Source organism: Cajanus cajan, chromosome 7, assembly GCF_000230855.2.
Source record: "Cajanus cajan strain Asha chromosome 7, NIPB_CcT2T_4, whole genome shotgun sequence".
NCBI lineage: Eukaryota > Viridiplantae > Streptophyta > Magnoliopsida > Fabales > Fabaceae > Cajanus > Cajanus cajan.
Window position 1 is genome coordinate 17,709,041 of NC_138523.1, and position 72,089 is coordinate 17,781,129.

General features: G+C 31.3%; 3 protein-coding genes across 10 annotated transcripts; 1 reads left to right on the forward strand and 2 right to left on the reverse strand.

Moving 5' to 3' along the window:
- The first annotated feature begins 26,705 nt into the window (after nucleotides 1-26,705).
- Nucleotides 26,706-31,126, forward strand: LOC109813354 (uncharacterized). Of its 7 annotated transcripts, none has more exons than XM_020377521.3 (10): nucleotides 26,707-27,514; nucleotides 27,633-27,713; nucleotides 28,087-28,282; nucleotides 28,402-28,749; nucleotides 29,025-29,083; nucleotides 29,284-29,361; nucleotides 29,576-29,654; nucleotides 29,736-29,807; nucleotides 29,930-30,037; nucleotides 30,490-31,126. In XM_020377521.3, the coding sequence occupies exons 3-10, from the start codon at nucleotides 28,091-28,093 to the stop codon at nucleotides 30,919-30,921; spliced, it is 1,368 nt and encodes a 455-aa protein (XP_020233110.1). In that variant the 5' UTR covers nucleotides 26,707-27,514; nucleotides 27,633-27,713; nucleotides 28,087-28,090; the 3' UTR covers nucleotides 30,922-31,126. The 7 variants fall into 7 exon arrangements, with proteins under 7 accessions (XP_082915511.1, XP_020233114.1, XP_020233110.1 ...); XM_020377522.3 differs by having other exon boundaries at nucleotides 26,707-27,413; XM_020377523.3 differs by having other exon boundaries at nucleotides 26,707-27,337.
- Nucleotides 31,127-33,534: 2,408 nt separating this feature from the next.
- On the reverse strand, nucleotides 33,535-39,111 carry LOC109813364 (RNA polymerase II subunit B1 CTD phosphatase RPAP2-like protein). The gene is made up of 7 exons (XM_020377541.3): nucleotides 38,893-39,111; nucleotides 37,671-38,291; nucleotides 36,626-37,432; nucleotides 36,346-36,539; nucleotides 35,975-36,238; nucleotides 34,741-34,899; nucleotides 33,535-33,926 (listed from the first exon to the last, which is right to left on the reverse strand). The coding sequence occupies exons 2-7, from the start codon at nucleotides 38,257-38,259 to the stop codon at nucleotides 33,822-33,824; spliced, it is 2,118 nt and encodes a 705-aa protein (XP_020233130.1). The 5' UTR covers nucleotides 38,260-38,291; nucleotides 38,893-39,111; the 3' UTR covers nucleotides 33,535-33,821.
- A 9,800-nt stretch (nucleotides 39,112-48,911) lies between these two features.
- On the reverse strand, nucleotides 48,912-53,520 carry LOC109813370 (E3 ubiquitin-protein ligase RHF2A). 2 transcript variants are annotated; one of them, XM_020377546.3, is made up of 10 exons: nucleotides 53,399-53,520; nucleotides 53,205-53,287; nucleotides 52,157-52,291; nucleotides 51,997-52,043; nucleotides 51,023-51,085; nucleotides 50,823-50,931; nucleotides 50,360-50,727; nucleotides 50,160-50,264; nucleotides 49,710-50,074; nucleotides 48,912-49,233 (listed from the first exon to the last, which is right to left on the reverse strand). In XM_020377546.3, the coding sequence occupies exons 2-9, from the start codon at nucleotides 53,208-53,210 to the stop codon at nucleotides 49,762-49,764; spliced, it is 1,146 nt and encodes a 381-aa protein (XP_020233135.1). In that variant the 5' UTR covers nucleotides 53,211-53,287; nucleotides 53,399-53,520; the 3' UTR covers nucleotides 48,912-49,233; nucleotides 49,710-49,761. The 2 variants fall into 2 exon arrangements, with proteins under 2 accessions (XP_020233135.1, XP_082915513.1); XM_083059387.1 differs by lacking the exon at nucleotides 53,399-53,520 and having other exon boundaries at nucleotides 53,205-53,388.
- Nucleotides 53,521-72,089: the final 18,569 nt, after the last annotated feature.

The window sequence follows — 72,089 nt, forward strand, 5'->3', positions numbered from 1 at the left end:
TATCCAAATGTGTTGTGTTGTCGGTTTGGTAGGACCTAGCCACTTAGACTACTTACCATGTTGTAGGAGATCTCCGAGTTGAAATGTGTGACGACGCATAAGTTGTTGATGAGTTGATTTGTTGTTGTGTTGTTAAGCTGTGATTGTGTGGTATGTTGACCTTGTTGAGGATGACGATAGTGTTGTTATGTTGTAAGTTGAATTGAATGTTAAGATGTATAGTATATATATATATATATATATATATATATATATATATATGTTGTTTGTCTCAAGTGTCGAATGCGAAGATGATTATATAGTATATATGTTACATATTAAATTATTATGAGTTGTTTATTGTCTATAGCTTACCCTTGCATGTCTCCATGTGGTTCGGACTGCGATGATCATACATGGTATGGGAGCAAGGCAGGGATAGGTTGGAAGGTAGCTGCTAAAGGCCACAGGAGGTGCCCGAAGATGAATATTTTTTTGTAGGCTACCTTATAGTAGCAGATTTTCTTGTATATAACTAGTTGTTTGTTGCTTGATTAGAAACTTGTATTGTAACTATTTATTATACTATTTTAGTATATTTTCGAGCAGTATGTAGTATTGCTCCGTAATGTGACAGCCACAGCGGGTCGTTACACTTTTATGGTATCAGAGCAGTTCGAGTCTAGTGGACACTCTGTGAGGGTTGTTCCTTTAGACTTTTGTTGTGTTGAACTCTGTGTTGTGTTGGATGTTGTGCTGATTTGTGTTGAGTAGTTGAGATGTAGTGTGTTGAATGAGTTGTTCATTTTATAGAAGATGCTTAGAACATGAGTAGATAGCCTATGCCATGGAGATGATGGCTATGGCTATGCAATAGCAGAATGCCTACTTTGCAAGGATGGATGTTGAGAGAGCTGCGACTAGTGCAGCAAGGCCAGTTGAGTCATAGGAGAGTCACGTTTTGGCTGAGTTCAGGAAGTGTAGTCCTCCTCAGTTCAGAGGTGATGCAGATCTGGAGGTGGTTGACCACTGGATTTGCGAGTTGGAAAAGATATTCTCAGTTCTAGGTTGTTTAGAGGAGCGAAAGCTCACCTATTGCAGTGTATATGTTGACTGGGGAGGCAGAGTATTGTTGGAGAGGTACTAGTCAGATGCTGATTGACCGTGGAATGCTTGTAGATTGGGTGTGCTTCAAGAGGGCCTTCCTCGAGAAGTACTTCTCAGTGAGTGTCAGGCATGCTCGGAGGCAGAGTTTATGAGATTACAGTAAGGGGGAATGTTGGTGACCGAGTATGCCGTGAGATTCGAGCACTTGGCACCCTTCTACACCCAAGCCACCTCTGAGGCTTGGAAGTGTAGGAAGTTTGTTGAAGGCTTGAAGTATGATTTGAGGAGAGTGGTGGTGCCTATGACCATCATGGAGTTTTCAGCCTTGGTAGAGAAGGCGAAGGTTATAAAGCGGCTAGAGAGCGTCAGAAAGCCGACAAAGATTGTTGGTGGACCAGTTGGGTCCAAGAGTGGTGATGGTCTTTAGAGGAAGTCTTATGATAAGCCCTAATCACAACAAGGGGGGTTCTATCACAAGGAAACTTATTGAAACAACTAGGAGTGGAGGTTAGAGTAGAGTTGCTACTCTTAGATGTTACAGATGTGGTGGACCTCACTTCATTCGTGATTGCCCTCGTAACGAGAGCAAGTGTTTTAGGTGTGGCCAAATGGGTCACATGTCGACTAGTTGTCCTGTAGGTGCTAGACAGACCAGGAGTGCCCCAAGGGGTGATAGATCTTCTATAGCTAGAAGGGTATTTGCCTTAACCGGAGTCGAAGTTTCCACTTCATTTGATCTAATGAAGGGGAAGGGTAAAACTTCTGGTAAGGTTGTGATGATGTTATTTGACTCAGGGCCTCTCATTCATTTACTTATATACATGTGTTGAAAAGTTGGGTTTGCTTGTATGTAATTTGGGGTTGAGATTGCTTGTGTCTGCGCACGCTTCTATTTCTATTGTTGTCTCTAAGATGTGTTGGTTGTCCCTTGGAGATGTGTGATAGGAAGTATAAGATGAACTTGATCTGTTTGTCTTTAGTGGATATTGACATAATCTTAGGGATGAATTGGTTATCTTCCAATCACATTCTTATAGATTGTGCCAATATAGAGTTAGTTTTTCCCTTAGGGGATGATGAATTGTTGATTTCAGCCAGCCAAGCTGAAGTGATGTTGAGAGATGGAGCAGAGTGTTGTATTCTATTTGCAGTGGTGAGTGTGGAAACTCAGAAGGTGATCAATAGGTAGGAGTTGTGAGGGAATTTTTGAAGGTGTTTTTGGATGAGGTGTCTGGGTTACCTCCTATTAGGGAGATTGAGTTTAGCATTGATCTGGTCCTTGGTGTAGGGCTAGTGTTGGTTGCTCCCTATAGGATAGCCCCAACAGAGTTGGTTAAATTGAAGTGTCAGGTGGAAGAGTTGAAGAGAAAGATTGACTACTTCTCCTATGTTGGTGTTGCCTGATCTTAGTGAACCATTTGAGGTGTGTTGTGTTGTTTCTCACCAAGGGTTGGGGTGTGTTGATGTAGAATAGGAGAGTAGTTGCATATGCTTTAAGGTAATTGAAGAATCATGATAGGAATTAACCTACTCATGACTTAGAGTTGGCAACAGTTGTTTTGCCTTAAAGGTATGGATGCACTATTTTATAGTGCAGGGTTCAACGTCTTTGGTGATTGCAAGAGTTTGAAGTACTTGCTTGATCAGAAGGAGTTGAACACGAGACATAGACGGTGGATGGAATATTTTAAAAGACTATGAATTTCAGTTGATGTATTATCTTAGGAAAGCCAATGTAGTGGCAGACGCTTTGAGTAGGAAGTCCATCCATATGTCTAGTCTTATGGTAAAGGAGTTGGAGTTGGTTGAGAAATTCAGAGATTTGAATCTGTATGTGGAGTTGGCTCAAGACCACATTAGTTGTGGCATGATTGCCATTGCTAGTGAGTTCTTGCATCCAGTTGGTATGAAGTAGTTGTAAGATTCGAAAGTTGTGCAGGTTCTTAATTTTTTGGATACAAAGGAAGCAATTGGCTTTGAGATGGGTGAAGGTGGGATTTGAGGTTTAAGGGCAGAATTTGCCTACCTCAAGATTCTAAGTATAGAGAGATATTGTTGAATATATGGCGGCCTGTCTAACCTGTTAGAAGGCTAAGGTTGGGCACCAGAAGTATGGTGGTTTAATTGTAGATGATGGAGATTCTGTAGTTGAAGTTGGATAGTATCACTATGGATTTCATTGATGGACTGCCTAAGTCGACTACAAATAGTGATGCTATTTGAGTTGTGGTTGACAGATTGACCAAGTGTGCACATTTCTTGCCTGTCAATATCAAGTGATCCTTGGAGAAGTTGACACAGTTGTATGTGAAGGAAATAGTATAGTTGCACGGGATACCTTCTTGTATTATTTCAGATAGGGATCCAAGGTCCACTTCTAGATTTTTGGCAGAGTCTACACCAAGTCTTAGGTACGAGGTTGAGATTGGGTTCTGTTTATCATCCAGCTCGAATGGTCAGTCAGAGAGGACGATTTGGTCCTTGGAAGATTTGTTGAGGGCTTGTGTGTTAGACCACTTGGGGAGTTGGGAGGAAGTCCTACTACTGGTGGAGTTCATGTACAATAATAGCTTTCATGCTAGTATTGGGATTTGAAGCATTGCATGGTAAGGAAGTGTAGGACTCCTCTGTGTTGGTATCAAAGATGGTGAGTCGGTAATCCCAAGGCTAGAGTTAGTTTATAAACTATTGAGGAGGTGAAGTTGATACAAGAAAGGATGAGGTTTGCCTAGAGTAGGCAGAAATCATAAGTTGATAGAAGGCAAATGCTTTTGGAGTTTTCTGGGAGGGGCATGTGTTTCATGTTTCTTAGTTAAGGAAGTATGTCCATGACCCGAGTCATGTAGTTGAGACGGGTGATATTCAGGTCAAGGAGAACCTAACTTATGAGAAGAGACCGGTAATTGTGATTGATTACAAGTTGAAGGAGTTGAGTGGTAAATCCACTGGATTGGTGAAGATCTTGTGGGATGCAATTACTGGTGAGACTACTTGGGAGATTGAGTAACTGTGTAGAGAGTAGTATCCTTCTTTATTTCCAAGTAAGTCTATTTTTGGGGATGAAAATTCTTATTTATTGGGGGGTATTGTAACGTAGTAAATTTTTTTAGAAGGCTCAGTATGGGTGATTCAGTAGTCCAGAACGGGTCATTCCCAAACTGGAACGGGCCGTTCCAAACTACTAAATTGGCCTATAAAAGATAGTTGAGAACGGGTCGTTCCAAACCCCCAGAACGGGCCGTTCCGGAGGGAGTACGGGCCGTTCTGGATGGAGAACGGGCCGTTTTGGAGGAGTCCCAGAACGGGCCGTTCTGATTTCAGAACGGGCTGTTCTGCATGTAAATTTTGTACTTGTTGAAAGAGTGCAGAACGGGCCGTTCCGGATTCGGAACAGGCCGTTCTAGCCACTTCTGAATGTCTATAAATGGAGTTGAGTGGTTGAAGAGAAATGGAGGTTTTTAGAGAGAAGTTTTAGAGAGAGGAACTCTGGACTAAGAAGCTTGCCTTGGGTGGATTGAAGTTCCAGGTTGAGCTTCGGAAAGGGAATTCCGCTTCTTGGCTATTCTGAGCCAATCTTCAGGTAAGGGAAGCTAGATTGTAAAGTTGTTGGTTGTATGTGAGTTGGGAACTCTTTTGGGTACTTAGGTTGATTAGTATGAGTTGTGTTATGTGATGAAAATATTGTTGGTTGCTAATATTTGATTAAATAATTATTAATGATGTTGTTGGAAATGCATGTTGTAGTTAAGTTGTGAAGTTGTTTACAAGTTGTGTTGATTTATGATATTGTTGAAGTTGTTTAAAGTTGTTAAGTTGCACTAAGTTGATATTTTAATGACTATAGTTGTTTAATTAAGTTGTTTGCATGTTGTTAAAATTATTAAAGTTGTATAGTTGTATAATTACATAGATATGCATGTTGAGTATAGAGTTGAAAAGTTGCTATGTTGTTTAAAGTTGTTAAAACTTGAGATTGATGACTATAGTTGTCTATTGCTGTAAAGCTGTGTTGTTGAGTTGTAAGCTGATTAAGCTGTGATGATAAGTTGTTGATCACTAGGACTAGGGGAGATGTTTTCGAAGTTGCTCATCTCATTGTGTGGATTGAGATAGTTGTGGTGCTCTGAGAGTCCAATTTATTATAAAACCCTCCTTGGGAAGTTGTCCCTTGGAGCGGTCGTTGTGTTGTTCTCCTCTAGGACCTAGTTGATCTCGTGTGTGGGCAAGGTCGAGGCACACGTGTACAAAGCGACCACGGTATAGGGGCAAGGTCGAGCTATACCGATTATAAAGCGACCACGGTATAGGGGCAAGGTCGAGCTATACCGATTATAAAGCGACCACGGTATAGGGACAAGGTCGAGCTATACCGATTATAAAGCGACCACGGTATAGGGGCAAGGTCGAGCTATACCGGTTATAAAGCGACCACGGTATAGGGGCAAGGTCGAGCTATACCGATTACAAAGCGACCACAGTATAGGGGTCAGGTCGACCTATATCGATTACAAGTGGCCAATTTGAGTAAAGTACGAAGTCAGGAACTTTGTTCCTAATCGAGTACTATACTTCCTTGTTTAAGTAGCAAAGTCTGAGAAACCATTATCGTGTTGTGGATTGATATCCAAATGTGTTGTGTTGTCGGTTTGGTAGGACCTAGCCACTTAGACTACTTACCATGTTGTAGGAGATCTCCGAGTTGAAATGTGTGACGACGCATAAGTTGTTGATGAGTTGATTTGTTGTTGTGTTGTTAAGCTGTGATTGTGTGGTATGTTGACCTTGTTGAGGATGACGATAGTGTTGTTATGTTGTAAGTTGAAATGAATGTTAAGATGTATAGTATATATATATATATATATATATATATATATATATATATATATATATGTTGTTTGTCTCAAGTGTCGAATGCGAAGGTGATTATATAGTATAGATGTTGCATATTAAATTATTATGAGTTGTTTATTGTCTCTAGCTTACCCTTGCATGTCTTCATGTGGTTTGGACTGCGATGATCATATGTGATGTGGGAGCAGGGCAGGGATAGGTTGGGAGGTAGCTGCTAGAGGCCACAGGAGGTGCCCGAAGATGAATATTTTTTTGTAGGCTACCTTATAGTAGCAGATTTTCTTGTATATAACTAGTTGTTTGTTGCTTGATGAGCAACTTGTATTGTAACTATTTATTATACTATTTTAGTATATTTTCGAGCAGTATGTAGTGTTGTTCCGTAATGTGACGACCACGGCAGGTCGTTACACAATCAAGGGTTTTTTGGCCTTTTTAATAACTTGGAACGGCCCGTTCCAGTTTAGGAACGACCCGTTCTAGTTAAGGCTTTAACCCTTTTTTAGGAGCTTGGAACGGCCCGTTCCAAACTAGGGTTTTAGGCCCTTTTAGGAACTTGGAATGGCCCATTCCAAATTGCGAACGGCCCATTCTGATTTGGCAATAGCCCGTTCCAGGCTACTAAAACTAGCTTGTTTGGGCTTTTAGGCCTTCTGATGTCATGTCCTGTTATTTTCATGGTTAGGAGCTCCATTTCTTTGATGATAGACATCCATTTCATTGCTTTTGTTGGTCCGGACGAAATTGGGTGTCTACACCCATATGACATCACTTTTCATATATTTTTACCTAGGAATATAATTTTTATATACAGGAAAATGTTCAAGTTGTTAAACCAATTGGGACCCTCTACTTCACTTACTTTTTCACCACCAACAACTTTACCTCTCGCTCCACTCATTACTGAAAAGGACCACAATAAAGTGATCATTGGCCTCTACTGAGCTCTTCCTTACGCTCTAAGGAGGCAAGGACGCACTAAATGAAAATTCAACAAGCTACTATCTTGCCTCATTATCGATCTAAGCTCTAACGAGAAGGATACCTTGGACTAGCTTTTGTTGGTGTCAAAAGGGGGAGAGTGATAAAGTTTTGATTATTTTGTGAGGTCTTGATTATTTTCCTCTGATTAAATTCTTCAATTTTTTTAATAAAATGCTTTGATTAGTATATATTATGTTTGCTCTAATTTATGCAAGCTATATTCGTCAGATCATGCATGTTTTCAAAGGGAGTCCCCTATGCATGTGTGTGTGTGTATATATATATATATATATATATATATATATATATATATATATACATACATATACATATACACACACACTCTAATTATATATGCTATGATATCCAAGGTAGAAAAATATACTCATATATGCTCTGATATGCATGATAAGAAGAGTTAAAATTGAACATCATTCTAGTTGTACTATTATGATCACTTAGTTTGTCTCAAAAACTACATCAAATAATGATAGAATTAAGTAAAAGCAAGAAAATACATGTCTTTAAAGAGTGTACTCATAAAAATCAATTCTTTGAATGATCTTACAGTGTTTTACATGTGTGCTTTACATCACTCTGATAAAAGCACTTCCAAATCGCTTATGCGCTTTTAAGAAAAATGTCAAGCAAAATTGAAAAGGTTTTTCAAGTTTGAAAGGTCAAAACACTTTTTAAGAAAAATACCTTTTGAAAGATGAAAGTATTCCATAAAGACAAAATTCTTTTCGTTTTACCAAAGCTGATGGAAATGTTAGGAGCAACTGGATTGATATGGCTTCTCCTTCAAGTTCCTCCCTAGTTCTTTTGCTTCTTGACACTCCTCAAGCTTCTTCAAGGTCTGGTTCCACCTTAGAAGGTGACGAACTCTCTTCAAGTAATGTCACTTCAAGGTAGAAGATAAACCACTCCAAATCTCACCACACTCTTATGAAAGGGATAAAAGAATTGGAAGCAAGTCAAAGAAATAATTTAGACTTTTGAGAGAGAGAATTTAGAGAGAAATTCTCAGGCAAAATTTGGAATATACATCAAAAGTTCTAAAAAAAAGTGGGGTGAAAAACTACAATATGTAGAGTTTAGTTGGCTTATGGTGCAAGCTAGACTAACTATGATTAAATATAACCATGGTTAGCTATCTTGTACTTAAGCTAACTAACTCTAGTTAAATGTCTACAAGTCTAGTTAGTTGTCTAGAAGCTTATGGAGCAAGCTAAGCAAATCCTAATTTAAGAATAACCTAGGTTAGCTTTAGTTAACTCCAACTACCTAACTTAATCATTATAACTATTAGACTAATGATTACTTTTAACAAGTTTGTTGAGATGTCACTATCAAAGCCATGTGACTTAATTTGTAGCTTGGATGACAAACTTGGTATGGTTTGAACGTCCAAACCACATGCATAAGTAAGTGGACATCCAAACCTATGGGCCATAAAAAGGTTTGGGTCATCCAAGTCCAAATAAGTCTAACAAGACTTTATTAGTTACACTTCCCCTAATTTACTAATTATACCCTCAAGTAATACAAAGACAAAATTACCTACACTACTTGACCCAAAATACAAGGCCAAAAATATCCTAATACATTCTTTACTAAAATAAATTACAAGTAAGAAAAATTTATAATAACAATAGGAGTCCTTTAAGGTAGGATAGACCTCCTAAAAGGTTGGATATCCTACAAAATAAGGGTAAGTGCCCTACAATTCTTCAAACCAACTTTATCATCCTTCACCCTTCTTGGTCTTATCTTTTCCAAAAGAATCCTTTGGAAGTAGGTTTCCATCAAAAGCAAAAAATATTTTCTAAGACAGAAATTGATGGAAGAGCATGGGCTAAAGGCCCAACCACTAGAGCAATGGCCAAGAGGTTACTTGAAGATTTGACTACTTCAGAGCTTAGTGGGCCCAATGGGCTTGGTGGGCCTAGGGTGCTTCTCACTTGGGCTTTGATTGATTGAACACCATGTTTAATTGTATTTTCTTAGTATAGGAATTTACTTTGTTGTTGGTCTTGTATTTTGACCATAGATTAGGGTTTAGGTGTCTTGGGCTTAATTTTGGGCTTCTTGAGCTTTGGGCTTTTGATACCCAATATTGGGCTCATTCTTCTTCTTATATTTTTTCCTATTCATTGTATTCATTAGACCAATGTATTTCGGTCATTAGATTAGGGTTATATGAAGAATACATTAATAGGAAAATTAGGCTTCATTTATGCATCATTTAGAAGTAATTTGAGTTGAATTTGAGTCACATGGATGGCATGGAGTGGTTCCGGCCATGTGAGCTTCAAATGCAACCCAAATCACTTCTAAATGACTCCTAAATGAGGGTAGCATCTGAATTAGTCACGTTGGAAGCCAAAGTTTGAATTTCAAATTCAAATTTGAAATTCAAACTAGGCGCCAATTTGGTTGGTTTAAAATTGCCGCCCAAAGTTAACCTAGTTTCTTCCTATAAGTGTATCTTTTCCCACCTATTGTAAACACTTTTGATTATATGAGATTTCTGAATACATTTCAGCCATCTTTCAAGAGTCACCGAATTCCAAGAGAAAACCCTAGAGAGTGCCTTCAAAAATCCTTTAGGAAAACCTAGTTTCCTTATCTTTGAAGTGAGCAATCCCTTGAGTTTTGAGCTTGGATACTTCCCTCTAAGGCTTTGGCCTTCCATCCGAGAGTTCTCTTTCTCCTAAGGTGTTGATACAATTGGTTTATCTCCATTGAAGTTGATCCGAGCTTAGGAGGAGCTTTGGAGGAGTTACAATTTTCACTTCTCCTACTCTTTCCATCAGAAATTTGCAAGAGACACACCTACTTATAGAGGGTTTTCCATAAGTGATCTACCTAAGCATCACTATGAAATTTCCTATGAGGGATCTTCAATTTTAAAAAACATGATCTCTCCTCAAGTCCTAAGTTAGCCAACATGCCTTAATGCCCAAAGCATTCTCAACATCCACACCTCAACATTCATCATCTATATACATTATCCTAAGTTAATACACATAGAGATCAAATCACACTAATCAGATATAACATACCAATGTTTAACACCTTAACCAAGAATAACATACCAATGCTTAACAACTTATTTAATGATAGCATATCAATGCCTATTCAACACTTCAATGATGCAATTTATAGGATATATCAATCATACATAGCATATCATTGTTCCTCACTATTTCAACTACATAAGTATAGCATGCTAATGCTTATCAGCATCATTATACATATAACATGTAATAGATTAAACAATACTATTCATGTCACCAAATTCACTCTTCATACAACATGTATCAACATACAGCTAATCAAAATCAACTATCATACAATGATAATTTTTACATAAAATATCACACCAAGAGTTATACTACCGGTATCAGGTTCATCCTTATCTCATATGAAAGACAAAAGATTAAATACAACTATTATGAAGACCTCAAGTTCTAATTTCATCATTTACTACACTAATAATTATAAAAACCATAATAGTTTTTACTAATGTTGATAGTTTGACCTTTGCTCACTAAAAATGTCATAACTTGAGTTATATACCCCTTTTTTAAGTTATTCCGAAGCCATTGAAAAGCTAACATCTAGGACTACAACTTTTATAACAACAAAAAGGTCTAATTTGGAAATAATTGATCCCCTCAACCATTTCAAAATTTCTTAGCAAATTCCTTCCAAAGACACCCTTGATTCTCATCTCTAATTTCGTTCAATCATTTCAAAATTGCTCAGCAGATTCCTTTTAGTGACACTCCTAATTCTCAACTCCAATTATGCTCAATTGTTTCAAAATTGTGTAGTAGATTTGAGATAGAAACAATCTTTGTTTCTCGCAATTTGAGATTTTTAAGCCTCTTTGACTCATCCTAAGCTCACCTATAAGCTATAAACTTAAATTTAAACCAACAACATTCATCTGGACATCATCAATCCTTCATTTCCAATAACAAAACAACTTACATCTAGGATGTGGGTACAAAATCAACAAATTCAAGATTTTTCCCCAAAAATCTCCAAGAAACTAAGAACACCAAGTCTTTCCTTACAAACTAGTTTAGCATTTGAACAATTATACATCAAATAAGCATTCATACCACACATGCAACATGAAAATCCACACAATCATCTACCAGGATCAAGTCCTAACTCCCCTTACCTTGATTTCAAGCAACCAAAATTAAAGAAGGGGAAGAAGAAAATGAGGAAGAATGTCTGAGCTCCAAACCTCCCAAGCTCCGCACCAACCCAAAGTTTCCGAATTCCAAGGAGAAGAAATAGAATCTAGCCCTTAAGCACCCAAAACTAAGACCCTTTCAAAACTAAGAGAAAAAGAAGTAAAGGTTTCAGTCACTAAGATTCTTAACTCAACCAAAAAGAAAACATACACACATACCACTCAACTAAAAAAAACAAACTCCTAGCACAATGTTACAGAGAATGCCTTAATCATCATTACCAAGATGAATAACACTTTAACTATGCACAAATAGTAAATTTTTATCTTGAACAAAACTAAGCTCATGCAAGAATTTTCACCAAATCACAAATCCTCTTGCGAATTTAATCAAATAACCTGAGCTAAACTTCCTGAAATTAATGTCTCGAGTCATAGCAGAGTCTAAGTATCCTATCAAAACAAAATCTCGGATCAACAGACATTGTGTGCGCTTATAAACTCATGTTAATCTTCTTTTAACAATGTGATACTTTGCTTGTATTTCAACAATACACTTAAATCTTAATAATTTTATATAAATCATGATTAATTATTGTTGATACAACTATTAAATTACAATAATCATATATTATCTTAGTTATTTGTATCAAATCTTATAAAATTAGAAAAACAATAAGAAAATAATTAATTTATTCCATTTTAATATATATGTGTTTGTGTGTATGAGGAGGGATCCATTTACTCTAGGAGTAAATTTATCTAGACTTACTTCATTCAATAACTCATGTTCTATATCAAATCTCAACGATCCAATCGTTGAATTTAAAGTTTTTAATGCATAGATTAAATCTGTAAATTTTTTATAAAAAAATTAAAAATCGTTTAATATTTCGTTTCATTAATTCAAATTGACAGATAACATATTTTTATGATTATCCGTCAATTTGAATTATTGAAACGAAGTAGCAAACGATTTTCAAATTTTAAATTTTTAAAAACTTTAAATTCAACAATTAAATCATTGAGATTTGATATAGAATATAAGTTATTGAACGGAATAAATGGATCTCTCCTTTCTATATATATATATGAGGAGAGATTCATTTACTCTTAAAATAAATGAAATAAAAACCTAAAATATGAAATTAAATATAACTTCTTTTTAGTAGCCAGTCTCAACGTCACTTCCCAATCCAAATTTCCTTTCTCATATCTAAGAAAGGCTAAACGTTAAAGGTCCACAAAAAGTAACATAAATGAACAAATTGATTTTGCATTCGTGCTTTTAAGGGCCGAAACTAGTGGCACATCACTTCATTGTTCTATAAGGTGTTGGACTAATTAAGTCCTTACTCAGATAGGATGGTAAAGAGGGACACAGTTATATAATATAATATATATATATATATATATATATATATATATATATATATATATATATTCAAATAATGAAATAATTAATATAATTATTCTTGCGTGACAGCAAGTTACAACTCTTGTCTAAAGAAATATGGGTAGGGGTTTAGATTCAAATTCAATAATTCCCCAAAGCCTAATTCTGTATATGATGAGGACCATGGAACTAACATTGAACTGTGGTCAATTTCATTCATTTTTAGGAGCTGAGCTAAACTAGTAGGTTCTATATAGCTATATGTTGCCATCCAAATTATCATTGTCTTTTCTCTGGATTTGCTTCATGTCATTTTCTATAACCACATGACACTATTGTATTCAGAAATAGAGGGGACATAATTTACTATTGCTCAATATTAACCAGATGCTTCCTAGATAGGCAATGTCAGCTACAAAACAAATAAACAAATAAATAACCTTCATTCGCCATATATTTTTTATATTGTTAAAATAAATTTTTTAGTTTATATAATTTTACTTATTTTATCTTTTAGTTTTTATATTTTAAAACAGATCTTTTAAGTCTTTTAAATTTATCCTTTTCAATCATTTTTAATTCATAGATTTTTTTAGTTTCTGTAATTATAATTTTTTTAATTTATTTAACTTTTGTTATTAATTTTTTGCAATGTTATTTTTTTATTGACATAATAAAGATATTAATTCAACTTTATGTGTATGATATAAAAAAAAGAGAAATTTTCTATTTTAAAAAAGGGATATTGTAATTTTTTTATATGCATGAAACTTTCTTCTTAACTTTAAAAAGTTGGATTGTCAACTCTTATGAGATTGTTTTTTGTAGAAAAGTGGAATAAAAATAGTTTCCAGAAAAATATATTCTTAAAAATCTCTTTAAAAAAAACTATTAAACATGAGAAATCAATATTTTTGATTTAAGATTCTCAAATAAATAAAAGTATTTTGTGTACTAAACACCCCTTTAAATGCATTTTTGGTCTTTTAAAAAATTGTACAATTTTAGTCTTTCAAATTTTAATTGAAAATTTTTGGTACCACAAATATCTTGATTGTACAATTTTAATTAATCTTTCATTTTTTAATTGAGTAATTAGTTGCTCAAGTATTACAATTGTGCAATTTTAATCTTTTTTATTGATATTTATTTTTTGTTAATGTTACATTAATAAGTGACATCATGTATCTAATCTAATTAACTTTCTTTAATATATTTATTTTATCTAATTAATATATATATATATATTGAAAGTATATTAATATATATTAAAATATATTTATAAAATTATTAATTTATCTATAGATATATTGATAATATTATTGATATTAATTTTTCAATAATATTATAATACTAATCATATATATTATAATACGAATAATATATATATATATATAATTTAGTAATAATAAATATAAATAATTTGATATATGAATGAAAATTATAACATATGTAATATACAAAAATTTTAAAATTGTGTAATTTTAATTTTATATATTATAATTTTAAATTATTAATTTTTTAATGAGAGTAATTAAAATTTTAAAAAAATTTAATTGAAAATTGAAAATCAAAATAGTACAACTGCAATATTTAAGCAACTAAAATTATTCATTAAAATATTGAAGACAAAAATTACACAATTATAATATTTGAGAAATCAAAATCATAATTTAATTTCTTTTATAAGCATATTATTAATATGAAATATTTTAAATCTATTTATGATTAATTTATATTAAAAAATATAATTAATTACCTTCAATAAAAATAAAAAAATCGCAAAATTTTATTTTTTTGTTTTTGTCAACATGACCCTAACATAAAACCTTCCTTAAGAAAAGTGCTTCAACACTATTCAAATATCAATAACTTGGTGATAGAATCCAAGAGTATACTTGTATATAAAATCACAATATATATAAAAATTGAAGGAGTCATAAGTATTATTATTCACTTAGTGGTTAGTCAAAATTTAATAATGTTTAATTTAATTTAAAACTTTACTTGTCAAATAAAGGATCAACAAAGGTCCATTAAAGAAATTTCACATTTAAGTCAATGGATCTCCTTAAATATGTATGTCTATCGAAGTAAGATTTTATAAATTCAAGGGGTGTTAGAACTTGTATTATGAGGAACATAAGCTCAGACTAGGTCTTGTAACATTTGTGTCAACTCAATATGATACAAAATAAGTGTTTTTTTTTTTAAGATAGGAAAGATTACAAAGATGGTTGTAATGAGGATTGAACCTAGGTCTTCATAGGTCTAACTATCACAATCTCTCCCCATACAACCACTAGGCTAACCCTAGTGGTCCACACAAAATAAGTGTTTAAATATACTTTTAAGATAAGTTATTATTTAATATAAAATATCGATGGCACTCTCTAATACTCCTACTCTAACACTCTTTATTATTAGTTGAAATATTTATTGAAAATCATAAATTTCATAGGTATCATGTTTCTTTTCACAAGCATCTTTCCTTTTTTTTATTGATAAACTTACAAAAATTTATGATTTTCAATCAATAATAAGTAGAATATTAATAAAAAAAATTGGAGAAAATGTTGTTAGTATTTCTTATTTAAAAGTAAAAAAAGTTAAACAACAAATTAAAGGGTCAAAAAATTGTCAGACTTGGAAAACAATTCTAGGTTATCTTAATTCCGCCATTTCCACGACTACCTAAACATGGAGCATTCCAATTGCCAAGAAGTAAGAACCAAGAAGATCGTATGTGTATATCTATCTTTTTTCTTTAAAATAAGATTGCAATTCTCTTTAAATAAGAAAAGTAGAGAGTCCCCTTCTTTAACCTTTCCTTTTAACCTATATTTTGTGATTTTTGAAAAATATAGGCATTTGGGAAGACATCAAATTAACCACTAATTATTTGCTATTGTTATAGAAATGATAAAGATAAGCTTAGTATTTTGATCTGTTATTCTTTCCACCATTACTTTTTAGAGATCATTATGTATAGTTGATCACGAAAGCTAGTGCATAACACCCTTATAAAAAAAAATTATATGAATTTTATTCTTTTTTTTTTTGTTCTATCAATTAGGTATTAATATTTGAGGTATTGTTGAAAATTAAATCTATACATGGAGATTCAAAATTTGATTCACTGTATTTTTAAGAACTAACTCCTACTATAGACTCAACATTAATCGGTATAATATTCTTTTCTATTTCTAAAACGAACCAAACAATATAAATTTGAGCTTACATTTTGGGTTCCCTTTCATTTGAAAACATTCATTAAACACTAGTTATTTGTCAATAAGGTCCCCAGTGCACACAAACAAGTTGGATTGGTTGGCCAATTGATTATGTTTTAATTAAGTGGGGTATCTAATCAACTAATTATAAGTGTTGATGCCTCAATTTTGTCTTAAAAGTTTTAATTGATGGGTGAGTGTCATCCATCACTTAGTCAAGCTCCAACTTCATTATGCAATCACAATTATGAGAATGCTATCTAATCTACCCTTGTATTGAGACCTATCAAGGTAAATTGTTCACCTAATTAATCGAAATTATCTCTTACTTTTTCTTGTAAACAAATTAAAATACTTATAACATACATTTAAATGTTTTAATATTTTATAAATTTATACATTAAAATTAATATTTGATAAAAATGTATATTGACCTTATTAATAAAGAGTGGATGCAAATTATACAGTAATGGTGGTGGGATCAGTAGATATAAACTTTTAATCTTAATAAACTTAATCTATTAAGAGTGCAAAAGAAAATGTATTATTATTAATTATATAACAGTTGTCCTCCTTGTAATGTCATGTTTATTTCATTTTCTGTCTTTATATAATTAGTGGTGTGTTTTTTCCAATAATTTCAACGTCCTATAATAAGATTACGTGTCTTGTAAATTAAATTTATTTAGGAGGTATGTAATTTGCATGATGATCAGAAATTTCAAAAGGCAAAAATTGAAAGGGTTATTCTAACCTTTGAAGAAAGCATGGATTTACCTATGAAAAGCACTACGAAGCCCTAGTTTGAGCTTTCGACTATACATTATAGGCTAAATATATTTTTTTTCATTTTTATGACAGCTAACTTTAAGAAAATAAAAATAAAAAAAATTAATAAAGTATCTATATCGTAATATATTAATTATGATAATCTCTAACTTCCATTCATATATAAATTGTTTTAATTTGAGCTAATATTTTCTGAATATTTTCCTTTTAAAAATAAAAGTTAAACCAAACATAATTTCATGACCGACCTAATACATTGTTAGACAAAAAGATAAATCTTAAAATGAGATTTTTTAAATATGATAATAATATTTTAAAAAAAATAAAAATATTTCAGAGATAAACCTTGAAGAAAATAATTGTATTTGTATATTTTTTAGAGATATTTTTAAAGTGAATTTTTAATAATAAAAAAAATAATATTTAAATTATATATCTTGAAAAAATATATAATAATAATAATAATATTTTTTGAAATGAGTTCAAAAGCTAAAGGCTTATGTTACAGAAACTCTAAAAGTAAACTTTTTAAAAGAAGGGGAAATTTTTTTTACAAAAGCTATAAATAAAAGAATATTTATACTAAAAAGAAAGATAGTAAAACATATAGTCACACCTTACCTTGTTCTTAAATTTCATTTTTTGTAATTAAGATATGATTAAATTGTAGTTTTGTTACTCGTATTTTCGTTAATTTATAATTTTTATCTTTATATTTTAAAATAAAGATACTTAGTCTTTTATTTTTAAAAATATTAAATCTTAGTTTTATTATTAATTTTATATATATTTGTTAATCATTAAATCTTAACATTATACATAACATGTTATTAAGTAACGTGATATTTAATAATGTGATATTTAAAGATAAAAAATAAAAAATAATATATAAAAGGATCTTTATTTTTATTTATTTTAATGAATAATTCATATTTATTTTATTAATAAATTATTTAAATATATCATTAAATAACACATTACTATGAGAAGATGTTAAAATGTAATAATTAAATCATGTTAATTTCATGTACTCATATATATATATATATATATATATATATATATATATATATATATTAAAAAATTGAAGATTAAATATTTTATTTTAAAATAAAAAAATTAAAATCGATGAAAAAGAAAGGCTAAAATTGTCATTTAGGCTTACAATATTTTTTTTAAGATATCTTCCGAAATCTAAAGGTGTTATATATACAAGAAATTTATAAGATATAAGTTAATATTCTACACTCAAAGTATCATTAATTATCCTATATAAATAATACAAAACCATACGCACGACACCATGACATTCAATATTTATAGCATACTTAAATAACCAAAAAAAGAGAATTGAATCCACGTCTTAAAATGATTCGACCCCAAACAATAATTATATATACGTCATGAAAAAATCTCATCGTCAACCATGAAGTGGGTTAAACTGCATTGTTGTTATTATTATTTAGTTATAAAAAACTACAATATTATTGTTTTATCATATATCTATATTATTATTATCCTAAAGATATTTAAAGAATATTTCCAACAGAGATTTAAAATAAATTTAGATTATTTTGAAATGATAATATATATATATATATATATATATATATATATATATATATATATATATATATATGTGTGTGTGGACTGATCTATGAAAGATGAAAACTTTTACTATTTTAAAAATAATATATATATATATATAATTATAAATTATTCTTATTGCTTCAAAAAAAAAAATTATTCTTATAAATTGAAATAAATATAGTAGAAAAATTAAAATATAACATTATTCCCACTAATTTATTTTATTATTTAGGTTATTTTCATTCGCTCAATTAAATATTTTTAATATTATTTTTCTTCTTTTCTATGAATATAAATTTTATACATTATTTTTTGTTATTAACTAAAATTACTCTTCTCAATTACATTAAACTATATTTCTTTGTCTCTATGTATAAATAAATTTTGTGATTAATTATGGATTATAAATTCAAATTTAGGTTTATATATTTAAATATATTTATTTATTGTGAATTTTAATTTTAATATAACTTGAATATTAATTTTTTAAGAAAATGTAATTATATAAAAATAAATCTTTATCTTGAATAATATATAACTAATATATATATATATATATATATATATATATATATATATATATATATAGGGAGTATATCAAGTGAGAGAGAATTTATTATGAGAGATTAGAGGGTTAAAATATAACTTTTAGATTAATTTTCTCTCACTTGATTAATCTAAGGGTTATATTTTAACCCTCTCATCTCTCATAATAAATTCTCTCTCACTTGATATACTACATATATATATATATATATATATATATATATAGGGGAAGCTAATATACTCCCACCTATTTTTTAGTGGGAGTATGTTAGCAACCTACACCAAAAATTTAGGACAAAAAAACCACTCATTTCTTTTGATTTGGTTAATTTGTATAAAAGATATTATAGTAATTTAATTTAATTTTAACTAAAAATAAAATATTTTTTCTCTCTTATTAATTTCATTCTTTAAGTCATTTCTCTCTTCTATTAAATTCTTTCCCCTACTCATTTATCTTTCCTATTAAATTCTTTCTCTAACTTATTTATCTCTCTCCTATTAAATTCTTTCTTTAACTCATTTATCTCTCATCTCTCATGATGTCTCCCCCCTCTCTCTCTAAATAAATAAAAATTAATTAATAGAAAAAATAAATGAATTGAAGAATGAAATTAATAAGAGAGAGAAAATATTTTATTTTTATTTAAAATTAAATTAAATTACTATAATATCCTTTGTACGAATTAACCAAATTAAAAGGAATGAGTGATTTTTTTGTCATAAAATTTTGGTGTAGGTTGCTAACATACTCCCACTAAAAAATAGGTAGGAGTATATTAACATTCCCCGTATATATATATATATATATATCTTTCACAACCTAAATTTTTTGCATCTGTCATTGTGTATGTATATTTGTCAACATATAAACTCTTTTTGTCAAGATTTGAGATCCTTTTTCTTTATAAAAATTAATAGCAAATAATTCTTTTGCTACTAGGCCTAAAACTTAAGTTTTAGTGACTTTACGATTCTTGGATCAAGCTTGCCTCAAGAAACACTTATTTTTATTATGTGATTTTGGTTTCAAAAATTTAATTTACATGTGCGATTTTAGTCATCGATCTTATGATAGAAAATATGACATTGTTAGATGACACGATAATGACAAATAATACAAATATTAATGTGTCAATGATTCAACACAATAATGTAATTACATATAAAAAAAGAGAAAAAGTTTTAAAAATATTTAAAAATGATATTTTAAAACCCTTTATATTTACCTTTAACAACAACACTTAACCACTAAATTCTATAGACATTTTTTACATGTAAGTGAAAGTTATAGCATATATAGGACCAAATCTAATTTCAAAACATGCAAAATAACACAACACAACACATATCCTTAGCAAAATCAAATTAAAGACAACAATAAGAATGATACAAATCGTAAAATTTGGTTAGCTAGATGCACATGCATGAAATAATAATTGTGTGACATTCGAATTCCATTGTGAATGAAGAGTGTGGAATGGCAATGGCATGTGTGGGTGCTGCAATGGTACAAAGAATTGAAGCAATGGTGTGGTCCACCTACGTTTGTTGAGGCATGCAAACCGTATAGGGATGTTTGCCCACGCTCTCACTTCCACACATATAAGCCAGCCTTGCTTTTCAATGCAACGTATCATCCACAAAATCCACATCAACTTTTATATATATACACATACATGGAACGTACAACAAAACAAAAAGCAACCATAATATATATAATCATAATTCTTTCGCCACAAATTAAAATATATATATATATATATGCAATGATCATAACATAACGATTGTTTCTAATGAAATCATCAGTATGCTTGTAGGAGACAATTAATATTAGATGAGTTGATATAGTGATTAGATATCCTAAGTTTATGTTATGTGTTGTGGGAATGATTAATTTATAAGAGAATTTCATGTTTAGTTATCATTGCGTGTAAAAATCTTTCAATACAGTGAAAATATTATAATATCATATATGAAATTAGTATATGATCTAATGGGAAAAAAAATCTTATTCTAATCAAATAAAATTATTATGCTAATTAAATAAAGCACTTATTCATATGTGCATATCTAGAATTCGATTTTAAAATTATCGGCTCAGTTAGAATAAGGTCAAGACCAAAAATAAAATTAGAACAAATTTGTGTCACTCGTTATGGTTCTAAAATTAAAAAAAAAAAATTATTAAAAGAGTTTTATTTTGAGATAAGTTCGGGAATGAGGTTTTGGATAAAAGAAGGCTAATTTTATTTTTTTCAAAAAATATTTTTTAAATTAAATAATATAAATTCAATATCCTAATGTTTTATTCAAATTATAAAAATTTGAAGGTTATATCTTCAAGATATTTTTCTTAAATATAAACCTACTAAACAAAATTTCTAATGTAAGCCAATGTTGAAATCTAATAATTTTCAATTTCTCAATTTTGTATTATGAAAACAAAAATAACAATAATTCATAGAGCAATCATTCACACACTACTCGACGAAAAATAAATAATAAATTGAAAAACACATTTCTCCCCTTCCTATCTTTTTCCTTTAACTTTCTTCTTGTGGTTGTGTATATAATATGGCAGCACGATCGAGCAGAAAATAGACCACTGGTGGTGCATACATTATAGCCGTTAGATATAATAGGATTCAAATGAAAGGATGTGATGCAAAGTTATATAATATTTTTTTTTTATGAAATTTGCACTCAAATCCATCCATTATTATGTATAAGTAGCAAAAATAATGAAGATAAAGCTTCAACAACTTCAAGAGAAAGTGTAGAAGCTTTTAGAACGTAGTTCATGACCACCACACTCGATTGATTTATTTGGTAGTCAAACTTTGATAAAATAGGAAAAACTTTGATAGTAAAATAAGAGTATATAAGATAATAGCTTAATAAACTTTAGTTTTGAAATAAATTTTATTTTGTCTTTTATTATATTTAATTCATAATTATGATCTTTAATTTTTTTAATTTTATAAAATTTATTGTAATTTTAATATTTTTTTAAATGTTTATCTTTCGATTATTAAAATTGTAACATTAATTATGATTTAACATTAAATAAAAGATATGATAATTAATATTTAAATTAAATTATATTTTCTATTTTTATTTTTGTCATGCTTTTATTTTATTTTATCTTTTTTTTAGAGTTATTTTATCTTTTTTAATGATATCAACTTAAATATGTGTTTAGATTCATTTTAACCCGATCAAAATCATCTTAAATTATTAGGAAACATGTTCTCGTATGTTTAAAAGTTTTCTATCACTTAAAAATTGAGGCTAACTATAGTTTATAAGCATCTTCTCTCCTTAATCTACTAATGCATTTTTTTCAATGACAAAACTGTAATAGTTTAATGAGTGTAAAAATAGATGATACTTCGAATACGATAACCCTAACGATGTCAGTGAATTTACGGTCGGAACATTATGTATCATTATGAACTGTCAAGCCCAACAAAACAACTTCACTTATAACTCTCTCATTCTAATAAAGAACTTGAAGCTCGAGGTGCTTATGTGTAGCCCAACTTGACCGGGTTAAGCTTGACCAAGTCAAACTGACTTCCTCTTATTTGTCTACACGGGCCTTTAACTCATCATCATAAAGTAAAATCCTAGACAGTTAACTCCTAACGGTTAGCAATATATCTTGATATGGACATCCTCACACAATCACCATAATATATCTTGAAAATATCATATATACAATATGTTCTACACATCATATCTCCTAGGATCGGGATCACATAATTGAGAACAATATCTTGTCTAATCAATAAGAATATCTCCTAATATCATGTAATATTATTTCTAAACCTAAAGATAAAATCATACATGTATACATGGAGCATTAGGTATCATACTTAATTTTAAATAAATATAAATATTTGTATTCTACTTATTTTTGTTTATGGACATAATTCATACAATATTCTAAAGTTAATAATCAATAACTACTTATGAAACATATCTTCCACTACTATTTTAACATAAATGAGTATCAGACTTACGAGTACAAGATTAATCTCGTATCTATAAACATGCCTTATAATTACTTAGCCAAGAGACTTAGTCAATTTAAAGTGTTTTTAATTCTACTTTATGAACTGATACCGAATTCAAAATTATATTACGATGAATTAACTAATTAGTTAATTTTTATATAAGACGAAGGACAACGCGATAAATTAACATAAATAAATAAGAGTTAATCATATATACATTGTTAATATAAATTTTTTTTTACGCTGACAATCAATCATATCTTTTAATAATGTCATGTCAATTACTTATTTAATGAAATAAAAATAAAATAAAATAATTTAAAAGATTTGATTGATTACCAGTATAAAAAAACTTTACACTGACAATGTACGGATGATTAACTACTTATCATGTAAAAACAAAAATTGGGTGGAGCAGTCTCTCTAATGGTGCAAACAGCACTGTATAACAACCCTTCACTCTTGCGAAATTGGATCAGAAGCGTTTTATATTACTTGCAAAGAAAATAAGGTGGGCCCACCAAAACGTGGAGAATGATTTGGATTTTGGACTTATATGGACGGCGCTGATTTTAGCTTCAGATCACAGCAACCGTCCGATCACAAACTTAGTGACAGCTCACACACGGTTGGCGCCAGGTGCTTCGCCTAACGTGTGATCAATCACGTTACATGGTCGTGCCACGTCACTCCAGCAAAAAAATAGCACTTTATAAATAGAGAGATTTTATTTTTTATTTTTTATTTTTTATTTTTTATATATATATTAGTATAGATATAGAAATATAGAAAAATAAGAAAATGATAAACGTAGACATTTTATTTTATTTTTATGTACATGATAAAGATGACAGAGACTTCAGACCACAGGGATTGTTTGCTGGCAATTAACTTTTTAAAAAATAAATGTAGTTTGTATCTCATGATTTTTATTCTGTGGTTCATAAACACAAATTAATTCTGTCTATTCTTTTTTTTTTTTTTTTTAATGTTAGAAACACTATTACTTTTTAAAGTAAATAAGTTCGCATTTATAATTTCATTCAAAGAACCGAATTCTACTAAAGATCCAGTTTTTGTATTTTTAAGAAAAAAAAATTGGTGTAAAAAAGGAAAATATTTTTAGTTAAAAATATATCTGTATGTAACTTTTATAATAAATATGAACTTTTAAGAACTTATGTTGCTGTTTTCAAAAGTTAAATAGAGAAATTTCAAAAAAAAAAAAACAAAACAAAACAAAAAACTTAAATAATTCGTACAATGAAAAATAGTTTTTGAAAAAAATTAAAAAATACTAACATAAAAGTCTATTGCATTATTACCTCAACACACATAATACTTTGTTACACTATCATGTTACCATTTTTGTTATATATATAATAAGTTCAATAAGCAAATATAATTTTCTCTTATTAGATGTTTCTTATAGGAATAAAGTGATACTTCCAATTATAATTTTATATTCAAATTAGAAATAGATATATACAATTAAAATAATGAAAATCAAATTTGTGAAAAAAAAAATAGTAGGAACAAATTCATCAAATGACAATAATAAAAGAAATAAACATAGTTAACTAAGAAAATACAAATAATTGTTTATTGTATAGTGAATATGGTATAGGTTGGATGGTAAGATACATATACCCATTATAATTTTTTTTGTATATAAATACTTAGGTCATTGAATATAGTTTTTTTTTTACTTCCTTCTTATGATATGCATTTTTTACAAATATTCATTAGGTAGGAATCCATCTGTGATCCTCACACCTATCTCCATTGGATTACATGAGTTATGAGAATAGACACACAACCTGGCCCCAACATTTTGTCCTTGCATTTCCATGTTCTCAAATAGTCACTTATGTTTCCTTTCATTCTTCCCACCACATTTCACTTTCTTGCCCTTCTAATGCATAGTAACATATATTTGTAAAATTGTAACCAATTCTCAATTATTGGGTTGTAATTTTTGTCTTTCTTTAAAATTAACGGTGCAACTTGTTCCACACACTTAAAAGTTCATTTTACTTTTGAAATAAGCAATGTTTTTTTTTTTTAATTGTTTGTGTGCACTTAACCTTTTGGACACTCTCAAAACTAAACCTCCACACAATAAATACCAAAATGTGTCTATAAATCGACCTTAAATTTAATATGAAAAATGTTGTATCTTGCTTTTTCTTGAATGGAATTGCGTATGGAAAAGTGTTACTACCTTTCATTTAAAATATATGTGATGATTACTTGACTAGGTTGATCACAAACTCGGATGAGGAGGTAGAAATGGTTCGAGTTGAAAAAGTCATGTTTCTGAATAATCATACGAGCGAGGCACCTCAAAGGGTGGGATAGCTGACCCCAAGATTTAACGCAGCTGCATACACAAGGCAGGATTCGAACCCCTGACCTTGCTTAAGCGTGGATCAACCCCTATCGCTGAACCACACGCCAAACATGTGATTTTAGTTTATATTTTTAATATTAAATTGCATTGAAATTAAAACTCGTTTGAAGTCCGTTCACATTCGTTGTGAATAATTACAATTGAGTTGTCATCAAGGCTTTAAAGGCCTCAATTATAACGTTTTAGAGTTCATGAATGCATCACAAACGCAATTATAGTTAACAATTTCTCATAAAATAAAGGATCATGACAAAACTATGAATATTTTTATGTAATTTCACTGCATCAAAAAATTGTGACAAAATTACGATCGTAGTTCCAACAACATTTTTTTTTATAATGTACATTATATATCAAAACTAATAATCAAATATTAAGATTAATTTATTCTTACATAACATAATATTTATTAATCAAACATTATTTTAACATCATAAAAATCAATCCTAATAACACTTCAATCAATCCCATGTTCTTGTAACAACAATTTAAAAACTCTTTTTAGCATATATTATATTTAAATATGTTATAATTAGCCAAAAATAACTCTTCACATATACAGAAACAATGAGAGAGAGATCCACCACTCCGAAAAAGCCAAAATCCTTCAATTAATTAATCCATAAATTATTTAGTAAATCATCTTTGTCTATCACCAAAATCTCCAAAATATAATATAAAAAAGATCAATGAGATATTCTCTTTTCTCAGTTTCTATTATGTAAAAACACACTTTAGCAACCTCCTTTTCTTTTTCTTTATTCTTCCTAATTTTCTTAAACAAATTTTGCTGGCAGTGACACCCTCTTCCCGGAGTCAGTTTCAAGCATTGATACAAATCATTTCTTTTTTGGGGCTACATAGACAGATACAAATAATTTATAATCATACATGAACGCAATGATTGATTAATTAATCTTTCGGATGAACATTTGACTAATTAACTAAAAACATTAAATACACAGACAATATTATTATTATTATTATTATAATATTTTGTTAGTAACAATAATCCAAATCATCATTCATCTCAGGAACACATCATCAACCCAAAAAACAAAAAACAACGTAAGTACGTTGTTTTTAACTTTCAATTCCACGCACGTAGTTTCGCCCCAAAATTCTTGGCCAATCGTCAGACAGTAAAAAAAAATAAAAATAAGTAACAGCACAATAAGACATAAAAAAATTGTTTTAATTTTACACAGTCAACTAATTAATAATCTCATATAAAATCATTTTAATAATTATTGTAAAAAATTAATAATTTGTACTGATAAATAGTTAGTTTGAATGATATTGGACTAATATTTTTAATCAAGTATCTGACTGTTTCAAATCTTGTGAATGAAAAAATTATAGGAGAGATCTTATTAAAAGTGATAAAGTAAAATTTTTCAACAGAGATTAATTATGGATAAAACTGATTGATTCATAGTATAAAAAAAACATGGTTATCAAAAAACCAAAATAAAAACAATAGGTATTTCTTCCACAAGAAAAAAAAAAAAAAAAAGAATGAAATAATAAGATTGATTCCTGTGACAGTTACATGTTGAGGGAGTGGTAGAAGAGTCATTGTGGCAGTTCCTATCTGTTCCACTTCATTGAAAGCTAGTCCCACTTGAGCTTTCTTTCCACAAATCTCTCTTGCATATCTTCAATGAAAACCTGAGTGTCACCAACTCAACCTTTCAGTTTCATCTTTCACACACACTTAAAAATCCACTTCTTCTAATCCAAACCACCATACACCCTCATATTGAAACTCTCTCTTCTGTTGCTTACTCAACCAATCTTCAGAGTAATTCAGTCTTTGAATTTGTTGAGTCCTTTTTTGTGATTCAAGGCCACACTTAAAATCCCAACTGTATATCCATTGTGTGTGTTTTATGTCTCATCAATGATATCTCCAAGTTCTGAATTCCCACATCTGTGTTTGTTTTCAAGATGCATTTTAGTTATTCTGATTTGGATTCTGCATAGCTTCTTTTATTGGATTGTGTGTGTTTTCAATAAGGATCAAGCTCATCTTATATGGGTATGTGTTGAGTTTGTGAAGAGGATGATGCAGGGGATGAAGATCCAATATTCCAATGTCATTCTTTGTTGTTTTTGTTTTTACTGAGAAACTGTGGCAATTGGATTATGAGGATTTGAGTGCAGGAGGTAGAGAGAGAATAACAATTGGATGTTAATTGAAGCTACTGTGTAGGTTCATTTTCTTTCTAACTATTCATCTTGTTTCAGAAGAAAATTCATTTTGAAGAAAGGGGTGGTGATAAATGTGAGTCTAGATTTGTGTCAAACATTCAAAGAATTCCAGTCCTGTGCTAATTTCTGTTAATATAGAATCTGTGTTCAAGTTGAGAACTTGAAAATTCAAGGGTATGGAAGGATTTTTTTTTTTTTTTTTTGGCAGAGAATGCACATTAAGATGGATCGGAGTACACTGTTTCCTATTTGATCTTTTTTACATTTGTCCTTAACGATACTTTCATTTCAGAGGATGGCTTTCTTAAGAAGAAATATCAAAATTACAGCATAGGGGTGATCTGGAATTTTGTGTAAAAACTATAATCTGAATGTAAGGTTTTATTGAATTGAAATGCATATACATATTATATATGCACCATACTATTGAGTTAGTTGAGTATGTCACATAAAAGAGGATAAGAGATTTGAAAGTTCTTTATTAATCTCATCATTCACTATCCAATAGCATATGCCTTTTCTGTCCAATGATTCCCATCATGCAATTTAATGGTGTTAAGAGTCTGATCTGACATAAAAACACATAAACCATGCATGATTCAGGAAAACTGTATTGGGCTTGAAGCCTTGTATTTTGTGTTGGATTTTCTATTCATGTTTGTTGTCTGTAGTTATTTGATTTTAGAAACCACATTTTACTACTGGTCATATTTAAACTTGACTCTATTTTTTGTGACTATTTATAGCACAATGGAATCTGATAATGGAGTTGTTATGGAGGATGAGAAACATGTCATTGGGGAAACAACTAAAGAGAACATAAACAAAGAAGCTGAAAACGGTTGCAATGCTGAAATTCAGACCAAGAGTGAAGTATCTGAACCTATTGTAAAAGTTGAAGGGCCTAAATCTGCAGCAAGTAAAAACTCAAAACTTGCCAAGGTACCATATATATATATATATATCAGAATTGTGTCTTCAGTTAAACTATTGATGATCATTTACAATTAGAACACAATGCATGATTTTCCACCTAACCTAATTCATATAAACATGATTAGCAACCTGGTGGCAAAGGTGGTGTTGCTTCAAAGAACAACAAATCTGCCACCAAAGAGAAACCCAATTTGAAGTCCACAACATCATCTCAAACACACAGGCCAAACCTTTCCAAGAGCCTTTCTTTCCCTGCCAAATCAGCTGGTGGAGAAGGCATGAAGAAAAGCATTAATGGCACTCTTGTGAAGACAGAAACTAAAAATGTTAATGGGGCTAGAGCCGAGGCTTCGATTCGTCGTTCAAGCAGGCTGACAAACTCTGAAGTTAACTCAAAGGAGACAAAAACAAACACCGGAAATTCTAACCAAAGGACTTCTTTGACATCCATGACTAGCCTTAAAAGCTCTGAGGTACATAAACTATTTTTTTTTCTCAGTTCTTTTCTTTGTGTAGCTTGATAGATTCTCTTCATTGGTCAGCATTTGCACAATTCAGTAGTTATTAAAAAATAAGAAGTGGGGGCAAAGCAAATTTTATTGAGAATTGAAAAGGCTGAATATTCTCTTTGTGAAATCTGATATTGTATTGTTCTGTATCGTATCTTCATTCTTTATCTTTATTGTGTCTGTCCATGTTGTTCTTGTCATTCATGTTCATGAGTCATGACTTCTATTCTGTTTACCAGTCTGGAATGTCTACTCCGGCAAATGCGGTTACCAAGAGCCTTACATCTGAGGCATCTTTGTAAGTCCAAACCTGCCAAGATTTACTAAATCCTTCTTTATGTTATGTCTAAGTTATGATGTTCATGTTCTCTATTAATATGTTTTAGTCTATGAACTCAACTGCAATGAAAACTATATACATTTAGGAGTTTACAATACAATCTATATCTTTTTGCTGAATTGATTACCACCATGCGGTTTTTTACTCTTTTGTGGCAGACCTGCAGATCAGAATTCCACCCCAGCAAAATCTGAAAAGCCAAATAAAGAGGATGATGATGCTATTTCTACAACTTCGTATGATTTATACACTATTACTGTCCAATTATTATGTCATACTTGTTTATCTGTCAATGTCATTTGGATTTGAATATGTTCACAATAAAAATGCCATCCTTTCTTTTTCTTTAGCTAAAATGTTCACGAAATTTGAATATGTTGCACAATGAAAGTGTCATCCTTCTTTTGCTTTAACTAAAATGTTCATGAATTTTTGTTTATGTGCTATCAGAAGTCATACTCCTCGTAGGAGGAGCAGTGGTTCTGGATTTTCCTTCAGATTGGAAGAACGAGCAGAAAAGAGGAAGGAGGTTGTTGTTGAAGCTTTGAAGCCTATTGATATTAACATTGAATATGCCACATATTAATCCTATTTTCTCCTATTCTCTCAGTTCTTCTCAAAGTTAGAAGAGAAAATTCAGGAAAAGGAAGCAGAGAAAACTAACCAGCAAGAGAAATCAAAGGTATCAAAGCCAACAAAACAACTAAATGAATTCAATAGATTTTATTCCAGGTGGTTTGAGTTCTCATTGACAGTTTATCACCTTATTTTTTTTCTACATTTTTTCTCCTGATTTTCTGGCAGGAAAACCAGGAGGCAGAAATCAAGCAATTGAGGAAGACTATGACATTCAAAGCCACTCCAATGCCAAGTTTCTATAAGGAACCTCCTCCAAAAATTGAATTGAAAAAGGTAAACTTGTCTATCACATGTTCACATTTGTTAATGCCTTCTAAACTTTTTATGGAAACATAAGCTCATTGTCGTGGTAATTCAAAAGTTAGTTCATGTTGTGAAAGTGTTCTTTACTCTTCTTCAGTATTTGTTTCATGGGACGTGGGTCTATTTGGGTAAATTCTTCCTGAAGCACTTCTAAGAAAGACAAGTATGAAGGAAAAATGAAATAAATTTATGTGTCAACTAAAATTAGCTTATGCATAAGCTAATTTGTAGAAGCTCTCTCTTAATAGCTTCTTCCAAATCTTATTTTTAATTCATGCATAAGATAGTTTTAGCTTATGAAGAGATTATTTTGATTTTCTTTCCTGTTTCTCTTTTGTAAAAGTGTTTCTGCAAAAACTTATCCAAACAGACTCATGCTCTTTTTATATCCATTCTTGTGATGTAATTTATCTACCCATTAGATACCAACAACGCGCCCGAAATCTCCAAAGCTTGGAAGACACAAAGGATCTGCTGTGAATAACTCAGAAGAAAAATCTTGTTCTAGCCCACATGGAAAGCAACAACAGAATGATACAATCAAGGCAAAGATAAAGGGAAACAAAGAAGTGATTTCAAAGAAACCAATCAGAAAAACTCAACCCAAGCCGCAGTCTCAGGAAACTGCAATCAGAAAAACTGAAAAGGATTCTGTGAGTACTGCTAAAATCAGCCAAGATGCAAAAGCAGATACAGGAAACAATGAAGAGTGCCATGATCCACCGGTTAACAATTCTGAATACCAAAATGAGATGAAGTTAGAGTCCAAAGATGATCTTGCTCAAAATGGTGCACTGGTCTTGAATTCATCCACACCAGAGATCATATCATATGAGGTTACTGTTGGAGTGTAAATTCATATATAGCCCGAGAGTATTTATATAAACATAGGACTCCATGTTACCAGTTATTTCATTATTGTTGTGAATATAGAGGTTGCTTCATGTTCATCATAATCTTGTATTGCATTTAAACATAGGTTGCTTGTTATATTGAACTCTTGCCGTTTGTAACGAATATTTTCTTAATTCATTATTTAGCAAACTGTCCATTTGTTTAGCCTTCTTGTTAAATAAACACAAACAAGATTGTTCTCTTCCAAGTAAATTGTACTGATAAGCCACATCACATAATAGAAAATCATACTCAATCAAGATGCGATAATATAAAAGAAAAAACCAGGCTAATGCAATTTATTAACGTAATATATTAATCTTCATATTATATATAATTTTAAGCTGAAATCTCCTTTTGTTCTAATAGTTTTTTTGAATGTATTTTTTAGTCTTTCAAAATTTTTATTTTACAAATTTGATATTTATAATTTTCAAACTTAAGTAATGTTGATCTACTATGTTAACATGTCATTCAAAATAAATAGAAAATGCTGACAAGTGATCAAGAGTGATACTACATGTAGTCTGATAGCCACATAAGAAAATAGTAATATTAAAAATTAAAAATTAAAATTAAAATTAAAATTAAAATTTGATAAATTATAAATCTTAATTGAATAAAAAAGAAACATAACATATTTATAGGAAAAAATAATATTATTTTTTATATAAAAGTCAGTGTGGTTAAGTAATTGTTGGTAAGAATGAAAATGTCAAATCTTAAATAAAAATTTATGATATGACATGATTTATTTAATAAAAATGTCAGATTTAAACTTTTAAAAAGTCTATTTATTTAAAAGGTTGGACTTAGACCTTTATAAAAGTATGTTAAGTCTAATATGCCAACTTATTTATCAATAAGATAATAAAGAAATAATACATATTATATTATTAACAATATGATTAAATAAATAAAATCATAATATAAAAAATTAAATTATCAATACAAAATCTAGTAGCTACATCTTTACTTGTTCTTTTTCTTCATTTTCATAATTGGTGAATATTTAGAATATTCTAAATGGGATAAAAGAAATATTTAAATTTTTTTAATAAAATTATCAATACTTCTGACATTCCCATTACATTCAAACATTTTACATTCCCTATTCATGTGAAATCTAGATATAGAAAATAGAAAATCTAAATCTTTTTCTTCATCTTCATAGATAGTGGTTATTTAAAATATTCTAAATAAGATAGAAGAAATGTTTAGAATTTTTTTTTTTAATAAGATTATCTTCTCTTCATCACACTTACACATGAGTGTATGTAAATTATTATTTTATCATGCAAATTAGAAAAAGACTTGCACGTATATTTAAAACATAAATTTTTTCACTAATTTAAAATTAAGTTAATTGATTTATTTGAATAAAATAAATTTTTAAATAGATTAATAAGTTAAACGACTTTTAAAAAGATTGGATCAAGCCTATAAAAAAGTTAATAATAGATAATAAATTAAACTTAAACTTTAATTTTATAAAATAAATTCACCTTATATATTTAAAGTCTAACTTAATCTATTCATTTTTTATCCCTAACTATTAGTTAGTGTCACTCATCAACACACTAATATTTTTTATTTAATTTTAGATAACATGTTAATAGTGAACCAATGTTGCTTAATTTTAAAAATTAAGAAAATCAAATTTATAATAAAAAAATTAAGAGAACAAAATTGCATATTCACAAAAATTATAGGGACTAAAAATAAATTTAAACTTAATTCTAAATCATAAAATGAATAAACATAAAACTTAAATAATATTATGAAATATATTTCCAGATAAATAATGTTAAAATATAATATCATCTATACTATTAAAAAAAATTGACCATATTTTTAGATAATTTTATCCTTATAAATTATCTTTAAAAATTATAATTTTTTTATTCTTTTTTAAACATCAATATTTTTAGTAACCAGACACTTATATAGTTTATATTATTTATTATTTTATAAAAAATAATTCAGAGGTACAAAATGCTTTTTGTACACTAAAATAAAATAATATCCATTTGAAAAAAAAAAAATATATATATATATATATATATATATTACATTTATTCAAAAAAATATATACTTTATAAAAAATTCAAATTAGATTTGAATGATTCAAAAAATAATCCGTTCTCAAAATACATAACACGTCTAATTTCTAAATTTAAACCGAACAAAATCAACCTTAATCCAAATTAAATTAATAATGATTATACACACTCCTATCTTGCAGGCAATGTTCGATGAAAGCAGTGCTCAATTTGCTCAAGTTTTAATGCCTTGCAAAGCGAAAGAAAGATGGTCACTGATATCAAAAAGCTTGCCATTTTATTTGAGTAGAAAAAATTAATAGACATTCCTTCAGCTAATGAAGTTTGGAAATTTGTCAGTTTTTCATATGGTTGTCGTGGAAGATATTTGTTCTCTATTCCCACCCTGATATGTACACCTTAGAAGAAAATTCAAGAAACATCTTCTGATATGTACACCTTAGAAGAAAATTCAAGAAACATCTTCAGAATTTTCTACAAATTGCATGGCGTGAAAAATAAAGACTTCCATTAAACTCAAGACAGTATTTTAGATTTTTTTTTAAAAATATATAATTACATGTTAGAATATTGTCCAATTGAATATCAACTTTCTACTCATCACTCCCACTAGCTGTAGCATTAGATCATATAGAAATCTGGTTCCTGTGTTGCTTGAAGCCTAGCATAATTGTCTTTGTATGTTTTTTTATGTTTATGAACTAGCACTTCATCGCTTGAAAGGTATTTTTTTTTTCAAAACAAAAAAGAAAATTGCACTCTTCATTGATGAAGTTCAACATTTGGCCCATTTGTTGTCATGCCCCACTTTGAGCAGAGATATGAGGAGCTCGGCCCAGTGGTACTACAAGTTCCTTCAAAATCTCATACTCTTCCATACCTATTTGAGAACCATTCAGAACCTGTTTTACCAAATCAATAACAGAACAATGAATGGTTAATAGACTTAAAGATAGAGTGAAAATGATAACATCAAAATCTGACATGAAATAGGAGATAAAACAACAAAATAAGATTATTATTAACCTCCATATTCCAACTGCTACACATGAATTTTTGCAACTACAACACACACGCAAGGAGTCAAATTAAAAGGAAAATTTTCCTATTTGGGTTTCGTGTCCCCATGTCATCATATGGAAATCTGTGTGTGCAGGACTTGTGGTCTACCTGACTTAAACTAAAAATTAGCATGGCATTACAAGATGAATAGCCATTTTGAAGGCAAACAAGAATTTTAAGTCCACAGCCATGGTGGGAGAACCGCACTAGATGAACTAAACAATAGAATCATAAAATTAGGCTAAAAAGAGTCTAAGCTGTAGGAGAACAAAATTAAGCCCATGGTAGCTAAGCTGTGTAGGATTTATATATATTTTTCATGAATAGGAAATGTGAAACAAACAAAAAGATACTAAGCCCTTAAGTAAGACTCCGAGATCATCAGCTAACAATAAACTCCTTCGCCCTTATATAATTATATTGTTAAGCTTCCATTTTAATAAATAAACAGGGAAGTAGACAACACAATAATTATAAAGGAAATGCAGATGGAGAGTAAACAAAATACTAGCAAATGATCCGAGTCATAAAATAAAGGATAAGACTTTTTTTCCTGGACATCTATACAATCCAGCATCATTATGTAATGCAAAACAGACCCTTCCATATAAATGTATATAAAATAATCAGTACAATATAAACAAAGGGTCTTACCTTGTGAAACAAAGCCCTCCTATCGGTCATGTATGAGATAAGAGCAGGTATTCTACAAACGGACAGTGCATCAATGAACAAGAGAGAAACCACTTGCCATTGTTTTGTTCTGAAAGCTGGAATTGCATCCACAAATGACATTGTCTCCAGCAAGCAACCCTAAGAGAAAGTTATGACTCATGAGAACTAACATATAACTCATCCACACACAAACAAGTAATTGGGTATATTAAAGACTTATCAATAAAGATACGAGGATTAAACCTTAAACCTATCTGCAATTAATCAATTAACCCATGAATTCACAAATTTCTAAACTTTCAAAAAGCTATAAAGCTGTGTAGGAGAACAGGGAAAGGTTGGGCCAAATGTGTTTACAAAACAAAATTTTTTCAACATATTGGCAGTTATAGTCACCAGCCTTGCCTTTGCAGGAGGCTGATTCCATCATTTGAAACCCTTGTGCCAAGACTCACTACTTTCACAAATTTCTAGACTGAAACTTAAAATTAAACTCCATCTTCTCTGGCAATATGGTATAATTTTAAAAAACATAGTACTCAAAATTGCTAATCTAATGAAGTTTTTTTTTGACACCATCTAAAGAAGTTAACGTGTTGCATATGTTAAATCAATGAAACTAGGAGAAATCACTTTAGTATTTGCTTCTACTAATGAACACTCACTATTTGTTTGGGTGCTTAGACCAATGCAACTTGGAAACTTGAAATTATGCAGATTTTCACTGAATTGAGCCACATACAGATTAAGGAATAAATGGTAAGGACTATGTAGACAGGAACGAATCCAAGGGGGCTAAGCCCCCTCCTCCCACGCAACAATTTCTTTTATTTTCAGATACATGTAGTATTTACCCTTCAGGCTCATTATTTAACTTCTATGTGACTCTTATTTCAAGCAATTGATCCATCCCAATTCGCACAAAGATTAACATGAACACTTACATGGAATGAATTTCCCTTATCCACATTCCACTGTTTAAATTTTCATTTTAACAACAGATTTTGTTAATTTCTTACATTGTGTGTGACTTTGGGCATCTTAGTTTTTTTTTTTTTTGGGACTGGAATTTATGAACATATGAGAGAGGTCCCAATGAATGGTGATGAGCCAGGCTATGCCTTCGGGGGTATAATAAATTCATAATGACTTAATTTGAGACAACTACACTACAGCATAAAATAGAACAAAACAGATAACTTCAAAATCCTACCATCCCTTGCTCCAAGGTAGATATTGGTATTGGCAGACGGAGTCCAGCAACAAGTGCAGGTAAAGCTCGAGAAAGACAACTGGCTAAAGTTTGTTTTATTTCATATGACCGACCATCTTCCAAGACAATTTTGCAAGGATATTCTCTCCCATTAACTGATAGATATTCTTCATGAAAACTTTCACCCCTCCCATATATATATGCCAAAGAAGATGATGATATCCATGAAAAGAGGGCATTCCACATAGTTGCAAAAGGCGACAACTGAAAGAAAGTTATACAGACAGAAAAAAAGTATGAGGTATGTCAGAGTATACAATGACAGAAAACTAGTACAGCTTGAATGTTTCTAAAATTTTCACTACACTTACAGTCAAACTGAAACCCTCTGGTGGACCATCAAACCATGAGTCTTCAGATTCAAAGAAGTCAACATCAGAAATTCCAGGCTTTCTTGGCCATTTCAGAGTAACTGAATCATTTTCTAGTATATCAGCATCCTCCAGAGTACTTTCCTCAACGGCATCATGCGGATGTGGCAATATAATGATTCCAGCTTCAGAAACTGCACAAGATTCATTGATAGACAAAAAAACTTTTACAAACCAATTGATATTTAAATAGAACACTCATAAAAGAAACAGTAGTTACCAGCATCAGTGACATCTGAGTCTCCAGAAGCAACTGCTTCTGATGCTTGGCTCAATGCAATTGCACAAACTTCTGCCGATGCACGACGTAATATATCTTCATCATCAGCAACATCTACATTGCCTACTGAGTTAGATTTTTCTCTAATATCTCCAAATTCTTTAACCTCACAAAGATCTCTACTTCCAGTGCTGTTGATTTTCTCGTCTGCCCAAGTAACAGAGCGATTAAGTTTCTTTTCACCAGCAGATTTAAGAGAAGATTTGGGTTTAGACTTGCGTGATCCACTTGCTTTTTCTACTTGGAATTTCTCTTCAACATTAGCAGGATCTAAATTAGAAGTGGAAGCGTCATCATTGGCAGTTACTCTACTCGTTTCCCCTTTGAGTTGTACTAATTTCCTTGAACCATTCCATTCTACATCACATTGTCTTTCTGATATGGAGATAGAGTGAACATCTTTCATTTTAATAGCAGGACTGGCAGAGGATTTGACCACTGCTTCACATGATTTGGCTACTTCATTCTCTTTTTCAGAGGCACTTAAATTTAAACCACTGTTAAAAGATGAGGACAGATCTTCAATGCTATCATCATCTCTCCTGAACACTTTAGGGTCACCAAACTTTCCTGGCTGCTTAACAGCAGCTGTTGATTTAATTTGATGATGCACAGTTGCATCTGTTTGACCTGGTGATACTTTTGAAATACTATACTCATCTTGCATAATTATAGTACTCACAAAGTCCATCTCAGTGTTAATTAAACTTTTGTCACTATTTGACTTGATGCGACTGGCTTTAGACCCTGTAATGCACAAACAAAACTCACTTTGTTGGAAAGTGCAGAAGGATAAGAATTAGTAATTATACTATTCAATTTCACAGAAATTAAGTCCTCAACTTCACAGTTCACAGTCACGTCATGATCATCCATAGACCAAGTATTAAACATGAAACCGGACATTCTTAAGCAAGAAATGGCATAAGGCTATCTGATTATCTACAGTTTCTAACAATTACTTAGAACACCAAAAAATCCTCACCTTTTTTGATATTTTTCCGTGAACCCTTAGAATCTCGGTCTCTTGGTTTTGGTACATAACCCTCAATTGCATTTGAAGGTCCAACCCACTGCTCCAAAGACACCTCCCCAGTGCTCGTTTCTGTTTTCTCCTGGATTTTCAAATCAGAAAAACCTATATTTCCATTCTTTCCAGAATTTTTCACTGGTTCCAGATTCAAATTACCAAACAAGCTAAGAATATTGTTTAGTTTCTCTGGTTCCAAACCCAAGCATCTCTCAGTTTTCAAGCTCCCAGCAAAAGCTTTGCTTTTAACAACACAACTGGAAGAACAATACATGTATGTCTCTTCTAGGTCATAGACCTTGTGCTCCTTCAGCGAAATCCGGTATCTGCCCTTCCGTGGGCGTTCAGAAGGCAAAGCATTGCAGCAGAGTGGATAACCACACACATTTGTGATGGATCGTTCAGTTACAATGTCTTCATAGTCACTCCTTGACATCAAAGATCCAGCTGCAAACAGATGGTCTTCATTTTTTATGCCTTCAAGGAGTGACATTTGCAATTTGAAAACAGCATCTTTGACAGAAACAGGTTTGTCCTTTGCCATCGAATAAAAGCTTCAGCAGCAAATATCTAGAACTGCATCATGCACAAAGAACATCACAATAAATCATTTCAACAGTTCAACCCCACAAAATTCAAACTCACAACAAGACACAAGCGTAATTCTGTTAAAAGTACATAACCGAGAAAAGTACAGTTAAATCATTGCATTGATACCGATGATTAAGTATTTTAAGAAAAAGGCTTGCTAAGATCAATTTTTTTCACTGAGAAGCCTCCCTCCAACTCCCCCGACCCCCTCAAATCAACTACACACATACAAACCATATCACATACTCGTTTCATTCATTGGCTTAGCACACTAGTAATCTATAGTTTCGGCATTTTCATCAAACATCTAACATATCATAAAGAAAAAAATACAACTCACAGAATCAGCCCAGTTCATTTATCCATGCGCACTGTTCAAATTTTTCATCAAAAATCAGGAAATATGCAGGTGTGGAACAGTGAATCCACATGAATGAAAAATACAAATTATAACTAGTCATCAAATGAAACTAGAAGAAAGGACATACAAACACCTCTGTCTCTGCACCAACTCAAAGGCAAATCAATTCATGAAAAAAGGTGGAAACGAAAACCAAGCCAAAGAGAATTGGAATAGCATGCTTACCGTGGTATGTGACGCGAACGAAGAGATTGAGGAAAAGAGAATGAATGAATCAGAAACGGGATTGAGAATCGGAGTGGGACGAGTGAATTAGGGTTCGCGTTGAAGAATTTGGGATTTTGTTGGCGCGCGAGGCTGAGACGTTTTGAGAGGAGAATCGTTGTGGGGACCAGAAGCGAAGTGCATATTTGGGTTTGGTGGCCACACGGTGGATCATGGGTTAAGTGAGAAAAATATGACTTGACTCAATTTATAAAATCACACATACAATTTTTAAATTATTTTATCTTTAAATTCTTAAATAATAAAAAATAATATTAAAAATTAATTAATCTTAAGATTCGAATTTATGATTTTAAAATTTAAGACTAAGTACAATACTAATTGATTTAATAAAATATTAATAATTTTTAAATAAATATAGAGACACGAAATATTTTAATTTCACTAGTATCTACTAGTAATTCTAGATATTTTGTGTCTCAATTAAAAAAATAAAAATTGACATTAAATAATAAAAGTTTGAACTTGAGGGTCTTGGGTTTGATAAAAAAAATGATTTTTTTATAAAAAAAAAATTAATAATAAAAGAATATAATGGTTTATCAAATATGGAGATCAATGTAACTACTAAAAAGGGTATTCCTTTTATATATTAGTATATATAGTGTATATCTATAGGGGTCGACTCAAGTTAGAACACTTGTTAATATGAAAATATGATTTAGACTAAAAGAAATTATTACTTATTTACGTACTATTGTGATAGTAGTTCTCTCTGTTATTATTGTCCTCATCTTTGCTATTGGAATTGTTATCGTCACTACCACCTCTATTGCACTACTGTTACATCACCACCTCCATTATTGTTGTTGCTTCCACCACCACTGTTGCCATCATTGTTATCGCCACCACCTCCATTGTCGCCACTTGATAAGTGTCAATTTTACTTAAATGACTTAACTTTTTTGACAATTATCTAACTAGTTTTGAATGAAATTTATGTTTTACCCCTAACCTATTACAAAATTCAAAAGAGTTGTGTAAACTAGTTAGTTTAGGAAAAGTTAATGGAATTTTACTTAAACTCTTGTTTTATATCTTGTAGGATTCAATGAAGATCCAAAGTCTCAAAAAAACTCTAATTTAGTCAGGTGTTTGGAAAAGGGCTAATCCCTTTTGAAAGGACTGAGCCAAAAGTTAAGCCCTTCAAAGGCAGAAAGCAAGATTTAAAGCAAAAGTTAAAGCGCTTAACCATTTTTAAGGGGTTGAGCAGATTGAATCCAAAAAGGGCTCAGCGGATTCAAAAGGGCTCAACCATTGAAGTTGCTTCAGCATGAAGAATTCTCCAAATCGCTCAATCGTTTGGAAAGGGCTGAACGATTTACTCTTTCTCTCCATATTCAATTTTATTTTTCTACACATATATAAAGGTTTGGGAGGAGAAAAATAGGGGGAACCATGGACACTTGTGCAAAAAATAGGGAGCAAGCAATGAGTCCAAGAGTAAGCTGGGAACGGGGTTTTAGGATCTTTCTTTCTCTCTTCTACACATTCTCCATGTATTTTGGATTAGTTTTCATCACCATGAGTGGCTAACTTTTCTTTTTGTTGGGGTTGAGCAATCCATCAAACTCTCATGTACTCCTTTTGATTTATATATATGATTATCTATTATTTAGTGTTAGTGATCTTGATTCTATTCTTAATACTAAAGTGATTTTATCAATCATTTTTTATCTTTGATTTGGTCTTTTGGTTGAAAAATATTTTCTAAATCTGGTTTTGAATCAAATCATCTAACAACTTTAAAGACTAGGAATAAATTTGGAGTTATTAGTTGAACAAGTTCTTAAACTTAATGTAAGATTTCTAATTTGATAAATAGATGAATCATTTATTGAGTTAGACTCCTTAGAATTTCTAAATGTAAGGAATTTATCTGGAATGACCTTAATGAACTCAATAAAATTTTATTATAAAAATCATATATAGATGATCTTAGGAGAATATAAGGGTGAGATTGGTGAATACATTTTGGAATACATTTTGTCTTGTTCTTGATTTAGCCTTGTTTGATATTTGTTTTGGCCTTTCGTCTGATACTTTGTACAGCTCGATCAAGCTTCGTTTGGTTTGACCATAGTATGTGTAATAACACGTACTTCACTTTTTCAGTTTTGCCTGTTTTTATATTTATATGAAACATTAACATACATGTTAGAAATAACAATATGTATTATATTTTTCATGTTCAAAACCTTGTTGAGAATTTCTTCGTCTGACTTAACAAAGACATGGAAATTCCTTTGACCTTAGGAAGACCATTCATGAAAATAGCCAAGGTAGTCATAGATGTGGATAGGGGCAAACTGAAAGTGAGGGCACAAGATGAAGTGACCTTCGGTGTTTTTGAGGATAAGCAACAATCAAGTTCATATAAAAAAGAAAAATGCCTCAAAATAGACACACTTTATAAGATTCACATTGCAAGTCCTTTAAAAAAGCCTAAGAACTCTTGGAGTTCCAACCTTGCCAATAAACTTGTGCCAAAATTAGTTAGGAAAAAGAGAAAATATCATGATGGGAAGACCCTCAAATGGGAGCTTAGGCTTGGCCAATTAATTTTCTTACTTAATAGGTTGAGAATTTTCCCTAGTAAACCCAAATCCAAATGGCCAGGTCCATTCATGATAAAAAAAATTTCAAGTTTGATGGAGTACTTGAGCTTGAGGATTGTAGACACTAGATTTTATCATGGCCATCCTTACTAAGACCGAAAGACCTCTAGAACGAGAAGAGTAGCCCTTGAGTGCCTAGTAAGGCACATAAATGAACCAAGATGAAGCTCGAGAGGCCTAGAAGACAACATTTCACGAGAAACTCTAATCTGGGGTGCGGAACGGTCGCTCTTAACTAAAAATTTGAACTAAACCCTAGTTTTGGAATGGTTGTTCCAACTAGGGATTTTATGTGCTTTTTTGAGGCGTGGAACAGTTGTTCCAGTGTTGAGAATGACCGTTCTCCTTCCTTGAGCGCCTATATAAGTGTGCCCAGGGCTCACTCTTTCATACACCTATCTTATTGGACTTTCTCCTCTCTTTGTGAATTTTTGAGTGATAGTGAGGCTTTGTAGAGTGAAAGACCGCCAAAAACGTGCCCTTGTACGCATTTGTGAAGATCCTTCTATAAAAAGCTTGTTTTGGAGGTTTTAATTTTCTCTCTTCCTCCCTTTTCCTTTTACTTGCTTTATTTACAACCCTATTCCCATGTAGTGAACTGATAATCATGTACATAATAAGTGTTCGTCCTGTAGATTAATTTAATGTAAATTATGGTATGCTTAAAAAAATAAAAGGGTAAAGATTTAACTATTTCGTTATTATGCTAAATTCATCATAAGGTACCGAGTCAAGGCATTGTGGGGTGCTTAATATTTTCCCCACACGTAATCGACCCCAAACCCGATTTTGGCTATGAAGGCCATAATTGATTTTTTTGAAACCCTTTTCTTTTTCCAATATTTTAAGTAAAATATTGGTGGCGACTCCTTCAAACATTTTCAAAAATCATTAGTGAAGGATTAGTCCAGTTTTCAGGCATTGTAAAGCTGGTGAGATTTTCAAATTAGAAGTCTAAACCATCTGTCGGAAAGATCAGAAATTTTTGAGTTCCGATAGATGGCGACTCCGTTGGAGAAGTTAAAAGAGGATTAGACCCATTTAGTGATAAATTTAGTGCAATAAAAGATAATTAAATTTTTTTCCATTTTCATTGTTTATAAATATTTGTTTTTTTAGTGTGGCTTTAATAACTATATGTTTGTTTAAATTCCCTCACTTGTTTGAAATAAACTATATATACACAACACACAATAGTTCCTTCTATACCTGGAGGCAAGAAAAATATAACCATAGGGAGTGGTTGATGTACAATCGGCCGTAGAAAGGGTCTTAGCTGCCCATAGGTCGTTGTCAGAAATCATGCTCAAGGTGATAACCGATTATAACTCAATACTTTGGACAGACCACCGACGTTTGCTAGTTGACAGCAACAGAGATACTAGGTCCCTATAATGGGAGCACCTTGGGGGTCTTTGAAACCGATGAGAATAGTTAGAACCACCTTATACCACACACCTTTCTGTAGGGACCTCAACCCATGGATTTGAACGTGATTGTTCATGAGTGTATGTTGTTTGAGCATATGTTTGTGCATTTGTTTGTATTGTTTGTTTTCTATAGGAGTGAATTGAAATTTAAACAAATAGCAGTTTATTAGGGCCTAGCATTAAGGAAATTAATACCTTTTTGTATATTCGTAGGTCATCATTCCATCAACATCATATATAAGTAGTTTCTTGCTTTAAAAAAACATGAATAAAAGAAAATTTCCTACCTTTATAATGCATCATTTCCCTTTTAGATGAAGAAAACATGATAAGATTTAGGGAAATAAACACCATGGTATGCAATTTTTAGGTTAGCCCATTAATCACCATGCATTTTATTCTTCTTAGATTATGGAAGGATTAGGTAACAACATGCATAGACAATTAAGAAAGGTGAATGTCTTAAAATATGTAATGCATCAGATAGACAGTATCTACACTCTAAAGAGAGGCCCAAAATTGATTTTAAAAGATACTCTGGTAGGGCCCTCGTGTCAATATCTGTTAAGACAAGCCTTTTTGGAGTATAGTCTACATTGTTTGCAAAAGCCAATTAGAACAAAAATGCATAAAAGACGTTCTAAGAAAAACTTGGGGCAAATTGATTTTAAAAGATACTCTGGTAGGGCCCTCGTGTCAATATCTGTTAAGACAAGCCTTTTTGGAGTATAGTCTACATTGTTTGCAAAAGCCAATTAGAACAAAAATGCATAAAAGACGTTCTAAGAAAAACTTGGGGCAAATTACGAGCTCATCAAGACAGAGGCCTTAATCGTAAAAAAAAATGCAGACTTAGGCATTAATAAGGCATGTTTTGCACAGACATCAACCACCTTTTGGCTTCTTTAGATTCTTGTGATAGTGAGACATTTTATAGAGCGAAGGGCTTGCTTCTTTAGGTTCTTTTGATATTTATTATTTTGTTTATTAGTATTTAATTTATTGTTTTATTTATTATTTTATTTATTTCTTTATTATTTTATTTATAATTCTTATATGCAATAAATAAATAATCATGTAGATAATGGTATTTTTCATCATGTAAATAGTATTAAATAATAAAAGGGGATAAGATATTTAAATTATTATTTATTATTATGATAATATCATTATAGGGTATTAATTTAGGGCGTTGTAGGGTGTTTAATACCTTCCCTATATGTAACCGACTCTCGAACCCAATGCTGGCTATAAAGGCCTTTATTGTAATTTTGAAATCTTTTCTTTTATAGATGCTTTGAGTAAAATATCGATGACGACCCCTTTGAACCTTTTCAAAAACCATTGATTAGGGATTAGTCTGATTTCCGAGCATTTCCTAACCGATGAGATTTTCAAAATAAAGGTTCAAACCATTTGTGGGTAAGATCAGAATTCTTCGAGTTCCGACAATACCATAATTCATCCTTCATAAACATTGATATAAGTACCACAAACCATTCATAAGATCAAACACTTAAAGGGTAAAGCTATTCATCATCCTCGTTATAAACTACATTTCCACAACTGAATCTTCTAAGACATCTTATGATCCAAACGTCCTATCTAGAGCTATATATATGATATCAAGATGATCTTAATTTTATTAGAAAGATAAACCTAATAGCTTGACCTTTGCTCACTAATTAAATCATAACTTGATTTATAAAACCTCCTTTTTAATTGATTCCAATGACATTTGAAAGCTAACATCTAGGGCTACAACTTTTATGAAGATTATGAAGACTAATTATTTAATTTAAGTCTACTCGAAAAGCTCACAACGTACACATGTTACATTTTTCACATAGAATATAAGGTTCATCTTTTAACCCACATAACCCGTTCATTTATTAACATTTTTATATTATTTTTGAGTCTATACTATAGCCCAAAATGTGCACTTTTTAACCCAAATGTGATGGCATAGGCATAGCCAAGGGACTCACCACTAGGGTCATGGCTAGGAGGATGTATGAGGATTGGGTCAATGCTGAGGATAGCAGGCCCAAGCTTCTCTTGAGCTGGGCTATTACCTAAAGCCCATGTAGTGTAGCATTTAAGGCCTACTAAGGCTTGTAATTCTTTTGGGCCTTGTATTTTGGCCAAGTAGTGTAGAGTTTATTTGGGTCGTGTACTTGGGACGTTCGATAGGATGGAGCCTAGCTAGAATGTGGTATTAAATTTAAATGTGATTCAAAATCATTTAGAGTGCATTTGATGCACCATGTGAACGGCCAAGGGTGGTGCACATGGCATGCATCAAATGCAACTCCAAATGCTTCTTAAATAACATATAAATGCAACCATCACATGTCTAAGATGCAAGAGCACATGCAGGCACATGGGGGAGCAACGTTTCAGACCAAATTTGAATTTTTGAATTCAAATTTGGTGCTAGAGTTAAGTAAACCATACCATGGTTTAACTTAAACCCTAGGTTAACCTAGCTTCTCCTAGATGTTTCCTAACTCTATATAAGACTCCTATGCGTGTAAACCTCTCACTTTGGATTATATTTGAGTTTCATTTTCATAAATTCTCTCAAATCCAGAGCCAAGGGAGCTTGAGGAAACTATCCTCCTTAAGCACCTTCAACAAGGAAACCTTCCTTGTATGTTTTGGCTTTTATTCTTACTTTCTTAGCGAAGATTTGTGCATGCCTCTTATCATATTTTCTTCAATCTTGTGGCGATTTTGATCTTGGAAGAACCTCAAGGTGACATGTGGACTTTGGAGTTCAAGAAGAGTGAATTAGTCCATTGATTCACTTAAGAATTCCATCACATTGTATATATTGATTTGAATGAATGAAATAAAGTATCAAATAGTTTTTTATTTCTTAAAATATAGACTTGATCTATTCATTAAGAACTTTTAATTTAATGATTGGATCGTTAAAATTTAATATAAAACATGAGTTATTGGTGGAATAACTCTACATAGACATACTCTTAAAGTAAGTGAATCATTCCTCATATATATATGAGTAGGTTATAATAACACCGGTGTAACTTTTACTATATATTACACCGCTCAATAACTTTATATTAAATGTGAATTTTGTAAATCCAATACCATTAGATTGAAAGTTCATATCACTTTATATGTTTATATCAAATTTTGTTAAAATTAAACAACTTAAAGTTAATCAAAGTGTTCGTAATTTAGTATATTTTGAAATGTATATATTACGTCAATTATTTTTTATAAGAATGAAGTATCAACTCATCTTAGATTAATATAAATTTTTATATATATGATCTAAGAGTAAAAAACTTTCAATCTAACGGTTGAATTTACAAAATTCACATTTAATATAAAATTATTAAGTAGTATAATACTTAGTAAAAGTTATATCGGTGTTATTATAACCCTCCTATATATATGTATGTGTGTATTAATCTTAATCTTAATAATAGCCTAATCTATAAATATATGAAATAAGTAATTTGGTATATTATTTTATTTAAAAATTTTGTTTGAAATTAGGCAAAAAAAAAAAAAAAGATTAGAGACTATCCTGAATTAATATTATTAAGATTAAGATTAAGATTAATATATATATATATATATATATATATTATGATTTTAATATGATCTAAAAAATATTATATTTAAATCTTAATCTTAATAATATTAAATTCAACATAGTTTCTTATCCTATTTTACATAATTAATAAGTAATATAATTAATATTTTGTTATATATCTTATATTAATATGAAGATGACTAATGAAGACAATAAATTAATCTTATAAATGTAATTATTTTATATTATAAAAATTTATCATAAAAAATATTTTAATATGAAATTACATTTAAAGAAGACATACTTATTATAATAACTTAAAAATATGTATAAAAAATAAATAATTTAAAAATTACCCTTTTATTAAGCATTAACATCTTAATACCAAAGGGGTTATTGTACTTTGGCAACAAATATAGAAATATTATACACATGTTAAGTCTTCATTCAATCTTCACAATAACAATGTTAACTATAAAATTTATCAAATAATTTTTTTAAGATCTCATTTAATAAACTTTTATGTAATACGAACTTATGTTATAAGTGCTAAAAATTTAATTGAATATATATTTTAACAGACATTTATACAATTTTAAAGTGTTTGGAAGTATCATTATTTAAACACTTATAAGTTGTTATTTCATTTTAGAAATTAAATAAATTTTGATTGAAAAATAAAAAAGAATTAAAAACTTCTATGGAAATCATAAGTAGAAAGTAAAAAATACTCAAACAGGTTTAAAAGAAAAAAGATACAAGATGAAATAAAAGGAACCTCTATTTTGTGAAAATAAGTGATCTACAATTTTTTTTAGCACAGAGATTGTGTTTCTCTCCCAACTTTCACATTGTGACACCCATTAGCCCTAAGATAAACACAAGACATTCATAGATAAACAACTACAATAATCTTCAAACTTAACAATGTTCAAAATGTCCACAACATAAGTAAAATCAAAAGATTAGTTAAAGGCTATTCATAAACATAAGTAACACCATTCTACAATTAAACATAGCTTGAAATAATAAAAAAAAAGTCTTATACTACGGCCATAGGTGTCACATCTTATCAGAGCCCATATAATACCCCATCAAGCTCATGCCTCATCTCCTACATCATCAACATGATAGTCATTACTTGCAACACATTAAATGGAACAACAGAAAAGAAAACAAAGAGTGAGAAACATCTCACTCTAATATAGTCAACATGTACTTATGGTCGTTCAAGGGTTGAATCTCCTCCAAGGATTGTAGACACCTAATTTTGTCCGGGTACCCAAACCAAGAATAAAGGTCTACTAGAGCGAGACAAACAACCCTCGAGGGGACTAACGTGTTGGGTAGCAGTTTTGTTATGATATCATCTCTCGTTACAGTACTAATTTTGACGATCCAACCGTTGAGATTAAAGATCAATATATTGAGAAGATATTATCACAATTCCAGCATGATCCAACAGTTAACGAGCACCTAAATGGGCCAAGTTGGCTCCGAAAGGCCCAAAAAACTCAAGAAAACTGATTTGGTCGTTCCCAATGCTGTAACGGCCCGTTCCAAAATTAGAATGACCCATTCTGCTTTTCAGAAAATTTTGCGTTGGACAGCGTTTTTGTTATGATAATATCTCCCTCTAAAGACCTAATTTTCACGATCCGACTGTTTAAGTTAAAGATCAATGCCTTAAGAAAATATCATCAAATTTTTAGCATGATCCAACGATTAATGATTTCTCTAGAAAAAGAAGAAGAAGAAGATGATGACTTTTTCATGCATGTTGAAACATTTCTGTACCAAAGAACACCTAAACTCTAAAAATTAATTCTAAAGATCATAACCATCAATTTAACCTGTGACTTTTTCAAATCTTTATTTAGTCTTTTTGTTTCTTGATAGTGATTTACTTCATAGTAATTAATGTTGGTGAAAAATAATGCAGAGACTAAATTAAGTGAATTTCACAAAATCACAAACTAAATAAGGATTTAAACAAATTGAAGGCTAACATTTTTGATAATTAAAATTTTAAAGATTAATCTAGAGATTTATTCTTTAGTTTTGTATGGAAAAACCAGTGCATTTTATGGAGTAAATTGAAGGATAAAACTGCATGTTTTGTTGTCGCAAAAATCATATGCACAAAGCATCTTACTTATTTCTGTGTAATTTCTTTTTGGGCTTTTTGCCCCTTTGAATACCAAAAAAACACGCATCTTATTATTATAATATTCAAAAACGTATCATTAATGACTAATATTACTTATTAGCACGAAAGGAATGTAACTGGATTTTAATTTTAATTTCAAACCGAAAGATAGCTTCTCATATTCCCTAATGTGAATTTAAAAACAAAGGTTTAGTTTAATCAAGGTTGAAGTGCAGCAGAAACGCCAAGAACTCCAATTGCCACCTTGATCTATATTTCCTTTGACTCTAAAATGTAATCATAAGGACATATTATGGACACAAATCAGGTGGGGAATTCAGAAAACATTCTCCCTTAGATTACACCTTAAATACTTACTCCCTACAGTTCCCGGCATATATTATATACAGAGTTAAAGGCACAGGTGTCTCAAATCCTAAATTTTTTATTGAAATCCAACAACTGCCATGAGCATATATTCCTCATCATGTCATGTCTGAGCAAACAGTTAGCCTGAAAAGAAAAAAAATATGACGCTTGAGACATGATACATGATACACACCAAAAAGGATGCATTACAGGCAAAAAGGATACACCTAGAGTAATTAACAATATTGACCAGAAATAGTGCTTATTTGATAAAACAAAGAGTAAATAGTCTATGTATTGATGGTGTAAAGGGTTTTTACAATATCATTCAATCACAAATTGTTGTGTGTAGTTAGCTAACTTTTATAATAACTGTAAAAATAGTCTATGTATTGATAGTGTAAAGGGTTTCTACAATGTCACCCAATCATAATTTGCTATGTATATCAAGTTACTAAACTTTTATAATAACTACTTTAACTTTTTGATTGGTCAACGGTGTAAAATATTTTGAAATATCAATGCAAAGAAATTAAACTATAAAACTAAGTAGTTCATGGATGAAAGCTATATTGATTTTGTTCTGATACTCAAAGGCCTAAACTAAGATCAAGGCTCACCTTCAAACATGATATGCTGAGGAAAGATGCATTCACAGAAGCAAACTAGAGCTCAGTTTGAATTTGAGTTAGCAGAACATGCTGGAGTATTATTGTCACGCAGAGAGTTCTCTCCACGAGCTTCCACATTGTTTTGGTTGTTGCTTGTCTCTGCATTGGAACGATTCGCCAAGTGATTTGATAAAGAAGTGCCTGCAGCCCTATTACTTTCTCCTGTTTCAAGGCGCTCCATCAATCGGGACACACTAGCGATTTTGGCATTCAATTCTCTCCTAACTTCTGATCCAAGTTCTGACATGGAAGAATTAGGAGAGAACAACCTCTCCTTCCATCCCCTAGTGCCCTTCGAAATTGATTCTTTGTATCTTTGTCACAAAACAGTTTAACATCAGATGAATTGCATTAACAATATGTAGTGTTTGTGGACACATGGTTTCTAAGAAATCATACCTCATGGATACTGCATTAAATCTGGAACGCAGAGAATCGGAGAACGATTGTTCTGATGGCTGTGCTCTATCTTGGTTTGCAGGCAAGGAATGAGAGGCAAACCTTCTGCAAGCAAGTATATATACAATGTATAACTTCACATTTCACATATTCACACACTAATAATGATCATAAGAAAATAAATATTAAGATCTAACTACCTATCATTAGAGTGAATTCCTTGAAGATTGGTTGCTGTGACAGTAGTGCCAGGAGGTAAAGAAGTACTCCGAGTATGAAATTGAGGGATGTGCTGTGGTGGTGATGATTGCTCATTTCCACCAAATGTAAGTGGGGTAGATGGACTTCCTACAGGAATTGCAGCTGGTTCACTTCCCCCTTCAGCAGTTGATGGAGGTGCACCAGGCTGAGTTGAGTATACCACGACATTTGGACGGCCATGAGCTGATGACCTAGTTCTTTGGCCTTCCCTCCGGCCGAGGTGGTGTGCTCTCCTCATTGCTGCTGCAGCAGCTATATGTTGAATTATTCTCTCTTCAATATCAGACTCATTCGCACCCATGGGTAACTGCAAAAGTAAGAAAAATTACTAGCTTACATACATGGTAGAAAGGTGTGGTAAGGACAATAAAATAAAAACTCAAAGACAGATGGATGACTGACATGCTGCAATTGCAAATCACCAAGTGTCGGATGACGAAAAATCGCAGCATTTCTTGATGGGGTATCCCTCAAGCTCCTCTCCAGCTCTACTGCCTCAAGCAACTCTTGACTGTCATGAAATGCATATATACAAGTTTAAGAATATAATGAAGAAATGAACTATAAAGTAGTAAACCCCAAGTAGAAAAATCCTGAACTACCTGGTAGCATCCTTCAAGCTGATAGGCTGCCAACACATAGGGCATTGGGAGCTTCTCTGACACCTATAAACAATAGTCAGTAATAACTATTGCTGAAATATAATGTTCCCATTTTCAACCATATAAAGCAAATCGTAGGCTCCCACCCATTAGCAGCCAAAATCATGTTTTGAGATCAGAAATTTCAAATATATATATATATATATATATATATATATATATAAATAACATGAATATTTTCAACAGTAACATGGTTACATGGCCCCTAGCCATACTCAATATTGAGAAAAACACATACACAGACGGAGGAGACAGAAACATCTCCATCAAACTATTCCCAAAGATCTTATTTATACTGTGTGTTTCTTAAAAAAAGAAATGTCTTTGTCTGGTTGAAAATATTCAATCCTCGCCAGGAAGCCTACAGTTCAGATGCCTTTGTGGTTTGGTTATCCCTTCAAATTAAATTTTGGTAAGATGTGGCAGCTTCACACACCGTTATCGTGTGACCATATCATACCATAATTGGCAGGTTCAGTCCAATTCTCACTAAATTGAAACACACAGGAAAGAATTAAACTAGAAAGTTGAGCAATCCATTGATTTTCCAGTCCAAACAGCTAATAATACAATCAAGGGCTAAGGACACTTGTCATGATCAACATTGGTGCGATCAATTATCCCTTCCATTCCAATGCCCAGTTTTTGCCCCCATTCCCCACCCTGACCTTAGAGAAAAGGAGACCAGAAATTCAGAAGTATCACACAATTATACCAATGCTTTTAGACTTCTAGTTTTAACTTATCATGAGTGAGAACTTGTTAATGGTTTTGAAAGTTAGAAACCATTTAATAAATATGAACCAATTTAACCAAACATAACGTGTTACCCTATGAGAATATAGATGTAAAAATTAAACTAAAAATCTAAGTTTTGTGAAAGACAAACATGAAAAACATATATTGAAATGTACCATTCAAGAATGCACTGCAGGTGGAAGTCATGCCTGCAATTAGTGACCTGAAAAGAAACACAAGGAAAAGGAGTAAACAAATGTTTTCAAATGAACCTATCCTTGTTTATAATTCTATTCGTGAAAAGGGACAGAGGGAAGCACGAAAGCTGTATATTACAGTTGCAGGATCACTTTTGCAAAAATCCTCAAGACATATGCTGCAAGCATCATCACAGGCTTCTTGAATACCTCCTTCCACAAAGGCTGCTGCCGATGTCATATGACTTTCGGTCTTGCCTTCCATTCCTGGAACCTATATATTTCAGATTTCACAGTCAAATGCCATATTTTGCCAGTAATCTTGAGTGTATAATATTTCCAACACACATAAGGAAATTCATTCAGAGTGTCATTATTCAATCACAGATCCAATAAGTAAACTTAAAATCCAGATTATACCTCAAATTACTTAATGAATCAGGTGAAATTGGACAAGGAAATGATGCAATGACATTACTGGCATAACAATTCCTCCCTCTGAATCGTTGCAACCAGAAGCCTCAGCACAAATGATAAAACCCTTACTCTAGAAAGTTGCCAAAGAATTTTGTTGCACACATTTTTTAATCAAATTAAAAGCATAACAACATCAACAACAACAACAACACACATTATCAACAAGGTTTTGAATTGTGGTTGTCACGATTTCCTTGGGATCTCTGATATTGTAGAAAAATTGTTAACATTTGCAACGATAATCGCAGTTGCAGAACGTTTTTAAAAACCTTGATTATCGACCATATAAATAAATGCAGTTTCCACCAATGCTATACACCCTAAAAAGCTTTATGAATTATTCGTGAAACGCTTCCACAAATAGAGCAAATAACTTGAAACAATTATCTTTTCCCCCTCTTCCAATTATCTAATACCTATCCTTATGGAACATATTGGATCATGTTTTACAAAACACAAATGCATTGACATGTGATAAACTTCCATAATTATAAATTACAAATAAATAAATCAGTAAAAACATCATAACAAAATTCAACACAACAAAAAGGAACAACACATGTGAAAGCAAAGGATCATCACAAAAGGAGGCAATCACAAGCACCCCAGATAAAAAAGCACCAAACTTTGCAACAGATATTGCAGCAGGGAGTCATGAAACAGAAAAAGAAGCAAAAAAATTGATCAAAACATAACAAGGGTTGAATTACCTCCATTGAGAATCGGTAAGGGCCCAGAAAAGAAAAAGGGGCTCAAGAAGCGAAGGGAGCCCCAATGAAGAGAAAAACAAGCCCTGAATTGAGAAAGGAGATAATGCAACAGATCCGAATTCAGTGACGATGAATGAAGAAGAAAAAGAAAGGGAAAGAGGGAGAAAAAGAAAGGGATGACAGTTACACTTTACCTTGTTGGATGTTTGGTGGGTTTCTTAACCAAAAAAATTGTGCGTGTATTGGAAAAGAGGTCCCACAGCTACGAATATAAGGCTCGCTTTTCAGGCTTTCTCCGCCATACAATAATGTTCGATGCTGTCGCTTTTATGATGTTGTTTTTATGGTTTTTCTGTCACTTCTTCAACTTGAGGTTCAAATCAGATTTTCTTATAAATGATTCACAAAGAATATGGTTTAAAAAAAAAAAAAAAACAAATTGGAAGTTTTTTTAAAACGAATTTTAAATTAAGAGTTAAAATCGCCTAAATTAAAAAATAAATTATATTATGTTTATCTTTTTTTTTTTTTAAGATTTATTTTGATTTTATGTGAAAGTATTTGTTTTTTTCTTTATCTTTTATATTTGGATTAAATTAATCTTTTTAAAATAATGACCATTTTTAATTTTTGTGATTTTGAATCAATCCTTTATTATTTCAAAATGTGAAATTTATATGACTAGATTTATTTGTATGAAAATTATAAAATTTAATTGACTTTCAAATTTAAAAGGGTTAAAATTATAGTGAAAATTGTGTGAAAAATATATTTTATAAGTAACTAGAAAATAATATGAAATTAATTTTTTTAATTTTTAGTTATTTTTTGGAATTTTTTTTATATGATTTTTATCATGTTTATAACAATTTTTTGTTTGAACTTCAATTGTGCTCGATAAGTTTTATATAAATGAATTGAATGAAACAAAATTCAAAATTTGAATTAGACAAAAGAAGAAATTCAAAATTATGTCTCAAAATAAAAAAATAATTATTATTTAGAAAAAAGTAAATCAACAAGAAAATTAAAAATTTTAAATGACCAAAATGAATATTTTAATAAATGAAGGACCAAAATAATTATAATAAAAAAACAAAATTAAGGACTAGAGATTAGCCTAAATTAAATTAGATATCTTTTTAAACCAGAATAAAATTGATATGTTAGTTTTAGAACATTAATTTATTATTTATTAAATAAAACTTCACTATGATATGATCACAGGAAATATATTTGTGAATCCATTCACATAGGTTTTTATTTTATTTTATTCATTAATATAATTCTTATAATATCTTAAAGCTAACAAATAAGGATCAATATATGTTTGTTAGATATAATTTTTTGCTGATCAAACATTATTTTAATATTGACAAAAATAATACAAGTTTGAATAATATATATTGAATACACATTAATTTTCAAAGTTTGGAGTACATGTCTCAATTATACAAATGTTGGGAAGTCAAACCCTGAAAGTGTTGAGTTGGAATGTCAAAAAAAAAACTGCTTATGTGATTATAGGTATATGTAGATAAAATCCTTTATGGATGATAATAAGTGATGATACAAAAAAAAACTCTATCTATCTATAAATGAGCAAGTAACCTTAAGTGCTAATATGTCATATATTTTTTTTTTATTATTTTCTTTCAAATGGCTTTTGTTTGAAATTATAAGATTGGATTATCACAATTTTTTTAGACTTTTATTTAGACTTATGAGATTGATATATTTTAAGTTATTATTTATCTGTTTATTATTTTTAATATTTAAACAAAATTAATGATAAATACAAATTCAAAATTAATGTCAATTATTTATTTTTAATATTTTAATAGAATTAATATAAAATATAAACTCAAAATATTTTTAATATATATTTTTTTATTTTTAATTTATAAAAAATCACAAATAATACCTGTGAATATTAATAAAATTTGTTAGTACATACTTAGTTACAAATTATTATCCAGAGTAGGAAACAGGAGCCTACTACCTACCTTTATGAGACCTCATTATCACCCCTAACGTTGAAAGATTAGTTCAAAGTTTCTAGATAGAGATACCTTAATATAAAAAAAATTATACAAGTATTTAAATATCATGTCTCGTATATAATATTTCATAAACATTTGATTAGACTATAATTATCTTCTACAAATTTTACATTATAGTATAATAAATCAAATAAATAATCAACATTAACTATATATGAAAATAAGTCATGAACATTAATCACAAATTTGATGAGATTAATACCATAATTTTTTTTCAACATTAATGAGTTTCAAAAAGCTATTATTTACTATGTATATTTAAATTTTAAATTTGTATAAAGGGGATACCCTTTTTAGTAACCACCTTGATCTCCATATTTTGTTGACCATTATACCCTTCTATTTATTTTTATTTATTTTTTATTTTTTGATTCGTCCCTGGAGTATCCACCGCCGACAGCAGTGACTAATCTCCTCGCTACGTTGGAGGCACCTCAAAGGGTGGGATAGCTGGCCCCAAGATTTAACGCGGCTGCATACACAAGGCAGGATTCGAACCCTGACCTTGCTTAAGCGTGGATCAACCCCTACCGCTGAACCACACGCTTGGGGTTATACCCTTCTATTTTAAAAATTATCAAAAATAACATTTTTTTATCAAATTTAAGAACTTGAAACTAATGGTTTAATCATAACACCAATTAAATCAACATATTTTTATTACTTATTTTTTTTTAATAGAAGCACGAAGTTTCTCAATCTTACTAATTTTTAATAAAAGTAGTCATCCTACTTTTTTTATATTAATTATAACCAGATTTTTTACTAGTTTGATGCACAAATAAATAAAATATTCGAAAAAAATATATTTGAAAATCTCTATTTGTTTCTTGAAAGTTGTAAATATATTATAAGGAAGTGTGATTTTCTTTACATAATGGAATTGTACAATTTAGGAACGTTTATTAAGAATATGTTTTATTTTGTGCACAATCACACCATGATGAATATATCTCATGTTCACTAAAGGCATAATAGCTCCAAAGTCAAAAGGTAAAGTAAATTAAAAAAAAAATAGTCTTTAGAGTAACATAAAGAATGCATTGAATATGCATTAATTAAAATTAAATAATTAATGAACTAGACATGTGTAGAAATGGGACAAATAGGATCTATCACCTCTATGTATGATTTTATAATATTTTAATATATTGCACACAACATGCTTGCTTAGATATGAGGATATTGTTTGATTCTTGCACTCAAAAGATATCCGTTAGGACCCTAAATCCTATAAATATAAGATTATGTTCTTAATATATCTGATACAATAAACTTTTGAAAATAGCCTAATCAAAGAAGATTTCAAAAATAAAATAATTTTAGATTTAGATGTTTTTAGAAATAAATAAATAAATAAATAACATCATTCTGCATTTCTAAAATAGGAATGTGAATACAACATATTAAATACCAACACACATAAAAATCCAACCGATTTACCGACTTGATTTTCAATGGCTCAAAGTATCTCCCACAAATGTAATAAAGTTTTGACCAAATTCCATCATTTGAAAACATAAAAGAATTGACATAAATGATGTAAAATATACACAAGTGCACTGAATACTCAAGTAATATTATTATTGAATTCATAGACTGATTTGACTTATACAATTAACACTAATTAGTTAAAATTAGATACGAGAAAAAAAAAGAGAAATTTTAAATTTTAAAAATAAATTAAATCGAGATTTCATAAAACTCTTTATCATGAAAAAAAATTATGAATTTTAAAAAGATTTTATAAGAATTAAATGATTTTTAAGATTTTTCAAAATTCTTTTATAATTAATATTTTGCAATATGAAATTTAATATATTTATATCATAAGATGTCAAAGGATTCCATGAAATTTCAAAGGATAATATAGGTTTTTTAAAAAAATATAATTAATAAAAAAATAATATAAATGATAAATTTTTAATAAAATAAATAAATAAAATTAATGTAATTTTTTATTTTTAATAAGTAATTAATTTTAATTTCATATTATTGAATATTAACATTTTATACATTTTTTAATATTTAATAATAAGTAGAATCATTAAAATTGCCTGACATGATGCGCTATAAAAATAAATAATTATATTCAAATAATACACATATTAAGGAATATATTGGATTAAGATTTTAATAGGTTTTAAAATATTTTTTTGTTATAAAAAAGTCATGTGATATTCAACATAATAATTTTTTTTTTATAAATTCATTAAAATTTGATAATATTTAATTAAGTTTTTTTTACTTAAAAAAGTTTATTGATATTCAAAAATATAGAGATTTCAATGAATTATTTTTGAATAATGAATTTTGTGAGACTTTTTATTATAACTTATAATTTATTCATCAAAAATCTCATAAAAATCCTTCAGATTTCACATGATTTTTTTTCTCTTTTCTATCTTTTTTTTTCTCTCTTAAATCTTTTCTCCACTTTTATTGTTTCTCTCTCATATTCTTTTTCTCCCTCATTCTCTCCTGCCATTCTTTTTTTTTTCTCTCTCTCCCTCTTTTTTCTTCTTCTTTTTATTCATTAATCTCATTTACTACTACTACTTATTCTTCTTCTTCTATCTTTCTTATCTATCAATTGATGTATAATTTACCAATATTTATTTTTATCATATCTTTTTTATCTATCAATTGATGTATAATTTATTAATATTTATTTTAAAATTATTAAATATTTAAATATTTTTTGTATTATTAAATATTATCTATAGTTAAAATTTATAAATTATTAAAATTTAATTACGTATTTTTCATAAAATTTAATATTAAAATATAAAATTTTGAAACATGTATTAAAAAGACTTTGTAGGTCATGGTAATCACACTCAAATTGAAATTCAGGTATTCAATTTATGTCATGTGTCCTTAAGAAATATAATTGAGAGGATATTTATAATTTTTAAATCACACTTCATAATTTTTAAGTTAGCATCTCTAATTTTATTTAATACACAAACTAAATTTGTATTAGCATGAATAATACTATATAACTTTCTTCACAAAAAATGTCGTTTTGATGAATTTTCAATTGAATTAGTGGATAGATTTTCATCTTCAATGCTATCGGTTAATGAAGACCATAATTTTGAACATATTATTCAAACTCAAGTGTATGAAAAAGAATATGTTAATGCATAGAGGGTTAGCACAACTTTAGATGTGTGAAGAAACATTAATTAGGAAGACGTTAGAGTTAATTATTTGTTAAAAGATAGAAAAATTGTGTTGATTTTACTTTTCTTTATTATCTATGTTATTTCTTTTAATAAATCTTGCAGTATTACAAATCTATATTGTCTAGTGAAATCCATAAAATCCTTTAAAATTTTATGATATAAATCCATCAAAATTCATTAAAATCTAAATTACAAAGTCTTGATTAAAATTAGAGTTTTAAAAGTCTTTTAAAAAAACTTAAAAGTCATGGTATTTTTATAAAGTCTTTTAAAATCTATAAAACTTTTTCTTGCTAAAATTGTCTTTCAAAATTCCAATCCAATACACCCCTTAGATTTTGAAGAGATAATTTCAAGAAGGTGAAAGATAGTTACAATCAAGATAATTAATTGAGGAAGATTAAAAATTGATTCAAAAAATATTTAAAAGATATTCTAAGTATGGATGACAATGGGGTAAGACAGGTGTGGATTTCAATATCCACATCCCTGTCCCTTAGTTTGTAACTTATACACATCTTTGTCCCCATACCTGATAGGTATTGAATTTGTGTCTCATCCTCGTCATTGTTGGATATCATATATACATGTACCCATCTCGTACCTACTCAAAAATTAGTTAAATATTTTTTTACAAAAGAAAATTCCAACATAGTGTAGTGTTGGGATTTTGCTTTAGGTTAGTTTCTCTCCTTGTTAAATATAAATATGTTTCTAACCACAGACCCAAAACACGATAAGTATATCGGTCGTACAAGTAATAAATATAAGATTGTATCCACATAGACTAGATAAGGTAAAATAAGCATTTAATGACTATTATTAACTAAAGAATAATTTCATGTTGTAATTTTTGTTAAGTATAAAAGCAAATAACATAAACTACTCTAAGGATAATTTTGTTGAATAGTTTGTGAGCAGAAAAGATATGAAATGATAATGTGGATTTGTGAGGGTTAGATTTCATTGAACCTTACTCTTATGCAATCAATTCTTCTCTCATTGCATACATTGTTTAGTCAACCCACAAGTATACTCAAACCTAATCCCTTAGAGAAAGAGCCTAGGAACATAAGTTGAACATCAATCCCTTAAGTATCCAATATATGAACCTGCATTGGTAACTAGGGTTTAAGACTACTAATGGGTGCTCCATTCCTAGATACATTTCCCATTAGGTATTTCATTTCAAAGCAGTTTCAAGGGCTATTTTCCAATATCCAATATACCCTATATCAAGAAATGGGTGATCAATCCAAAACAAGCATTAAGAATAGAATTGCAATACAACAATGAATGAAACAAGTATTTATCATTAATTGGATGAAGATTACAAGAGAGTTCAATTGGTTATATCTAACCCCACAAAAATGAGTCTAGCCGCTCAAATTCATGAGGGTAAAAACACAATAAGAGATAGAATAGAAGATGGAAGAAATGAAGGAAAGACCCACAAACAGCATGCTGCCAAGCACTGGGAATCCCTTCCGTAGCTCCAAGGTTCGTTCTATGTGAGAATGAAGAGAAACCCTTGTGATTTTGCCCTAAAATGAGCTGGCCAGCCAAGTTAGAGGACTCATACTTGGCACCATTTAGTTTCATGCCAAGCACTAGTGTGTATCCAAAGTGTAATGTTTTTTGCCTCGAACCAAGCCTGACGCTAATTGCATTTCCAACTCATTAACTCTTCAACCTCAACTCCAGTAGGTCTTAGTCTAAGGGATCCTCAACACCAACCACTTCTACTTAATACCTACACAAAAAGAAGGTGTATGAGGGTATTGTTAGATGATTTTCTAGTTGTATATGCACAAAAAAATTGGACCAAAAGAAGACAAAGAATGTGTAATATTGAATAAAGGAGTTAACATTGCTCAAGAATTTGTAACCAAAAGTAAGTGAATATGAGCCTTATCAACTCCCCCAAACTTAGAGTTTTGCTTATCCTCAAGCAACATATAATTGTTCTAAAAAAGACTAATTATTGCATAAACATTCAATTTCAAAATCCATCTCACTTGAAATTTTCTTTCCAAAGCACAAGACCATAAATGAGCTTTCAACCACAATTATTACAATGGAGCATGACAAGGTGCAAAAAAAGTTTCAAAAGAGATCAAAGGATTAGAAGAGTAAATGATCATCTAAGAACAAGTCCTCGCTAGGGAAGTGTTTCTCTTTAAGCACACTAGTGTATCAAAGTGAATGTTTCTCTTAAATCTACTACCCAAGCTACAAAACTCAACTTTGCTCTTCGTTTCCAGTACGAACTAGTGGTCAAACAAATGCATGCAAACATCACAAGGTCTTTATTGGAATAGATTGGGGCTGGGCAAGAACAAAATCATGGTTTTTCAATGATTCAAAGGGCTTAGGATTAAGAAAGCAATTAATGTTTTACAATGTTATCCTTCTCTGCAACCCAATGTAGCATATAAAAGCATACTCTTCAATGAAACCATATTGCTAGCCTTTATTTTATGCAGATTCGCATTTTGATTCTTGAATTTTTGGGTTTTTTTTTAATGAAACAAATGAACCACAAATCAACCATAATTGATCCCCTTATTATAATAACTTCCATTCCCATTTCCCCATAAACTTGTTTGTTGTCATCAAATACTCTCTTAACCAAAGCTAGAGGTGTGACTATTTCTCAAAGGTTTGGGTCAAAACAAATACAACATTAAGCTCAAAAGGTTATACAAGGGTCACATTAGATGTAGGGTTGTCTTTTTGGCTTAAACGAAAAACATAAAAACAAATGATCATATGAATGCAAAACATAAGCAAACCAATACTGAAAATCAAGCAAAGTCTATCATGTAACTGAAGCATAGTTCACTCATTTAAAATTTAGAAGCTCAAATCTCACCTAGTTACACGTCCAAAGATTAACATACTCAATTAAGCACCATGATCAACATTGAAACCCGTATGCAAAAAATCATGAACTAAAGCTCTAACGTGAATTGAAAATACCCAAGGTATGTACACACTAACCAAACAAGCAAGCAGAAATTTAAGAAGGGAATGAACGTGCAACACAAAGTATTTCCAAGAATAATAATCGTGTAATCAATGAGATAGTCATAAAAAAATATACACCAGAACCAACCATATAGAGTTTTAAACGATAAGCAAGTAAATAAATAAAACTAAAGGATGAACATAAAACACAATAATGAAAACTAGAGCAAGCAACTCCAAACCGCATAAATTTGGCCTAAGAGGTCTAATTATCATCATCACCTGAATCCTAGCCACCGGCAGCTCCACCCCCCAAGGAAAGTGGCTTAGGCCCCATGCCAACTAGTATAAGCATGGAAATCAACAGATGAAGGGAATTGGAAGCCTGAAGTGGTAGGAGTGCGCAAAGAGAAGTTCTGGAAGGTGTTCATCATGAATATCTTAGCATAGTAGATAGACTCCTACCTTTGATCAAAAGATTCTATCCTCTGAAGAACAACATCCATCCAACTCTCAAGCATGTCAAAGTGCTAATGGTAGGTAAGTTGGGGGGCTTGTGGGGGAATATCATCCATTAGAGCATCCTCTTGAGGTGTAGGGATAGGCTTAGGGACAACATGATGGAGAAGGTGAGGAGGAGTGATAGTTGACTTCTCCTTAGCTACTCCTTAAACTCGGATCTTCTTCAAAGGAGATTGAACACGAAATGATGAACCAAAGAAGGAGGAAGTATCACGGATGGAAAAGGCTTAAGCCTGGGATGGAAGCATCCAAGCTTAAGGTGAAAGGGAAAGCTCACTTCAAAGAGGAGGAAAACCTAGTAGGGTTCCTAAGGTGAAGCTTTCTCTCATGGTGACTCTTGAACGAAATTTGGCTGAATAAGCTATCAAATTTCATTATTCTCAAAAGTGAATACAATAGGTGAAGGAATAGCTTAAGTAGCAACCGGTTTTGCACATTTTTGGGCGCCTAACTCAAAGGTGACATGTGGCGCCCAAAATTTGAATTCAAATTTGAAATTTGAATTCAAATTTTGGCTCCCATGTGTTACTCCGAAATTTTAGGTACCTAATGTGCATCTAGGTCTGATTTGAGAGTCATTTAGGGTTAATTTGAGTGTCACATGTTCAGCCACCAATGGTGCAAAACATGTGACTCAAATGTAACTTAAATGGCTTCCAAATTAAACCTAGTTTAACCTAATTAGCCTACTTTAGTATTCCTTGTATTTTCCTATTCTAATGACCTAAATACATTGGTCCAACAATTACAATGGAAAGGAAAAATTACAAGAATGAAAATGAGCCCAATATTGGGTACCAAAAGCCCAAAGCCCATGAAGCCCAAAACTAGGCCCAACAAGCCTAAAACCTAAAATGCTACTCTATGTGGTCCAAAATACAAGACCAAAATATATGATACCTATACTAACATGATGTATACAAAACATATGAAAATAGCTATAACAAAATATGGCCCATGAAAAGTTCAACTTGGGCCTTCCCAGGCCCATCGGGCCTTGACTGGCCCAAACCTCCATGTCTAACCCACTCTTCTTGGATCTTTTAAGTTGTCACCTCTTGCCTTCCTTAGCATAATTCCATCATCCCCTCCCTCTTGAAAAGGATTTGTCCTCAAATCTTGAGGATGTATGGAATAAAAATTATCACCTACATACACAACATGCGAAGTATAAGAGGTAAAATCTTCATGATAAGAAAATGGGATAAGGATCCTAAGAGGAGTCCTTCTATGTATTCTAAGAAAGAAAAAATAACTATCAAAATTAGACTCCCTAAAAATAGAATTAGGATCCTCTTCTAAGTATAACCTAGAATGAAATCCTAAAAATGTAATGAAACTATGGTTAAAACAAAGAAAATAGTGATTCTTGAAAACTACAACATCTTGCCTAAAGTACCATAGATGGTAACCTAGGCTTTTCCTAAAATATAAAGAAAACACTACTAGAAAACGTCCTAAATAATTTTGAATTATATTGTTTGGTAGATAAAATGTCTTGGAAAATCTTGAAAACTCATATAAACTATTTTTGTCTTGTAGGGAAGGGTGCAAATTAAGTTCAAATAAAGATGAACTTCCCATAAGATCAAAAATAGAATATGAAATATGACAAGATGTATCTATCAAACAATATATTCCAAAATTTGGGTGCTTTATTAGAACAACTATGGTAGAAGGAGTCCTAAAGAGGGGGAGGCTTTCTTCCTTGGGCACCTCCAAGGAAGTAGCACAAGAAGTAGAACTAAGTGTAGTCCACTCCTTCTTCACTACATCTTGAAGTTGAGATTCATTTTTCTTTAGAATAATTTGTTCTAGAATCTCTACTTCATGACTAGTGGTAAGATTAGGATAAGAGTTAAGGTCTTTATTTATGAAGAGAGTATTTTGTAAATGAATTTTAGTGGTAGAACAACTCTCTTCACTCACAAGTCCTTTAGAGGAATTATTTTCCTCCTTACTCTTCCCTAGAAGAATTTTTTTTCTTTCTTTTTCTTTTGTTTTTCTCAATTTTTCTTTTGCTAAAAGTTTTTCTTGCTTTTGTTTAAGAATTTGAATTTCTTCCTCTAAAATTGCAAGTCGTGCTTTTCTTTCAAGTTTTTCTTTTTCTCTTGTTAACACTTCTTGCTTTGTCCAAAGTGTTAGTGATTTAAGCTCTTGAGTAGGATGTGAAAAACGTTTTGGGGAGTTTAAGTCCCTACCACTTGAGGAATGTTTTCTCATAATTAAACAAAAAGAGTTTTCCAAAATAAGTTTTCAAAAATTCCTAAAGAAAAGTTGGCTAAAGATTACTAGCTAAACGTGGTTCTAAACAACACTAAGCCTTTGAAACTTAGAGATTGTTTCCCTTAAACGTCCACAAGCAAGCATATAGCAAACTTGACAATTAAACACATTGAATTTAAAAGCTTTAAAACAAGAGAAAATGTTAAGCAAACTAGTTAAGTTTCAAGAATTTTTAAAATGCAATGCAAAGAGAAAATATTTTTGGGTTTTTCTAGGAACAAAAAATAGCACTTGGAAGTCTAAGTGTACAAGTTGCACTATAAAGGGAGGTGAGCTACTAAGAGCCACTTAATAACCAAGCCTTTTCAAGTGGAAATCACTAAACTCCTTTGTGGTACTTCCAATTCCCCAAAACTTTTCACAAAATTTTTTGTATGTTTTTCATAAATTTGTTTGTTCTTGAAGCTAACTAAACGTGAGCAATTAAAACTACACAATTCTAGACGAATTAGGGCAGAAAATTAATCACAATTAAGGACAAGAAACTTAAAAGAAGCAAGAATAAGTAGCTAGTCGTATAACCCTAAGTGGAAGCTTGAAACATATGAAATTTCCAAGCCACTTCCACTAGTACTACACGTGAGAAGGCTATCAAGGAGTTAGATATACCTGACCAGCTTCTTAATACTCCCTCCAAGCTTTACAAATTGGTTTAAAATACAAGAGATTTTGCAAAAATTTAAACTAGCCTAGAAAGCAATAAATGGCGGTTTTGGTGACCAAGTTAGTGACGGATTTGTTGTCCAATTTTCTAACACTTGTTTAAGTGTTTTAATCCGTCACCAACTCTCCAATAAAGAAGCTCCTGGACCTGCACAATAAACACAACAAAAGAGGTTAATGGAGGCTCCTCACAAGGTGAAAGGAATGGTCACTCAAGTGAAGGAAATTTAGGAAAAGCTAGGTCACTAAGTTAGGTCAAAATTTTGTGGTCTTAGTGTCCAAAATTTTCCTACTCTTTGTTGAGCAATGCTTGATCCTTGAGCAAGGATTTGAGGCCACTTCCAGCACAGGGAAATTAATAAAAGAAAACTAGACAAGCAACAAAGCACAATTTGAAAAGCTTATACCAAAAATGAAGAGTAATAGGTGTATGTGACAAGACTCAAAGAGGTTCAACAAGTAAAAACTGAAAATTAAGACTCCAAATAAAGCTAGCACACAGTTAGGAAAGTTCCTAGATAGGTACTAGAGTAGATGAACAAAACAAAAAAAATTTGAGAACAATTGGATAAGTATAGAACAAGTAGTAGTCAAAACAAGCCAAGGAATCAAGTATTTTTTTGTCAATGTACACCTCTCGGCTTTTTCAATTTAAATTTCTTTATCTATTTTTTTTAATTCTTTCTTTTTCTATATTCAAATTAAGATTCCAGAGAAGGTATTTGCCTTTTGTTTCAAATTTTTTTATGATTCCAAGCTATAGAAACCGAGACTACAAGTTAACCAAAAATTCAAGTGAAAATGATGAAACTAGTGCACTAGTCTTTAGGTTTTGTGTTTGGATTCCTTTTGTACTCTTTTCTTTTGAACTTTTGAAACTTAGGCTCTATTTTTATCTCTATTTTCAGCCTCTTAATTCTTTTTTATTTATTTATAAAATTTGAATCCACAAAGTTAGTGCACTAGAAGTAGGATTAAGCACTTGAGATTTTAGGTAACACAAATTTTCTTAAGATTTTTCAATGGAAAGTGATTTGAAAACTTAAGTACATAAAAGAAACCTAACTCTAAAGATATTTGCTAGAACTAATAGCAAATTATGAACTCAAAAAGGTAAAAGAAAAAGCACATATAGGTAGGCACAAGTGAAACAAAACCGAGAGCAACAAATGAACAATGCACTAAAAGAAAATTAGGTCAACATGCTATTCAAGGAATTTTTGAACATATAAGGACTAAACAAACATTCTAAGACAAAACATGGATTCAAAACCAAAATCTAATGCAATGCATAGAGTCCAATCACAGACACATACTAGAATGGAGAGACTCAAAGAAATTCAAAAAAAGCACAAGCTAATAGGTCCTAAACATGTTGATTGTGGAAGAAAATTCAAAAACAATCAACCAATGGATCTATGGAACAAAATGTGATTCAAAACGTATAGATCCGAAAAGAAACTCAATCAAGACAATTAGAACACAAAGAACACACTAGAACACAAGAAGAAACGGACTCAAAAGTGAAACAACTTATCTCCTTGAAGACCTTGCTCTGATACCAAAAATGATGGAGAAGGTGAGGAGGAGTGATAGTTGACTTCTCCTTAGCTACTCCTTAAACTCGGATCTTGTTCAAAGGAGATTGAACACGAAATGATGAACCAAAGAAGGAGGAAGTATCACAGATGGAAAAGGCTTAAGCCTTGGATGGAAGCATCCAAGCTTAAGGTGCAAGGGAAAGCTCACTTCAAAGAGGAGGAAAACCTAGTAGGGTTCCTAAGGTGAAGCTTTCTCTCATGGTGACTCTTGAATGAAATTTGGCTGAATAAGCTATCAAATTTCATTATTCTCAAAAGTGAATACAATAGGTGAAGGAATAGCTTAAGTAGCAACTAGTTTTGCACATTTTTGGGCGCCTAACTCAAAGGTGACATGTGGCGCCCAAAATTTGAATTCAAATTTGAAATTTGAATTCAAATTTTGGCTCCCATGTGTTACTCCGAAATTTTAGGTACCTAATGTGCATCTAGGTCTGATTTGAGAGTCATTTAGGGTTAATTTGAGTGTCACATGTTCAGCCACCAATGGTGCAAAACATGTGACTCAAATGTAACTTAAATGGCTTCCAAATTAAACCTAGTTTAACCTAATTAGCCTACTTTAGTATTCCTTGTATTTTCCTATTCTAATGACCTAAATACATTGGTCCAACAATTACAATGGAAAGGAAAAATTACAAGAATGAAAATGAGCCCAATATTGGGTACCAAAAGCCCAAAGGCCCATGAAGCCCAAAACTAGGCCCAACAAGCCTAAAACCTAAAATGCTACTCTATGTGGTCCAAAATACAAGACCAAAATATATGATACCTATACTAACATGATGTATACAAAACATATGAAAATAGCTATAAAAAAATATGGCCCATGAAAAGTTCAACTTGGGCCTTCCCAGGCCCCTCGGGCCCATTGGGCCTTGACTGGCCCAAACCTCCATGTCTAACCCACTCCTCTTGGATCTTTTAAGTTGTCACCTCTTGCCTTCCTTAGCATAATTCCATCACAACAGTAGCTCTCTGATGGCGGTCCTAATCTTGACAATAAGCCATGATATATTTACTATCAATGGAGCAACCAGGTCCCTCAAAGGGTGGTGAGTGGACATCCACTCTAGCAGACTGGCACAATTGAGTGATAAGGGAAGGGTGTTCAAAAGCTAAAGAATGAGGAGCATTAGTGTAGGTAGAAATCTCCACTACAATAAGGCCTCCAGGTAAGAATACAGTAGAGTAGTATAGAGTGACTCCAAGGAAGATCAGATACGTGGGAACATGGCAGGAGGTTAGTGCGAATCAATGTTGACCAAATTCGAGCCATCGAGATCAAATCTCAATGCATGACGTGACGCAGGTGCTAACTATAGTTTTTGGATAAGCCAATCCCAAGCATACACATGACAGTCTCCACCTTTACTGTTAAGTCAGACGAAGAGCATTTGCAATTCCCATCGAGGTTTTGAATATGACAAATATAATACATATTGTTATTGCTGACATGTGTATTAGTGTTTCAGATAAATGACAATAAGTTCAGGAAAAATGAAGGGCAAGAATGATCAAGCATAATCAAGTTGGGTAAGACATCAGACGATGGCAGAAGCTAGTATCAAGACTAAGGTCAATTCAGGTCTAATCAAAATATAAGATAAGATGAATCTATCAACTGAAGCTTGAGGAATCAAATGTAAGACCGAAACAAGCACTATATGAGTCTAAGTCAAGCACGGGATGCAAGTTGGCCAGACATCAACATGAAGTGACGAAATCATCAGATAAAACCGAATGAACTAGGAGACGAAGTTATCACTCTCATGACCAGACGTAAAGGGTAGTCAAGATCAAATGAAGTATCATGTATCCAGACGTAGTCGAAAAATAAGAAAGCGCGTCTAAAGTCCACTAATCACATCGAGTGAAATCATACAAGAAACACAAAAGGGCATCAAACGTGAAAATAAAAAAAAGGAAAAATAGGCAAGCGTGGATTCACAAGTCAAAGTTGCGCGTGTTAGGAAAAGGACACCTACTTTTCAAAGTAAGACAACACCTTAGCAGCTAAACTGATGACAAAAGTACAAATAGGCCTAGATCATGATTGAAGTCAGATTATCAACTGCATAGAAGGACTTCACGTATACAAGCAAACATTTAATGCTAGATCAACTGCATTAAATGAAAAGATTTACATAGCCATGAACAAGCCTCCATTTTGCAACGACATCAAGTTTCGCTCCAACAGGAAAATTTGAATCCAAACAACGGGCAAATTTATCAATGGGCTATAAGTATCAAGGCAAAGAAGAAAAAAAAGAGAAGAAAAAGAAAAAAAAATGCGCATCAAGAAAAAGGAAGAAAAAAAATCATAAGTTACATCTCTTCTTAAAGCATTTCCTGTATATCTGTGTAAAAAGCTAAGATACCTTATCTTAGTGAGTGTTTCCAATATCCTATCCTCTTTACAAGAGTAAACACAACACTTAAACACTTATTCCTGTAAAACTAAGGTTACGCACCTTAGTGAGTGTAGAAACTATTTTATTCACTCTATGAGAGTTGTAAACACACTCAACACCCTCATTTGTTGTAAAGCCTGAAGAGGCTGATAGAAAGAATACTTGTGAACCAGAAGTAGTTGAGAATACTAGAGTTAGTAAGTGAAGCTAGCAGGCAAGACATGGTCAAGAATACTGGGGGAACCAGAAGTGGTTAAGAATACTAGCGTCAATAAGTGAGGTTGACGAGCCAAAAGTGGTTGAGAATACTTGTAATCCTCTGTGATTAGTGGAACCCTTCGGTTGAAGAAAACTAGACGTAGCTCAGATTGAATGAACCGGTATAAACATCTGTGCATACCTTTTTCTATACTCACTTCGTTTTCATCCATTTTCTTTTCAATAAACTGTTAGACGAAAACACAATTGCTTATCTTGTTTAAGAAACAATTCTTTTTATTGGATGATAAAACCTTTTAGACAGAAAATAAACTCACCCAACTTGTTTCTTGAAGTAGACGATCAGTTTTGTTAGACAAAATTTTCAGTCAGACAAGCCTGCACAAGTTTTCAACCATGATTGAACACTCTTTTCATTTAAAAGAAAAATATTGTTGCAAAGCAACTTTGAAAAATCTATCTTCGAACACGCACACACACATTCAACCCCCCCTTCTCTATGTATTTCAGCTAACTTCAGTTAGTATCAGAGCTTGACCCCTTGGGTTGAGCATCTAACACTACATGGTAACGATCATGGAAAATGAAGGATAAGCCGTGAACCGCCCACCCCTCTTCAGAGGGACAAAATATGACTACTGGAAACAAAGAATGATTGCATTCTTTGATGCTTGTCATATAGACATATGGGACATTGTTGAACAAGGAAACTACATCCCACTAGATCAAGCTGGTAGAGAGATACCTAAGGCACAATGGAGTGAAGAACAAAAACAAAGATTTGTGCTGAACTCTGAAGCACGCAACGCACTCATGTGTGCTCTGTCTGAAGAAGAATACACTAAAGTTCACAGCTTTAGAAGTGCCAAACAGATGTGAGACACCCTAGCTTTGACCTATGAGGGGTCCCTAAAGGTAAAGCGCAACAAGCTAAGCTTGTTGGCACGTAAGTATGAACTCTTTTAAATGGAGGAAAGTGAATCCATACAAACTATGTTTGGAAGATTCCAAACCATTGTTAATGAACTCTCCTTTCTAGGTAGAACTTATGATAACTTTGATCACATTGACAAATTACTTTGAACTTTACCCAGGAAATGGAGACCACAAGTTACTTCTTTGAGAGAATCCAAGAATCTGGAAAAACTCTCCCTGGAGGAACTCATTGGACTGCTTAAAGTTCATGAGTTAGAGCTGCAACAAGATGACACTGGGAGAAAACAAAATTCTATTACGCTAAATGTGCCAAAGACAAAACCTACACCATTTTCCTCAAAAGCTCTAAAGGCAGATGATATATCTGATGGAAGCTATAGTGAAGGGACCTGCGACACAAACGATGAAGTATCTTTCCTATCAAGGAAGATTCATTCAATAATGAAGATAAAAGGAGGAATACGATGGAGAAAATATAGCAGAACTCCCAGAGAAAGGGCACAACCATTGTGCTATGAGTGTAATAAACTTGGACATTACAAAACAGAATGTCCAGAACTTGAAAAAGAAAAGGAAAAGGAAAAAGAAAAAGAAAAGAAGAAGTTCATCTCCTACAAAAAGAAGAAAGCCATGATGGCCACCTGGGAGGACCTCGACACAACATCTGAAGATGACGAAGAAGCAAATATCTGTCTCATGGCAGACATAGACTCATCATCAGAATCTGATATTAAGGAGGTAACTGAATTTGACTTTAAAATTCTTGAGCATGCATACAATCAACTTTTATCAAATTCAGAAAAAAATTTCTACTACTTATAAAGATCAAAAGAAAAGAATTTCGGAACTACTTGAAGAAAACCGTTTACTGAAAAATGAAAATGTAAAACTTTTAGAAAAGACAGAAAAAGATTTTTCAACTTCAGAAGAAGTAATTAAGCTTAACAAAGAGATTGATCTATTAAAAATGGATCTATCAAAATTCACACTCGGAACCAAAAATCTTGAGCATCTTCTAAAATACTCCAGGAGTGGGAAAAATAGATCAGGACTAGGATATGTTGAATCTGATTCAGAAGTTAAAATAGGAACATACGCATCTTTTTAGTTCAAACAGAACGAACATTTTACATCCAAGTGCAGTCACATGCACAAGAAGAGGGATTCCAAAACCTTCAGTGGTAACACTCATGGACCCAAATCCATTTGGGTACCAAAGACTGAAATAGTGCCTGTTGCAGATTGTTAGAAAAGAATGGCACAATCCAAAAGGGGGGTGAATTGGATTCTATGACACTTTAAAAAATTTCAGAGTATTTAGGATCTTTATTTCAATTAAACTTTTCTAAAAACGAATTTTCAATGAAGTTTCTCAAAGACTTGTTATTGAACAATAAATCCTATATGTTTTCTTGATTAACAAATAATGAGGTTCAAAGATAATATCAATATGTAATGCTTTGATTCAGTTCAGAACAACATTATTCATGCACACATGTTAATCAAGAACTATCTTCTTTAATGCACAATCAAGAAATTACACAAAGTAAAAGATAAGGGTAGAAGAAGATTGCACAAGTATTTTATCCTGGTTCAGCCACTCCACATGTGACCTACATCCAGTCCTCAATCACAACCTGATCAAGATTTGTTCCACTATCTTAATGAAGAAGGTTTACAAGCATACCACACATGCATATACTCCTACATTCAAGATAACCACTTTCTTGACCTCAAGAAAACACCCCTTGTAGAAACCCACTACAAGAATTTCTTTGAGAAACCCTCTCAAGATTTACAAGTATTCACAAAGAATTAAGGAACGAATTCACCTGGAATTCAGAAGAAAATCTTAATCTTTTCCCTTTCAAGAATGTGATGATGATGATGATCATTTCAAAGTTTTTCACAAACGTTTTTCTTCTTGGATTCACAAAGAAAACTCTCCAAGATTGTCACAAAGACTTCACAAAAATGATTTTCTAATTTTGATTCTCAATTCTAACTCTGTTCTGAAGTT

Excerpts from the sequence above, each read along its gene's own strand:
- LOC109813354 (XM_083059385.1), top strand. The coding sequence starts at position 27,318 with ATGTTAATTGAAGCTACTGT. Across the intron at positions 29,362-29,575 it reads GATGCTATTTCTACAACTTC|AAGTCATACTCCTCGTAGGA; the intron begins GTATGATTTATA and ends ATGTGCTATCAG. Across the intron at positions 29,655-29,735 it reads GAGCAGAAAAGAGGAAGGAG|TTCTTCTCAAAGTTAGAAGA; the intron begins GTTGTTGTTGAA and ends CTATTCTCTCAG.
- LOC109813364 (XM_020377541.3), bottom strand. The coding sequence starts at position 38,259 with ATGGCAAAGGACAAACCTGTTTCTGTCAAAGATGCTGTTTTCAAATTG. Across the intron at positions 37,433-37,670 it reads ACGGAAAAATATCAAAAAAG|GGTCTAAAGCCAGTCGCATC; the intron begins GTGAGGATTTTT and ends TGTGCATTACAG. Across the intron at positions 33,927-34,740 it reads GGAGGGCTTTGTTTCACAAG|GTTCTGAATGGTTCTCAAAT; the intron begins GTAAGACCCTTT and ends TTGGTAAAACAG.
- LOC109813370 (XM_020377546.3), bottom strand. Across the intron at positions 50,932-51,022 it reads AGCTTGAAGGATGCTACCAG|TCAAGAGTTGCTTGAGGCAG; the intron begins GTAGTTCAGGAT and ends ATTTCATGACAG. Across the intron at positions 50,728-50,822 it reads GTGATTTGCAATTGCAGCAT|TTACCCATGGGTGCGAATGA; the intron begins GTCAGTCATCCA and ends TTACTTTTGCAG.